Source organism: Uloborus diversus, chromosome 10 (genome assembly GCF_026930045.1).
Source record: "Uloborus diversus isolate 005 chromosome 10, Udiv.v.3.1, whole genome shotgun sequence".
Taxonomy (NCBI): Eukaryota; Metazoa; Arthropoda; class Arachnida; order Araneae; family Uloboridae; genus Uloborus; species Uloborus diversus.
The window spans coordinates 135,338,044-135,410,132 of NC_072740.1; the positions used below are offsets into that span (position 1 = coordinate 135,338,044).

The 72,089-nt window shown below is 32.6% G+C and overlaps 1 protein-coding gene across 1 annotated transcript; it reads left to right on the top strand.

Moving 5' to 3' along the window:
* Nucleotides 1-9,035: 9,035 nt before the first annotated feature.
* Nucleotides 9,036-37,337, top strand: LOC129231193 (snurportin-1-like). Its single transcript, XM_054865440.1, has 5 exons — nucleotides 9,036-9,080; nucleotides 34,611-34,682; nucleotides 36,599-36,703; nucleotides 37,000-37,084; nucleotides 37,204-37,337. Exons 1-5 carry the CDS (start codon nucleotides 9,036-9,038, stop codon nucleotides 37,335-37,337), a joined length of 441 nt encoding a protein of 146 aa, XP_054721415.1.
* Nucleotides 37,338-72,089: the final 34,752 nt, after the last annotated feature.

The following is a 72,089-nucleotide window of genomic DNA, read 5'->3' on the forward strand; positions in this document are numbered from 1 at the left end:
TTGCACCCTGGTACGAAACAAGATGAAGCTTTACTTCTTCTAATATTAAACTTTGATGCCTCCCATTAAAAAGCCTTAAACGCTGTTTCATGAAATATTCACGAAATAAAGGTAAAAAAGAGAAACGCGGAACTGAATTGTAACAAAATCCCGCGTCTACGAATGTAAACACCGCGAAATTGAACGTACACCTCGACCGCACTGCCCTCTAGCGGTTTTCATACATTTTGTCTTCAAGAATCGAAGGGGAAAAAGCGCCGATCGGCACACTATTCTTTCTAGGCACTATAGTATTGATGAAGCAAAGTTTGAGAAATTAAGGAACCCTCTAGAATATTTTTTATGCACGTTATTAAGCATTAATTGCTAATCTAGAATTATTAACACCAATTGAATTTTTTGCATGATTTGGAGAACAAAAAATCTTACCTTGAGAGGAACACCTCAGAGCAACAGTAGGATATCTTAGTGTTATTCCTAGGATTAGATACCTTAATGTTGCTCTGAGGCGACAATGTGTATTTCAATAATTTTAAAAAATGAAATTAAATATCCAGTAATATTTTTTAAAATTTTGAAAAATCACAGTATCAGAAAATTTTGTTATCATATTACATGTCTTACTCAATATTTTTCATTGCGCATCCCTGTACTTTTTTTCTTTTTAATTGGAAATATACATGTGTTACGGACGTAACGTACTGCTTTTTTGTTACGTCCGTAACAAAAAATGTTACGTCTGTAACGCCATTTTTTTTTTAAACTAAAAAAATTCCAATGATTTAAACTATGGTAAACAAATACTCTGATGAATTGCTAAAAGGACATAAAAGGATTTCTTTTAATTTTGATTTTTTAGGAAGTAACGACAACTTTTGCTAAATTTTTGTTACAGAACGTAACATTTAACTTCATTTTTTAAAATTTAAATTGGCTAATTTTATTTTGTAAGAAAAATTAAAATAAATACATGTTATTATAGTATTATGTCTGTACTGCAATTAATTTTGTTTATTTTTATTTTGTTATTAGAAATAAGCGTTTGAAAACAGGGTAATTTTTATCTGATTATTTTGAAGCCCCAACTATCATACTTCCAACTACGAAAAAAAATTATTATTTAATTTTTATTAAAAAAGCAATGCAATATTTTGAAAATGCACAATTCAAGCTTTAGAATGATGTATAATATAGGCAAAATAACTGCAATATGAAATTTTGACCTAGACTGGTTTCACTTTTCATGGAATTGCCCAATGATAAAATACAGGAGTCGATGAATTTTCAAGGGTAAAATTTTTAAAAAGTATGAAAAGGATGCAAATTACACAAATTCCGGATTTTTTTCAGCATTTGTTACCTATTCTAAAATTTTTGCGAGTTTTTTTTTTCTGGTAATGTCTGGTAAGTTATTTATTAAGTACTTTTATTTAAATTTTTTTAAACTTGTAAACTTTATTTTAGTAGTTATTAAATTATTGCTTGTCGCAGATTTTTTAGAAAGGTATAGCTCTTTAAAAAAGAAAAAGTTTTGTATTCTTTAAGTAAAATAAAATATATTAATTTTAGAAAACTCAAAAGAAAAAAATAAATAAAAATCCAGCTTAAATGTTTCCCTGTTCACCAGTAGTTTTACATCATTATTGCTGCATGTAGGAAGCTTCTTTTATTTTGAAAAACCCATTTTGCTAACCTTTGGGAACGCGCGCTACTTATCGATACACGACAGCGCGCGCTGGGTCAGATTGACCCATATAACGTTTTAAGAGCATTTAAGCAAAATTTATTGCACTATTAAGTAGTAGATCATGATATTGGCAAATATTAATCAAAATTTGGTTTTAATTATGAACTAAGCAAATAAATATGTATACTTACAAATCACAGCATCTACTGCATAAATGATAAGTATGCTCACCCACAAATATATTTTTTACATTTTATACAGGATGTTTTTTGTTTTCCTGTCTTTTGCTACTGGACAAATACAGCATCATTTTCTGACCTCACTTTTCAATTTCTTTTTTTGGTTGTTCATCAGTTTCTGCTAAATGTCCTTCGATCTTTTCTCTCAACTTACGCGGAAGAGACGGCTGCAAACTTCTCTCTTGAGTGTACTCTTTTACAAGTCCTAAAGCAAGCGTTTTTAAGAATGTTTCTTCTTTTTTTTATTCTCAGATGTTTCTTTCTTTGATGACACTAGTAGCACACGGGCATTGATGGCTGCGGTGTTTAAAATAGAGAAGAAAATGACCATAGGCCATCTTTTGCTAATTCTTGCCACATTATAACTAGCAGACATTTTATCAACTGTATCGACAGCTCCTTTGGTTAGGTTGTAGAAGGTTATAATCTCGGGGTTTTTTGCGTCACCCTGTTTCTTGGTCAATACTATCGTCGTGATGCATGGTCCGATAAGAGAGCAACACATTTGGTTTTCTTTGGTATGTAAGAAACAAGGGTTAATTCTTTTTGAAATCCGAAAATGGAAGAGTACTGCTCTCTATCTTTTCCACACATAAATTCTTTCGGAATTTCACGTTTATTTTTTTCTTATGGTTCCAACTAGAGTAGTTTTTTTCTGTAGCAGATCTTCAGCTAAGCTGTAACTAGTGTACCAATTGTCGACTGTAATGTTTCGACCAGAATTTAGTAATTTTCTCGACAAGCGCTTCACTGCTTCAGAACCAGAATTATTGATCTTGTAAGGACCTTCAGGCTGTGTTCCAGCATGAATTTCCTGATTCCAAGTGTAAAAAGTTCTAGCGTTGACCAAAGCAAAAACCTTAAGTCCATATTTGGCCGGTTTATTTGGCATGTATTGACGAAAAGCACATCTACCTCTAAAAGCTTCCAGTTTTTCGTCAATCGTAAGGTATTCACCTGGAGAATAAGCCTTTTGGCAGTTGCAAACGAATAGTTCAAAAATTTCACGTATTGGAGCCAGTTTGTCGATTTCTCTTCTTTCAGAACGATCTCTTATATCATCAAACCTCAGGCACCTCAAGAGGAATAGAAATCATTTATATGACATTGTTCTGTGGAAAATGTCCAACCCAGTTCCATCAGTTGCCCAAAGGTCTCGAACATTAACATGGGAAGATTTATGCAAACCACAAAAATAAAGAAGACCAATGAGGGCATTTAGTTCGCATAAAGTTGTGTATTTCGCATCCCGATCTCTCTGGAAGTTATCCGCAATATTGTCAATATAAATATTTGTATATGTTACAATTTTTGACAACAGCGCTTGATCTATCAATATATTCCAAGCATCTAATGGAGAACTTAGGTCTTTTACAATCCCAATATTTCCAGGAAGTTTCATAACAATGTTATGAGAAAGAATTCTCGCATTTGGCCTATTTTTCTTTTTCATCCATTTGGAGACTTTGTCCTTCCCTATATAATATTCTTCTGGTGAAATGTTGTTTTCCTCTTCCGAGCTAATGTCTTCTTCCGAGGAAGTATGATGCTCGCTGTAATGTTCATCATCATTAATTTCCTCATCTTCTTCATTTATAGTCTCTTCATCTGTTGATATCTCATTCAACAAAGTTTGTAAATATTTCATTTCTTCATTATAGCGAGCCATTTTTGCTTTTGATCCAGCTGCCATCATTCGTTCAAATAGGAGCACGAGCACGCGCGCTGAGTCAAAATGACCCCTGCCGGCAATTTCACACAGTAGGGATTGTCGAAAATGCTAAAAAGCATATCCAAGGTCAAGGGGACGACCTTGAATGCAGCTACAGTGGAACTGGTCCACTTCTTTCAAATAGGGGTCGAGCTGCGATTTTTTTCCCTTTCGCCTGTGTCAAAAAGACCCAGTGCTCGCGCTCGAATGCTAATGAGAATGGGAATTTTGGAAAAAATCAGAGGCAAATTTCAAGCTGGTTTGAAACCCCGATGGGCAACTGTTCTTGCATTTTTGAAATGTTTCTAGTAAAATATTCTAAGAAATGAAGAATCACTAAGTTCCAATGACTTCCAATCTACTCACTAGAATGGAAATAGGGTGGAGGGGGGGGAGAGAGAAAGGAAACGAGAAAAATAACGTCAGCACGAGTTTGCGAAAAAAAGCTGCTCTTAAGTCCGCAAATTAACCCACGATACTTAAGTCTTAACACATTCATATTTTGGAGAATCTAGGGGGGGGGGGGGAGGGGGCTACTCAAGGGCTCCAGAATAAAAAATCGAAAAACTTAATTTTAAGCCATTTTGAAGCTAGAAGTGGTTCGAGATTTTTCCTCTGCCAACTAAAAAAAAGGTCAAAAATATTTAGGCTGTCTTTAATGATGTAAAAGTGGGGAGGGTGAGGTTTAAAAAAAATCGAAAACTGGAGTCTTAAAAACACTAATCTAGGCATTCTTTGGTGAATTTATGAGAGATGGTTTCGGTGTTCTAACCTAAAAATATTTTGTAGCTGATGCATTTATAACTATTTGAGGCTATACTAAAATGACTTAAGAGAAAGGGTATTTGGGACCCTCTCTCGAAAAAGTTTGTAATTGAAGTCTTAAAACTTTTAGGCTGTCTTTGGCAATGTCAAGAGGGGGAGGGGGGAGGATCTCTCTAGGCGAAATTCTAAAACTGGAATCTTAAAAGCTCAACTTTAAACCATCTTTAATGAATATAGAGGGTGGGGGTACGGAGTTTCCCTCCTCCTTCAAAGCTGAAGTATTCAGAACTCTGCTTTAGGTAATCTTTGAGGGACTTAAGAAGAGGAAACTCGAAGGGCCCCTCTCGATAATTTAAAAATAGATAGAATTTAAAAATTTCTAAAAACTTCGGTGATGAAAAAGGGGAACCACAAATTTGAGTCAAATTTAGTGAACTTAGGGGAAAGAGTTCGGGGGAGGGTCTCTCTCGCCCAAAAATTTCTCTATGCTGAAGTTTTGAAATGCCATTTTGGCTATTTTTGAGTGAGTAAAGACTTTGGGAAATCGGGGGTCTTTCTCGAAACATTTTCGAAATTGGAGTCGTAAAACTTTGGGTTGTCTTTGGCGATGTGGGGAGGGAAGTTGCTCTTTCAATAGAAAAATAAACCTTAAACACAAACTTACACTGCCTTTAGTGGGCTTGCTTCACACAAGGAGAGGGGGTATTCCGCCGCCCAGCCCGAAAAATTTTCGTTTCTGAAGTTTTAAGAACTTTGTTTTGGGCTGTCTTTGGATAACTTAAGTGGGAAGGGAGTCGGAAGCTTCTGTTAAAAATTTTCTGAAATCAAAGTATTAAAACTTTTAGGCGGTCATAAGTCATGTATATAGGTAAAGGGAATACTGTTAATTGAAAAAAATTTAGAAACTGAAGCCTTAAAAACTCAAATTAAGATCATTTGTGGTGAACTTAGAGGAAGGGGTTCGGGAGTTCTCTTCCGAAAATTTTTCTATGCTGAAATATTTAAAATGCTACTTTAGGCTGTATTTGAGTGCCTTTTGAGGGACATGATTCGGGGGCCCTACTTGAGTGAGGATTCAGTTCCCCTATTGCTTTTTTTAATTAATGAATATTGGATAGTGTTCCTCATTTAAAAAATACTACTTCACTGAAGCTGTTTTTTTAATTGTTTTTTTTACCACCTGCTATCATATAAAAGAATTCTTTTACAAATGAAGACTGGGCAGAGGGTGCGGGGAATGGTGCCAGTTCATTAATCGTCCGTACCCCACCTTTCTTTCTTTTCTGGCTTGTTCGCGCTATCTTGGGTGGACTTTCCGATCAGAACTGATTTATGTTGTAAAAGTCAAAATCTTAAGTCCCAAGCGATTTTATTGCTGCAATAAAAAGGTTTACCATCGGTAAAAAACCAATAGCTTGGAGCCCCGAACACTTTTACCCCTAACATCGTCCAACATCGTCTAAAATTGCATTTTTGCAACTTCAATTTCGAAATATTGCCAAAGGAGAGTTCTTCAACTCCATCCTTTTGATAATGCATTCAAAACATGTATAAATGTTATGAAAGACGGAGTAGAATTTCGTTTTTAAAACTTTAATTTCAAAATCTTCAAACCTTCAATTTCGGGGAGAGCTAGCGCCCCCCCCTTCTTTCTATAATATTTTTGAAAATAGTCCAATATTGTTATTTTGGGACTATTAGTTTGAAAAAATTGATGTAAGAGAGTCCCTGAACCCCTCCTTTCCCTGAACTTCACCAAATCGGCCTATCATTGCGTTTTGTGGACTTCAATTGAAAAAATTTCTGGGGGAGAGCCCCCAGACCCCGTTGGTGGTTTTTAGGTTTTTTTAAAACTACGATATCAAAACCCTTATGTATTACAATTTAAACTAGGTCCATGTTGTTATAAAAAGTCAAAAGCGAAAAATTCAAAGTAATTTACAGATTTTAAAACTGCCATAGTCAAAATCTACAAACATTTATGCTCATAAAATTTTCCTTAAGCACGCATGTGGGGGGGGAGGCTCAAAATATTTTCCGTCCTGAACACATCAATAACATCGCACCCATGACTGGGAACGAGAAAGGTTCCGATGCAATGAATAAAGTGGTCTAAGTGCCAGTTCCAGACGATGCTATCTGGTGACTAATTAATGAAATGACGTGGGACATTAAAAACAATGGGTGATAAACTACAAGTAGCTAATGTTTTTTATATTTCAAGTTGATGAATCAACAGATATAAGAGGTGCAATATTCTTGCTGATTAGGACAGCATTCAAGATCATTTTATTTGCTGCAAAGAACTTTCTGATCATGCAGCAGGTTATTCTGCGTTATAGTTAAATTAATAAAAAGCAACGGGATCCAGTGTTACATCTATACACGCGCATGCAGTGATGGAGCAGTTGCAAAGATGGGAAATATCGGAGGATTCATGTTGAATGCGAAAAATCAAAATCCAGGTATCTAAATCGGTTATCTCCATTTTGAAAGTCTCCCGGCAAACAATATGACATATGAGCTGAAGTTAGCTACAATTGAGGCAGTAAAAACCGTCGACTTCATACAATTAAAGCCACTAATTTATCATATTTTCATTGAAGTTTCAGAAGACATTGGGGTAGATCATATCTCTCTGCTTCTTCAGACGCTGTTTTTTAAAAAGCAAGGGCCAACCAAGGATTTAGTCGGGGGGACAAGGTACAAATTTCTGATGTTTCACGACGAAACGAAGCATACCAGTTTATTACACGACAAATATTTTCTGGGAGAACAAGCGTACGCATCTGATATTTTTTTAGAATCTTTACAAATTGAATCAAAGAGTTCATGGAAGTGGTGAGTATCATCATGTTCATATGTATGCACAATTGAACAGATTCAAACCAAAAATTCATCATTGGAGAGAGGAATTTGATCGTGGCCCACTGAATATGTTTAAACGGACTAACTATAGTTGGGGCAAACTCATCCTGGCAGCATTATGAAGGCTACGCAGATACGAATTGCAGCATTACGATGCTGCCAGGTTCGGTTTGCCCCAAATATAAAAACACCTTGAAAGAAAAGCTTAAAATGGAGAGATAGTATATTTAACCTTGATTCAGAACAAAGTTTAAGCACTACTTCATGTTGACTGGCATAGAACAATATGACTGGGTTTGTGATCCGTTGACGCATCAGCAAGGAACTTTCCTCTTAAGAAATATTTTTTGCTCTCAGCAGCGACCATTCCTTTAAACTGGGGTTTAGAGCATTTGGACGTATATTCGCTGTTAGTAAAAAAGAGTATATCTAAAAATTTCTGATCATGTTATTCACGAACTGTTGCTATTACCATTATTCTTAGCATTAACACTTTTCAAGAACAGAGCTGAATAAAAAGCGTCGCTTTCCCTCAAGGCAGGCATAATTTTCTCAGTTGTGTTAAGTGAAAGCTTGGTACTTGCTAGTCTCAATAATCACTAAAATTCTTGATGAACTTTAAGTTCTATAGAAACTAAAATAGTTAAAAGATTAAATGTTCTTTCTCCTTCAATTAGTAAATGATGAAAACATTGTTCATATTTACATATGAAATTTGGCTTCGTGTGCCTCAAGAATCGAGCCAACTATCAAGTGTGCCGTGAAGTAAAGAAGGTTGAGAAGCACTGCTTTACAGAGTCCATATATACTAACATTTACATATATGTTTTTTATTTATACGCTTGTTTCATACAGTCCCTTCAAAAATGTATAAACGATGCTTCCCTGTGTCTTCTTTCAAAATCTTAAAACTAAATATTTAAAAATACGCTAAACTCCTGATTATCGGCAGTTGGACTATCCGCGGGTCTTTTCGCAATTTTTTTAAAATATTTAGCTTATGATTGTATTATTGTTTGCTCTTAGATTATATATATATTTTTTATGTGCAATGTAGCAATGTTTTTAGTTATAATTGAATGCGTAAATAAATGTTTGTATTGAGTATTATTAATATTTTTTATCTTATCATATACTCTAAATATTGTTTTTTACCCATTATTAAGATTATCCATTTAGTTTTTGCTTATCCACCTTACCGTGTCCGCCGGTAATCTGGATTTTACTGTATATGCAATCTGTATTATTTTTCCTACTTAGAAATATGCATGATTTTTTACTTTTTACTTTTCCGTGCATTATCAAAGTTTTTCATGTGGGATATTGAACTTAAAAAAATATTTAAGGAAAAAAAACACTGGAATATAAATATTATAAATTCTTGACTACTGATTTTGTACAAGAAATTTGAAAGATTTTCTATTTTTTCCCCGAGTGAAAATATATTTCTCTCTGGGAAAAAAACTGGTTTTCCAAGCTGTTCCCAACCCATCTGTACCCCTTCTATTTCAAGGTGTTCAAATTTTTTATGCATTTGTCATCAGTAAAGTGATTTTCATAATAAAATGATTTTAAATTTAAATAATGATCTGTAAATTTAAATTTAATTTTCTCTATGCCATTACACTTTTTTTTTTTTTTGAAAAATATTTCAATTTGCATCTGTTTGAAATTTTCAGGCATGTTATCAGTCATATGTCAAGCAGGTACTTGTGTACAGATCTTATGCAGACTATTAGACTTGTCCCTGTGTGTTGGGTGCCACATGGTGGAACTCAGAAGAACTCAATCTTGTATCCATCATGAAACAGTAAGTTTATTAACAATTTTATCAATGTAGCTGTTTATTTTTACAATTGTTTTTAAGATGTTTATATTGATAAGAACTTTAAAATAAAATATTAAAAGTTTGTCCAATAGTGATAATTGATCCATAACTGCACTGCATTAGAATTGATTATTTCAGAAAGGGCATAAGTCCCACTAATGCAACCTTTCAGGAATCAACGAAAAGTGATTATTTCATTTACAAATGAACTAAAGTCTACAAAAATTTTTGTGACTAATCGAGCCATAAGTAGGGTCATTAGCTCACCTTAAATAACCTTTCATTTCGTCTCTGAAATTAATTAAATTTTTTTTTAAGTATGCCTTATGCCCTTTATGCAGTAAATATCCTGAGACTAGAATAGAGTAATGAAAATGTAAATTACGTGAAACAGATTTGTTTCAAACTCATTTATGATAATAAAAAATAATGAAACAAAGTGACAAATAATTAGTGACGTCCGTATGCGTAAATTCATTATCTTAAGAAAGTGCATCTTGTTTTTTTCCTTTTCTCTCGTCTTGTTTTTGTGAATTAATGACGTCTGGTATAAAAAAAATTTAAAAAAAAGTAAAAACTAACAAACTGAGAAAAAAAAGAAAAAGTTTTACATGTGTATGAAACTATATTCATCAAATACATCCTTCATGGAAATCTTCTTTTTCAATCTTTCTCTTGTCTAGTTTTGTGTACCAAGTTCGATGTACATATTAGTATGATTATGTTCAAAATTGCACTGAATAATCAACTTGATATCTGTTATTTCTTTCTGCAACATGAAAATTTCCCCTTGATGTTCTATATTGGCAAAGGTAGCTCAGCCGATAAGCGTTTGCAATATGATCTTGAAAACCGTCTTTAAAATAGCTAGTCTGAAACCGTTCACCTTTGGTGTTTTCAATCCAATATTTAAATATCGTGAATATTGAGAATTGAAAACATTTTTCGCCCAGTACAAGGTTCATACTTCCTTAAAAAACCCTTAAGAAACCCTTAATTTCATCAAGAAAAATTAAGGTCCCTATGAACTAAAGTCTACAAAAATTTTTGTGACTAATCGAGCCATAAATAGGGTCATTAGCTCACCTTAAATAACCTCAATCCCCGTTTTCTTATTTTTTTTTTATTTCCTCCCTCAGATCTTCATGCTGTGCGATGTCTGCCGCAAACGTATGTTTATAAAACATGCCAACAACGTCAAACATGTGTTTTGCTGAAAATTGCATGCCTTGTTTGAGATTTCAATCTTTTTGCATCCTGCAAATATTTCAGGCATTTTAAATGTTGGAAGGTTTTTTTACCATATTTTAGAAAAAAATGCATAAGTCAGTCAAAAAAATGTGCTCGACAACCAGTCTCGTGTTATATTGAAACTTGGCATGTTACTTTTTTTTATGTATTTAAGAAAGCATTCAAAATATTAATGGTGAATCTCTTGTAAAATATTTTGGAATTTCATGATTAATTGAAGCAACTTCAAGTTGTATTTTTAATCCTGAAATAGTATATCATGAAGTTTTTAAATTCAAAATATTAGTTTGAATGCAAGGAAAAAAGGATAACCAATTATACATTTATTTATTTTCAATTCTGGCTGTGTTGTACTGGCTTGTGTATGTGTATGTTGTAGCATATAAGGAAAACGTAGATTTTTTATTCTATTATAAATTTTTACTGTACAATCAAACCTAATTTTAAAATTTGCGTTCTCCATTTTCAATACCTTCAATTCAAGTGTTTTTAGTTTAAAAAAGAAATATTTGTTTCTAAAAAATATGAAAATTTTATCATTTTATTATTGAGTCGTGTAGCCAATATTTAACTCTGGCTCCCTCAATCCTGTATTCAAAGACTTCAGAGTTAAAAATTGCTGCTTCTCTTTCAGTATTTAAATTTATATAGAAATGAACAAACTTGCAAGAAATGGTGCACAATACAGCAAATTTTTACAAAATGGGATGTTAGTTACTATAATGAATGAAAATCATTAATAATAAAACCAAAGTTTAAATATCTTGAAGGAAAGATATTTTAGTTTTTTTCCTTCAATTTGCCACTCACTACAATAATGTATGTTAAAAAAACTAAAAAATGCTTTTATATACAAAACTAATTTTCTATGATGTTATTTTCCTGATATTTTTTTTTTATAACTGTAATTTGAGAAATAAATACAATGCTTTAAGAACAATACGTTCCATATATCGTTTTAACTACTACCCAATTATTTCAAACATAATTAATAGGGAAGAAATTTCATATTATCTTTGAAACCTGAAACTGATGGTTAATTAGCCTTTTTTTTTTTTTTTGTTGAGTTTTAGTTTCATGGACTCTATAGGCTATTTTGATCTCATCCCTTTCCTGCATAATTAAAAAAAAAATTTTCTTTGGATATCCTCCTTTTTGCTCTCTGACCACTCTCATCCCTATGATGTATGAAATTTTAATGTATAATTTACTGATAATGGGACATCCCATTCAATTGCGCCTGTCTGTGTTTTGGAAAGAATGCTATGCATTTGTGTTTATGTATGTCTCTAGTACTTTGCCCCCCTCCCCCCTCACACACACTGAAAAACTTAGAAATGGTCTACCTAAAGTTATCTAATCATCTTCAATGAGATCATAAAAATTTTTGAGTTCTAAAAAAGTCCTTAATTTTCCCTTTTAAAAATGAGTATATGAACCCTGCAGTAGATTTTTTTTTCCAAAATCTCAATTTGGGAGATAAGTCCTCTTATAAGAAAAGAAGGGCACCTCTGTTTTAGCAGTTACAGATTTCATTATTTTCAACAAATTTGATGGTGATTCTTGATTAATTTCAGAATTTCACTTATAAGAGATGGGATTTCACATGGGTAATAATCTGTCACATCTGTTTAACATTCGTTTTACTGTTTCAAAATCCCAGTAGCAAAGGACAAATGAATGTCCTCTCAGACTGAAGTCATATGTCAGCTGCTGATTATTTTTAACTAAAACTGATTTAATATTTGCTTCGCTTTTTGTATCATAGTTTATGACAAAAGGAGCTGAAAGTGTTAGTATTTTCAAATGATAAATGGATGCTCTCGAAGAAATGTTTTCATTTTTGACAAAACAAATCCTTAACAAAAATGGTTTTATTGCACCAAAATATGAGTTTTATTATTATTATTATTGTTTTTTTGTGATTGCTATATTGGTTTTAATTCTATCACAATTAAAAATGTTATTACTGTATTGTTGAAAGGTGTTTCTTTGTTCGGATTTTATTTTCATATTTTTTTTAATATCTTTGTTTCCACCAGTTTATTTTTCATACTGAAAATTGTCAGCTTGTCTCTTTCGTTTTGTTTTTATGATTCAGGCTTTCATTAAATCTCTTTAATACTTCAAAAGTACTGTTAGTTTATTTTTGGGACAGTTTAAATCAAAAATACTGTTAGTTTATTTTACATTACAAATAAAGTTTATGCTAAATTTGTTTCCTCTTGACGTGTGTTCAGTCCTATCTCTTCCTATTTTTTTCCTACTTTTTTAAGTGATTTTTTACCTGCTTTTCCTACACTTTCAATTTTTCATTCCTTATTTCCTACTTTTTTCTCCCAAAAAACCACTTTGGGGTCTGGACCAAGAAAATTCAAGAAAAAATACATCTTTAATTTATTCAAAGTTGCTTTACAGAGCAAAAGCAGTTCATTTTTGCATTCTTTCTGCAGTTGAATGATATAAAAAGACAGGGAATTAAAAAATAGTTTTAAAAAGTAATACATTACTTTTTTAGACTACCGAACAAGCCGCTGATTTCATGGTTCGAATTCAAGAGAAATTTAACGACGTAAGAATTGTGATTAATACAGAAATCTATGCATGGTTTAGAGGACTCAAACATCATGTACTTGCATTGCAAAATACGAAAGCCCATTATTGTAAAGTGATAAAATTAGTCTCCAAAATTTTTTCTTAATAATACATAAAGCAGTTCATTCCAAAATTTAAGGTTTTTGTGATTAGATGGAGACGAATAGGCCCATCCTCACATGGACTCTTAAGTGGCATCAAAATCTTGTTGGTGAAAAAGAGATAAGCGGTTAGAATGAGAACGTCAGTTTTTATGCCCAAATCCCCTGAAGAAAAACAGATTCATTTGTTCCACTGTCCTTGGGGTTATCTGAAATTTAAGGAAAGACAACTTTAAAGTAAAAAGAAAAACTTAAGGCCACTTATTAAAATTTTAAGGAATATAAGGGCAGTTATTTTCTTCTCTTAAAAAGATTTTGTAAGGAGCCTGCGAACCCTTATCTGAATCAAACACTGAAGAAACTGGTTTCAACAAGATGTTAGTATTTTCCCAGAATCCCTTATGAACATTGTCAGCTAGTGAGATTTTAATAAAAAGTCTAATGTCAGGGAGTCCCAGAGAGGACATTCCAGCTGTGCCCCCTCTGTTACAAATCCGTCTCCTCTGTTTCGTCTATATTTCTCCTTTTTAAAATCATTACAAAATATGATTAAACTGTTAAATTTTACTGAGTATACCTGTAAGTTTGAAACTCTTTAATATAGTGCTAAAATTTGATTTGTTGCTTCAATCTTCAGAACCTCATCCCCCCCCCCTCCCAGACGCCTCAGGTTGTCTGAATTAAAGAACGTATGGATTATAACCTATAACTTGAGCCAAGATACATATGGTAGAATCCATGTCAATAAAACAAAAAGCGTAACTTCATGGTCTCGGATTTTTTTAAATTCAACAGCTGTTAAAATTCATAAAAATTTAAAATTACGTTTTTTTTTGGCCCAAGAATATTTTTGGGCTGAGATAGAGGCCGTCAAAGATGACAGTCTTGTCATGATTTCTCACTTGAGATTTTCATCAAAATATTTAAAGTACATTATCTGAAGAACGTTAGAACATATTTTGTTGCAGTTTATTTTATTTATAAGGTTATTTTTTCTTGTTTAAAAACATATGCAACATTTTGAAATATGTGCTTTAGTTTTTTTTTTCAGTCTTTTGAAAAAAAAAATGTTTAAAATAATTTTTTAAATTTTTCTCAATGTCAATTTTAAAAATTTTCATTTTTTTATACAGTTTATTAGTACTACTGAGCACTACGTTCCCTGAAAAGAAGAGCTTCTACTTTTTTTTTAAACAGATTTTAGAGGCATTTGAAAAAATGAGGACTTTTAAGGATTCTCGTTACGTAATAGCAGACCTGAAAATTCCATAAACTTTTTCGCAACAAGTGGCCAGAAAACACTTTTAATTAAGTTATATAGAGAAATTTTAATTTCGAGTCTCCACTTTATTCAGGAGGTTTATCTTTTAATGAAAACAAGAACGTGGTCTTCAGCCGATTTGCTGCATTTCCCCACACAACCTTTCAGCGTAGCGCCGAAAGAATCACTGAGCGCAGTGCCGTCTTGTTCTCACTAAATTCAATATCTTGAATAAAATGGTGACTCAAAATGAAGGTTTCGCTATATGACTGAATTAAAACTGTTTTCTTGCCACTTCCATCAAAAAAAAGATTTTTCAGGTCTGCCTTTTTGTAAAAGTTCATTAAAAACCATTTTTTTGAATGCCTCTATAGTAGTGTTCCCGCTAGGCCGTTTTTGAAGGGTGCAACGCCCTGCCCTTTTCCATATCAGCAGAATGCGCCCTGCCCTTTTTTAGATCGCAAAATGCGCCCCACCCTTTAAGAAAAAAGGAAATTGCATCCTGTGTTTTTAAAAAGATGCCTCAAGCATCGTTTGTACTCGAACGATATCGGGCGATTTTACTTGTCCAGCGATCGTCCGCTAAAACGCCCATTTCTTATCATTATTCCCAGAATTTCACCCTGAAAACGGCCCCATAAATAAAAGAGGAAGCAAACACCAAGGCAAAGAGGAGAAGGGGATGAGATTCTATGAATTCTAACAGGCTTATCAGTAGGAAACAAAGGCATGTTCTTCCTTTGGGTGAACAGTGAAGGTGGGTATGGGTTTTTGACAGGGTGTGGGAAGGGATATGGTTCTTTAGGAAGGAAGAGATCATTGTTTCATTCATCCCCATCCTTGATCTTCTGAGAATCAGCAATGAGAGAGGGAATAGGACATTTTCGTAGCATTTCAGCCCTTTGTGTCCGTTTTCCGTTTGCACCTGGAAATTAGGCTAAGCAATTTTAGCGCATTGCTAGTGATTGTGTAGCAATCTTTTTTCATCTGTTTCTGGAAAGTTAGCTTTCTGATTGTTTCCTAAGTAGAAAATAGTACAAAGATTACAGAGCTAAAATACAAGGGTATTTTTTTGCCCCTTAGATTTTTAACCCCCTTCCCCAGTTAAAAAAAAAAGCGTTTGAAATGGAAACATATCGCTTTTCCAAGGAAATTTTCCGCTGCAAAATAATCATTTTTTTCTGTTTCTTTGTGCTAAGTATTTTTATTATCTTTGAATATAAATCGTATAACAGATTATTTTTAAAACTTGTTGACATAATTTTCACAAAAATTGTCTGAGATAAAAATTTTGGATTGGCCCGAGTTGCTTATTTTTGTTTTGCACCTTGCTACGACTACATTTTTGAAGCACTACATACAGTATTTTAATTTAATTATTCTGTTTGAAGTGAAATATATTTAAAAAGGAGAATTAACATTCATCATGATTTTGATGTCTACTAAAATATGTAATGGCACAATGCACGTTACTAGGCAGCTTTTTTAGGTTAGAAGGGGAGATCAGTAATTAAATACTGTTCTTCTTAAATTGAAATTCATAGGGTTTTGAAATGCCTAGAATTTATAGGATAGATAGTCAAATTTAAGGTTTGAAAAGTGTGGAAAAGCTCACAAAGCTAAGTTTCAGCATTACCTAAATGTTCCTATGGAGTGTGGAAAACATTTGTTTGGGGGGGGGGGGAGCTCATCCTTTTCTAAAGACAAATACATTTTCCATATGAAATAATGATATTCAATACTGAAGTCATTGATTGCAGCGATCGGGGGGGGGGGGGGGGGCAGGGAGAGAAGGCTCATAGTGCAACTCTGAATTTTTGCAAGGTGTTTCAAGATGTTATTTCCCCTCTTTATATTTTGGAGAAGGGGTTACTGTTTGAGCGTTGCATCATTGGTCTTGGCTGGGGGGACACCATGCTGAAAAAGTGGGACTAATAAACTAAAAAAATTAAAACTTTTGAAATTGGCATTTTTTAGAAAAAATATCCTTTTAAATAAAACAAACCACAACAAAATATGTTCTACCGTTCTTGAGATAATGTACTTTAAAGATTTTGACAAAAATCCCAAATAAAAAATCATGACAGGACCGCCATCTTTGGCAGCCTGTTTCTCGGCAAATTAATATTTTAGGCAAAACAAAAAAAACTTGTTTCTTAATTTTTTATGAATTTTAACATATGTTAAAGTTTTAAAAAAATTTGACCATCAAGTTATGCCCCTGTTGAATTGACATGGATTCTACTATATATAAACTACTGTACATAGTAAAAATTGTATTTTGAAACCAAGAGAATGAAATATAAAACGGCTCAAGAGAAAATTATGTCACTTTTCATTTATGCAGTCTCTACATCTAAATGGCTGTCCTGATTAGCCAAAGTATGGTTTAACAGGGCTTGGAATAATGAGGGTTTACTGTTCTTTCATCATTTCAGATTATACTTTTCAATACCTCTTTGTAAAAGCAGAGCTTCTCTTGACCAGTCCTGCCACTGCTTTTTTTCTTTCTAACCTTGAGTTTTGTAAACTCAATTTATTCCATGTAGATCCCTGTTTGCTGTTTGGAATAATGCTTTATAAACTGTAAGGTATGACAGTGAAGTTAATCGTAAAAATAGGATGAAAAAGGTCTTTTTGAGAAGTTAAAAGATAACAAACACTTAAAATTATGTCGACTTTTATTTACGTAAAGAGGAAAAACAAATCAAATTTTTGGCATCATATGGCATAATTTTTGCTTAATATATTTTATGTATTTCATTTGTTTTTAGCTTTGCCTGCCCCAAGTGCTGCAAATTTTTGGATTTTTATACAAAAATCGGGTAATAACTCGATCTTGGACCCAGGAGCTGAACACACATTGCCCGGAATCCAAGATCACTGTTTTCACTCTATACGATTTTACCCGTAAGAGGACTCCAAAAGTGATCAAAGTAAGTGAAGTCAGTGGGGGTGAAAGTCATGATGGAGTGAATGAAGAAACAAACTCTATTGCCCCGCTTTTTGTAATTTTTGAAACTTGATTGAAGACTAAGAGTATAGAGTATATTTTGAAGCTTAACTGTTGGTGAGTAAAAAAAAAGTAACATATAGAATAGATTCTGAGAGTTGGGATAAAAGAAAACATGGAGTTAGTGGAAATAAAACTCGATTACGACGCTTATAGTAATTTTTAAAACTAAACTGTTGGCAAGTGAAAACTAAGTAACATCTAAAATTAATAAAAGTTGATTCAATGTATGTATGTCATCGCTACTTCTCCTGAATGACAGAAAACTGAGCATCAAACCAGAGTACCGATAGATTCGTAATTTTTCTGGCTACACAATTAGCTAGCTGTTATAATTATGTGACTTTAATTGGCAGAGATATTGATTAAAAACTTTATTTTTCTACCTCTGGGGTCCTTGTTCCAGAGCTGCTGGCAAGATACGAAAGGGAAAGTGACCCGCAGACAGGAAAAGACGCACACAAAGCAAGAAGCACGTTCTCGATGTGCTAAAAAAAAAGTTTCCAATGGCTTAAAGTGTGTTTTTTGATGCCTTGATTTTTTAATTTTTTTTATTTATTTTTATTTTATTTTATGTTTTATTTATTTATTTATTTTTTTAAGGAATAATTTACGTGCCAAAAACGTCAATTTAAATTCTTGCAAAAAGAACTTTAGCTCAATCATAGGTGCAAGACCTTCCATCTCAGGACGGATTTCTGTCTTGGACAAAATTTCCGAGACAGAGGTCGGGACGGCTAGAATTTCAATGACTTTCCTTCATTTTTTACTTAAAAAAGATAAATTGAGTGTTTGAAAAATATGCTTTAATATTACTGAACTGTTCCATTACCACGAATTTACATCGACATTCTCTCAATTTTCCGCCATGGGCTTTTGTTTACAACGTTCTTTTGAAGGAGTGACTTTTAGATTCGTGCCATTTGCCTATTTTTAGGTTGCTCTGTTATTTTCAACTCACTGACCACGGAGTTGCTCACTATTCTCCCTGTATTATCGAATTAATCGTCTCTATTTAAAAATTTAGCCTTTTCTCTTTCTATTTTCAATCATCCTTTTTTTTTTTTTTTCATTTGTGTATTTTTTTTTTGTAAACTTTACACGCATAAATGAAAATTATGTGCGCTTTTAAATTCTCTTTGAATCTGAATCACCGATTGAGAGTGATTGCAGACGGGATGAAACACTTATGCCACAGCAAAGGGTGTCCACATACCAGGGAACCATCAAGGACTTTAAAGATTTCAATAAAAATTAGAACTTTGGAAAGAATCGGGGGAAAATTTCAGTCCGTATAAAAAGTTAAATTTTGTATTTTTTTACTCATTTTTATTTTTGCATCAAACTTTCAATATCTTAACTGCATCTGATTTTGGACATTTTTGCAAATAGAAGTATACATCTAAGACGAAGGGTTCACAAAAAAAAAGTCTTATAGGTCAAAACGGAATACCCTGTATAAACTACTGTACACAGTAAAAATTGTGTATTTTGAAACCAAGAGAATGAAATATGAAACGGCTCAAGACACACTTTTCCCGCATGTTCAACTTTGCCAGAAAATATTATCAAATTATCATGCCGTGGAGACTGTTTCATTGTTGGTGATGTCAGCGTTACTCAATCAGTGCATTTGCTATTATTCATATGATGATTCGTTTTCTGCATATCACTAAATTCTACAAATGTCTCTAATGCTCAAAACAGTGCATCACAGTTTAGGATTATTTTTTGCAAAATTCTTTTTGTGACTGTGACTTGACATGAGAAACAGTAAATTCCTCAAATTAAGAGAAGTGAAGTTTTGAATTATTTTAATTATTTAAATCTTTGTTATAAAAGCCTTGTTTTCTGTTATTTATTTTTATTCTTTGTAGTAATTCAATACATTTTTAAATAGTTTTTTTTTAAATAGTTTTTTAATGTGCCGAACTTTCAGATATCCTGCACACAAATAACATCCATGTTGCTTGCTTGCAAGAAACAAAGCTAAACCCCAAATTATGCTTTAACATTAAGGGGTATACCACTATCAGGAAAGATTGAAACTGTAGTACTGGAGGTGGAATTGCTTTATTAGTAAAAACACCTGAATTTAAATATACGGTCCTCCCAACCTCAAACACAGACAGCAGCACTGAAGCTCAAGCAATCAACATCTTTCTTCCCAAACACACTATTACCGTGGTGAATGTGTACCATCCTGATAATTTACCCATTGATACAAGTCTTCTTCAAGATCTCGCTTCAACATCATCTGAGATCAAAATCATTCTAGGAGACTTTAAGGCAAAAAGCCCTACCTGGGGCAGCAAAGTTCTTGATTTCAAGGGAGATGAAGTGGAAGACCTCGCAGATGATCTCAACTTGACTTTTCTCAACACAGGAGAAAACACTTACGTCTCTAAAACAAATGGCACAGCATCGGCTCTTGACATCACTGCTATAAGCTATGACTCTGCAGATAAAACCCACTGGAGAGTACTTGACTCCGCTATTAGCGATCACTATCCGGTTCTCACTACCCTATCAATTGAACAGGAATGTCCTGCACAGGTTAAGCGCTCGTGGAACTTCCGCAAAGCGAACTGGCACGGATTTACACAAGAATTAGAGAACCTCTGCTCCGCCTCGCCGGAACACAAAGATCTTGAGCAACTACTCCATCTTTTCACCAGCTATATCCAAAAAGCAGCTAAACACCATATCCCCAGAGGAAAACGACGAGACAACTGGGTCCCGTTTTGGAAGGATTACAACATAAAAGACCTGATTCATGAGAGATGCCATTAGTCAAGAGCTCCAGAGGGACAATAACGAACAACTTAGAAGAAAATTTATTGAAGTCAGCCACAGGATAGAGGAGGATATCTCTGAGAGCAAAAAAGAAAAGTGGGCTGAACTATGCAGCAAACTGGACCCCACAAAAGGAACATCACAATACTGGAAACTATTAAAGGTCCTGAATAACTCTAGCATCCCAATGTCAAAGAAACCTCAGTCAAACGTTATCTCAATGGATGGAGTTAATGCAAGAACAAACAAGGAAGCAGCAATTATGCTTGCAAAACAGTATGAAATCACAAGCAAACTTAAGTTCACAGTAGAGGACAGGTTACAGTACCAGAAATATAAATCAATCATTGAGAATAACAAAGGTTTTTGCGCAGAGGAAATTTTCACATCTGATCTTACCCTTGGGGAGCTGGAATATGCTATTCAGCGTCTTAATCAAACGAAATCTCCAGGACCTGATGTTATCTTTGGTCAGATGATTGTACACTTTGGAGAAATTGCCAAAAGGTACTTACTCAACATCTTTAACACCTCCTGGCGCAGTGGCAAATTGCCCAAGATTTGGAAGAACTCTATCATCATACCTATCCTCAAGGCGGGAAAGGATGCTTCCAATGGCAAGGGTTATAGACCTACATCCTTGACATGCATTCTCTGTAAGCTTATGGAGCATGTAATCCACTGCCGTCTTATGAAGTACCTCACGGGGCACAACATTCTTCATTTCTATCAAACAGCCTATCGTGCCAACCATAGCACTGTGGACCAGTTGTTCTACCCGAGTCAAACAATTATCAATGGTTTCCAAGAAAAGCCTCATTTGAAAACTGTTGCAGTGTTTTTAGACCTGCCGCATGGGCAAAAGAGCTCAATTTGACCATAAATGCTGATAAGACAAACTTTTGCATTTTCTCTACTGACAGACGACATAGAGGCACTTTTAATGCAAATATTAAAATTGAAGACTCCAACATCAAAAGGGTTTTCTTTAATACCTATCTCGGTGTAACCTTAGACCCTGAGCTTCGCTTTTCAAAGCACATTGAACAAACTTCTAACAAAGCGCTTGGAAAATTAAACATACTTAGAAAACTCTGCGGAACTACATGGGGATCAAGACCTAAAACCCTAAAAAGTGTTTATTGCTCTATTATTAGACCAGACTTGAATATGCTGCCCCAATCTGGTGTCCGGCATCCGCCACTTCCAAACTTATATTAGATTCAATACAACACCGAGCATCAAAAATTATTATTGGCGCAGTCTCTTCCACTAATAACGAAAAAGCTGAACAGGAATGTGGTCTGCCTCCTCTAGAGTGTTGGCGCAATCTTACCACCATTAAGTTCACCAGCAAACTACATTGCTACAATAAAGACCATATCTCCACCAGAGTGTTCAACGAATGGAAAGACAGGAAAAGGCTTAAAAGATCATCAACGCTCCAACTTGATGGAGACATCAGGAGCCAAATAAAGTTAGAGCATTCCACCTTGAACTTTTTGCAAGAGCCTCTATTTCCCAGAAAGCCACCAAAGGAAACAAAGATTAATTTGAACCTCCTACAGCCATGCTCGAAAAAAGAAGACCCACAAACACTCAGACAAAAAGGCCTTGAGACGATTGAAAAGTTCTCCCAGGGTAACTTTGTGACTGTCTATACGGACAGCTCATCTGACAGATCCCTCAACAAAGGAGGTGCTGGCATTCTCTTCTTCCTTCCAAATGGAGATAAATATACACATAAAATCAACACAGGCATAATTGCTTCTAACTTCACCAGCGAACTTCTTGCGATTAAGGAGGCACTCACTTTTTACATGACCAATCAAGAGATCTCAGTCCCAACTGATGGATTGGCAATCTTCTCTGACTCAAAAGCGGCCTTAGAAGCAATCAAAAACGGAGCAACCAACATCACCTCTGACATAAATGCCCTACTCGAAGACTTGCAGGGCAATGGAAAATCCTGCATGCTGCAATGGATACCGGCACACGTGAATATTGAAGGGAATGAGTGTGCGGATTCCCTAGCAAAAGAAGGCAGAAACATTGGCGAACCTTGCACCACCATCACGCTAGCAGACTCAAATGCTGTCGCAAAACACAGACTTCTGCCACATACCTTTAAGAAGCCCCTCATCACCGACTTTGATTGCCCCATAATCCTAACATCTACAATTGCAAGATTAAGAACAAACCACTATAAAGGGATGAAAATTCTTCCCGACAAAACGAAAACTTATATTCCCTGCAAGAACTGCACCGATGCCCAACTGACTCCGGATCACATTCTTGAGTGCCCGGCCCTTATTCCACATGTTCTGCAGCTGGGTATGGTGCCACTGGCTTCAGAACTTCGAGAGGTCCTCTACAGCACAGATGCGTTGCAATTAGCGGACGCAGTCTTGAAGACACACGGAGCCATTTAATTGTCCATGGATACGACAAAAAAAAGTTTTTTTCTGAAAATTGAACGCATTTTCAAAAGACATTTTTGCAATGTAGGGAAAATCTTCCACGATTTTTGTTTTCCAAATCTTTAGTGAAGTTGTCAAGATTTCTCAGAAATATTTTAACGGTATTTAAAAATTGTTTTTGTTGTATAGGAAAATATTTCACGATTTTCATTCCCAGATCTTTATTGAACATGTCATGTTTTATCGCTTATATTTTAGCATTATTTGAAAATTAGTTTTACTTTTGGGAGGTATTAAATGCTTTTCTTTTTCTAAATATATAGTGAAGATGTGCAGTTTCATCATTTATATTTAACATAACTTTTAATTATCATTGATACAATTTGTTCATTTCTTTGAAAGTTGAAATGTTAATTCAAATGCTGAGAGTTTCTGATTATAAAATCAATTCATTTAACTAAGTTACATTTGAAGTTTCTTTCATAGCTTTTTTTTTCCAATCAAAAGTAGCTTTATTTCTTCTAATAAACTGACACATTGGTTAAGAACTGGACCAGAACTAGTCCATCAAATATTGACACTTGTTTTCTTTCAATTAATTGTGCAAGTTTATGTTTAGTCTTCTTTCATCTATAAAATTTTGATTTTTATTGCACCTGACAGTGCATTGAAAAACACTCTTTTAAGTAGGCTTTCCAGACATCCCAGTTTGACCGGGACAGTATCTGTTTTCAGGAAAAATCCCGGTCTCCCGGCCCGTTTTCTTCACATCCCCGTAAAAGATGAATTTCATAAAAGCCTTAAAAATAATTAGCCATGAAAGATTGCTTTTTATTATTACCCCTGGTTTTGGTTCATATTTAGAAACCATTTATTCATAGCATTGAGAACGAACTATCATTCGAAACTCTGTAAAAGCCAGCCAGGGATGTGTAACCCTTTTGAACACTCGCTACGCTGGGAGGGAAGGGGGCACTCCGGTGTCTCGGTTGAATATTTCACACGAATCTGGCAAGCCTACTTTTAAGCATTACTTTTTTTCTCGCATAAAATAAAGAACAAAATGCAATCACTGAACATCCGCCTGAGTTTGCTGCATCCAAGTTCGTAATATAGGGCTCAATTTCAGCCCTCCCCTGTCAGAGGGTATAAGAGTTGCGCAGCTTAAGTGAAACACTACAAACAGTTGGACAACGTCCACTTTGATACATTTTTTTTAAATTAAAATTCAACACCAGATATTTCTGCTTTAGTTTTTAAATAATTTTCAGTCAGTTCAGTTTTTCATTATTAAAACAAAAGTTAATAAAAGTCTGCACAGTGTTAAAAAGCATTCATGAATCAGTATCTCATCGTCAACTCTGCAGGCCATAAATTTACCACCACTACTACTATATGTTATTGAAATTGATCATGTGATCATATTGTCTTGTGCTGTTTTTGTGAGCTTGAAAGAAAAATATCGTCGTTCTTGCAACTCGCACTATTGCGATATTCCATTATGGTGACCAGAACTAAATTACTGCTAACTCAAACAGTTGAGAACTAAGACACTTTTAAGATTTTTCTTTTGCATTTTATTTTTAAATATTAATCAGTGGAATGTTCTTTTAAGTATGGTATTTTAAATTGTTGCTCATTGTTTTGTATTTCTTTTTCAATTACCACAATATCTTATGAAAGTATATGAATTTTATGTTTTTTTGTTTAGCTGAAAGATGAAAAGGACAGAAATGATTGCACAGCATCGGAACCCAAACCGAAGAAAGCAAGAAAGACTAAGATAATTAGGTAATTAGTTATTTTGGTAAGGTTTAAGGTAACTCTAGATTTGTTTTAATTCCCATAAGCATTGTAATTTAAAACAGAAGGTAATTGTAATGCAAACAAGGGTGAACACAGAAGAACTATGGCTCAAATTGCGCCATCGAGATTTTTGGCGGGGAATTAAAAAAAAAATTTAAGTTTATTAAATTAATTTGTTGATTTTTTTTATTTTAAACTTTTTTTTTAAATTTAATTATTTTGTGTGTGTGTTTGTATGTTATGGGGAAACTTTTCGAACAAAACAATAATAATAATAATTTAAATGAATAAATTATTTAAAAAAATTTTTTTTTATGGAATAAAAAAAAATTTGGTTGAGGAGTTGAATAGGGAAGTAATTGGAGGAAAGCTTGAAAGTGCTTCAATATATTCCGTATGGGTCTGGAATGACTATACTAAGTTTTGCCCCTTCTACTAAGTGAGCTTTATCTGTTTGGGCAAATTAGTGACAGAAAACACCTGTTTTTTCATTAATTTAACAATATCTCAAAAATAATGTTCTCAATGGCCATACATATAAACATATTACTTTTAGAGATTAAAATTCTGAACAAAATGAGTATTTCCAATATATATCTTTGTTAAATACTAAATACTTTTCTATCACCATCCAAGCACCGTTAAACTTTTGCTTGTTTTCAAATGTTTTAGTCATGTTCTGCCTTATATTTTAGGTGACCCATATGTATATTACATATTGTTGGTAACTTTTTATGCCTGATGTCTTTCTAAATTATGCTCTTTGTACTTCAAGTTATTGTACTAACATATTTTCTCTATAATCACATGTTTAATACTTTTCTAATTACTCTTAAGTATATGTGTTGAAGAAATTATACACTGATGAAATGCAAAAGTTGATCATTCATGGAAATAGGTGTGAATTTTTATTTATCGTCTATTGTTTGTGAAAAAGATGAATATTTTTTAATGAATTGCTGCTGATTTAGCAAAAAATATCTTGAATAAGAAGCAAATGTAATTTCACTATGCATACTTTTAGAAACGATTTTTGCATTTCTGGACTAATTTTTTTATAGTAATTTTGGCAAATTCTTTAGTTTATGGTTTATGTGTCTGAATTTTTAAAACTTTTCAGCTATAGTTCGAAAACTACTTAAAGTGTCTGCGTATATTAACGTTTTGCTTTAATATTTTCTATTTTACTCCGTTAATAGGAAAATCATAACTTTTTTGAAGTCTAGATGATTGCCATTTGTACTTTAAATTCTTGTTGTAATAATACATTTTTCTAAATACTAATCTATTGTTTTTAATGCGCATTTACTTAAAACTTTTATTTTGTAATATTTTATGTTAATTTCATAAATCGCATCGCATATAAATACCACGTCTCATAGCTAAACATTTATTATTATAGATGAAATATTTAAATTGTTTAAAATAAAAAATTGATTTACTTCAAGAAGCAAACTGGAAAACTTTTTACCTTTACCATAACAAATTTTCTAATTCAAATTATGTCACTCAAAATCAGTCATTTTCTCTAGATAATTCTACTTCAAATTAACCTATCAGTATTTTTGTGCTTCCTTTTGAGAAATATAATGAGTTCTGTATAAAAATTGGATCCTTTTTCATTACTTTGGTACATTGTAATGAAATAAATTGTTTTCTACAACATCTAGTATGTCAACTTGATGATTACGTACCTGTGTAGCTGCTTCCGTAGGTAGAAAAGCCCCGCCGTTTGATTTGGTGTTTCTATGTTCTATTCCAGGGGGTCTCGGGGAGGGCCAGTGGGAGTGAAAAAGATACTTTCAGGCTTGAATAGCTTGATTAGTGATTTGAGCCTAAATTGGAAATTAAGTTGTGCGCTTAGTATTTAACAAAGATATGTATTGTAGATACTCATTTTGATCAGAATTTTAATCTCTACAAGTATTCTGTTTATATGTTTGGCCATTGGGAGCGTTATTTTTGAGATATTGATATATTAATAAAAAAACATGTGTTTTTTTTGTCACTAATTTGCCCATAACGGCTAAAGCTCACTTAAAAGGAGGAGGAAAACTTAATGGTCATTCCAGACCCATACAGCACAATTTAAAGCAATTTCCAGCTTTCCACCAATTACTTCCGTATTCGACCTTTTTTCACTCCCTAATCATTGAGCTAAAAGGGCTAAACATAAGAGATAAAGGATGAGAAAAATCTTGGGGTAGTTTGCACCATCCAACTTAGAGAGGGGAGGAGGAGCACCCCTGGGTACAAATGAGATAGCATTAACTGAAAGGAGAAGGGACCCGAGAGGTCATTAAAACTGTTATGCGTAATTGGTAAAATGGAAGTGGTCTGTGGTAAGATCTCACCAGGCATCCCCATAAGAAAATGCTGTGACCATACTCATGCTTGTCAACTAAAGGAAAGGCTTCATTCAATACGGGTCTTATCAGGCTCTTTCATTCAGTTATGTGCCCACTGCGCCACTTGCCGATCCTGCGCCAAACTCCTACAAAAGACTGCTAAATGTACTTTTCTATGCCAAAATCGAACAAACTTTCTCCAAAAGTGTGAATTTGCATTTAATATTGCAGTTCCTTCAGCATATATGACTGTTTTTGCAGTTTAGCATAAAGTTTGCATTTAGAGCCGTTTTTTATGATTTTTTGAGTTAGACCCGAATTTTTTACTCGCTTCAAAATCCGATTGCAACTGCTTTTTAAAACCTCGATCGTTTTATTTTACTATGTGATTCTGCCACTTTGAGATCAATAATTTTGTATTGACCAATCTTATCTTTAGTTTTCAGTAGAGAAGGACAACTCAGTTCATCTTCTTGCCAAGCCCACTCGAAAATGTCAGTCCAGTTGCATCCAAATTTATCTAAACCAATGCTGTATTTAAAATTAATGTTGTTCACCAATTTTTTTTCTTGGTTTTCTTAAGATATTAAGACAGAAAATTGTTCTTTAGTTTTGCTGGAGACACTTAAGATGTCAGAAATTAGGGAGTTCTAATGCTCTGGTAATGAATATGCAAACATTCTCAAATTCAGGCATTTTCCCATATTTTTGGGCTTTCTTCAAATTTTGGTAGTCATGTAAGTTATTAAATATACCCTCAGGGTTGCCAACTGCTCCACATTTTGTGGAGTTGCTCCGCGGCAAAACTCTGTGGCTCCGCAAAGAAGTTATTTTGCTCCGCATTTCCCGGACGAATGTTTTCAAGCTTATATTGTGCTATATTCATGTCAAACATGTATATATCGAAAATTAAGAATGCTTATATACTCAAAGATGGAAATGGTGTTTTAAACTGTTTTATTAATTTAAAAATAATTGATAATGCTGAAAATGATTATTAAAGCTCTGAAACAATTTTAGATAAGTGGTTTTGGTTATTTTTATGGATTTTTATACAAAATACGAAACTGCTCCACAAAATTATTTTTTTTAAATTTGATCACGTGTCTGATAAAAACCTAATCTGTTTTGCAAATAAATTTCTATAATGAAGAGGGATCCATGAAGAAAAAACTTATTTCTCAATCTCCAATTTGATGCAGTAAGTCATGTTGTCTTTTACAATAATATGGTGTACAGGACTCTTTTCACTCTTTCCGCTCCAGGGTTCCCCATACCTACCACTATTTGTGGTTTAACCAGTTGTGTGGGACCCTGAATACAGCTCTGATTTTTTGACCTAGACCAGAAACCAAGCAATCTCTGGTCCAGCACCCCTAGAAGTATCATTTCGTACAGGACTCTTACACATATATGTATGTGCTAAAAACATGTAAACCTACAGTTAAACATTCAAGCAGCTAATAAATACTTCAAAAACAACATGACTACATGTAAGAAATGCAAAATTAATCTGAATTTCATTGTTTTTTAAATACTTACTATTTTTTAAATTTTTTTTATTGTGAAAAAACCACAGATGAACATGATATTTTTCCCCTATAGGAGATGGTAAAGTAGTTTTAATTAATAATTTAATGTTATAATTCTTTCCAAATGTTAACTACTTAAGGCTCAGGTGTGTTATACACTCTTGAAAAATCATAAACTGGAGTGAAGCAAGTGTATACATTTTTTCATTTTGAAAAATAGATTGGGATTAGAAATGGTTTTAAAACTTGCTATTTGTTACACTATGTTGAAAAAACAAAATATGTGTACAGAAATATAAAATTTAATTAAATGTAAACAAATTTAATTATTCTTAGACATTTTGTTAATGGTCATTATTCAGCTAGTTATATTCATACTACTAAATTGTGATAAATACAGTTGGCTCTCTGTTTAACAACTTTCAAGGGACCATAAAAAATCATCCTTAAGTAGAAAGAGCCCTTAAATAGAATGCTTTTAGCACTATAGTGGACCATTTTGGACTGTGAAAAGCCGTCTTTGAATAGAGAAAATCGTTAAATAAAGTGCCATTAAACAGAGATCCTACTGTATTTATCTCTTTTTCATGTGTTTTTTCAGTAATAAATTTATGATTTAATGGGAGTTTAACAAGTGTTTAAAATTATATGTCTGCATAGAGTGGTTTTTCAAATTGTTCAAAGTTTTGTAGTGTATATTTGCTTATAACGGCATAACATTTGCATTTATTTTTGGATAGCAATGAAAAATATAAATACTGCGTTTTTCTTACTTTGACGACCTGTCATTCTTCTGAAAGGGTGATAAGTTCCCATCTTGTCTTCTGTATGGTTCCTTAAAACTTTGAACTGGAATATCTCCTTGAGGTTTGGTCGCACAAATGTCTAGTTTTTTGTGTCAATAATAGTTTTCAATGGAAATTATTTCCCTAAATATAAGTTGGGGGACTTAGGGTCTGTATAAAAAGTTAAATTTCATATTTTTTGACTCATTTTTATTTTTGCTTCAAACTTTCAATACCTTAACTCTGCATCTGATTTTGAACATTTTTGCAAATAAAAGTATACATTAAGACTAACGGTTCATGAAAAAAAAAGGTCTTGTAGGTCAAAACAGAATACACTGTATAAACTACTGTACACATTAAAAATTGTGTTTTGAAACCAAGAAAATGAAATATGAAACAGCTCAAGAAAAAATTACTTCGCTTTTCATTTATGCAGTATCTACTTCTAAATGGTTGTCCGGATTAACCAAAGTAAGGTTTAACAGGGCCCCGAATAATGAGGGTTTACTGTACTTTCAACATTTCAGATTATGTTTTTCGATACCTCTTTGTAAAAGCAGAGCTTCTCTTGGCCAGTCCTGAGACTGCCTTTTTTTTCTTCTAAACTTGAGTTTTATAAATTCTGTATTTATTCCAAGTAGATCCCGGTTTGTCGTTTGGAATAATGCTTCATAAACTGTAAGGTATGATAGTGAAGTTAACCCGAAAAATATAGGATGAAAAAGATCTTTTTGAGAAGTTTAAAGATAGCACATGCTTAAATTATGTCAACTTTTATTTACGTAAAGCAGAAAAACAAATCAAATATTTGGCATCATATGGCATAATTATTGATTCATATATTTTATGTATTTCATTTGTTTTTAGCCTTGGGGCCTGCCCCAAGTGCAGCAGTACAAAAATCGGGTAATAACTCGATCTTGGACCCAAGAGCTGAACACACACTGCCCGGAATCCAAGAACACTGTTTTTGCTCTATACAATTTTACCCGTAAGAGGACTCCAAAAGTGATCAAAGAAAGTGAAGTCAGTTGGGGTGAAAGAAACCATGGGGTGAGTTGGGAAACAAACTCGATTGCCCCACTTGTAGTACTTTTTGAAACTAAACTGTTGTTGAGTGAAGACTAAGAATAAATTCTGAGAGTTAGGGTAAAAGGAAACGTGGGGTAAATGAGGAAACAAATTGTATTGCCATGATTGTAGTAATTTTTGAAACTTAACTGTTGCTGAGTGAAGAGTAAGTGTAATTTTTGAAGCTTAACTGTTGGTGAGTTAAAAAAAAGTTAACATATAGAATAGATTTTGAGAGTTGGGATAAAAGAAAACATGGAAAAAACAATATTTTTTCTGTTAATTTAGCAATCGCCCCTCTGTAATAAAATAGAAATAACTTTTTAGCTTATCAACCAGATGGCAGCATAAACGACGATTTATCGACGCGGAAAAGGACTAAAATTAAGGACTTGTCTTATTACAGTTCAGATGCCTAAAATTGATAAATGGCTCGTTTTGAGGGGAAAAAAATGAAAGAACAAAGTTTTGCTATATAAAATAACTGATCGTTGCCATCTGGGAAAAAAGAGAATTATCTTTTGTTTTTGGCTTTATGTACCTTTTAGATGTTTTCTATATTTTCTATAGACACCAGTGATCTTTTTGACAGTTTTTGTCTGGCGGCAGACGCATCATGTAGGTTTTCCCGCCCTTCTAAAAGCTGTTATTTTCTAAAATTTGAGCTGATGCAACTTATGTTTTCTTGTAAAGAATAGTAAAATTTAAAAAATGTGTGTATTTTGGTAGATTTCAGGGCGCAGAAGGAATCTATTAACAAAAATGTTTTGAATAGAACTACAACATATGACTTTAACTCTAGGATTTATAGTATGAAAGTGAACAAATATTGGGATTTGTTTCTTTTTCAATCTTCTCTTTTGACTGTTTACTTTATGTTTTAATTTAACTTATCTTACTTTTCAAACTGTGTGTTTTATTATTATTAGAGACGTACCGAGTACTCAGTACTTGGCCCAATTTTGATCAGATATTCGGCCAATACAGAGTAGTTGCAAAAAATTGAATATTGTCCAAGACAGATATTAAAATTTATAAAAAAAGCGCAAGCATATATAATTTTCTGCAATCATTTACAAGTCAAATTTAAATTTTGAGAATAATGAAGTTTGTAATGCTTCAATGGAATTAATCTTTATTTTAATGTCCCAAAATTTAACAAAACTTATTTATTAAAAATTGTGCAAAAAAAAAAAAAGTAAGTGTAGAAAATATGGAATTTTTATATTAAAAATGGATTTTTGCTATAAACAAAAATTAGTTATAAGAAATATAAAAATACCTTTGCTTAATAAATAAATGGAAATAAAACAATGTTAACAGCACAGTGCAGACACGTGTTTTGGCATTACAAGGAATTCTTTTTTCAATGCACAAAATGTGAGCTCGTGGATTTAAAGGCATCCGACAAAAGTCAGATTCTTCTGTCAAATGTCTTTACATTCTTTAGCTCACATTTTATTTGCTGAAAAAGACGTTCTTTGTAATGCAGAAACACGTGTCTGCAGTGTTCCTGCACATTTGTTTTATTTGCTTTTGAAAATTATTTTTGTTTGGCGGACTAGAACTATAATAGATTGGTATAATTTGTTTTAATTCCAACTTGATTAATCATACCTTTTATTTATTTATTTTTAATTTTAAAAATATTTTTTTTGTAAAATTTTTGACATAAACAAAATTTTTTAAATAATGTGTAATTAAATTTCAGCAGGAATTTAGTTTTAAAAACTATTATATGGACAAGGAGGTCTATACAACTATTCCAATAAGTTCAAAATTCATCACATGTGTGTCGGCGGTTCTTCTTAAAACATAATTGGTTCTTGGTAACTCGGCCGAGTAGTGAAAGGCCAAGTACTCGGTACTCGGCCGAGTAATGAAAGGCCGAGTACTCGGTACTCGCCCAAAGTGCTACTCGGTACGTCTTTAATTATTATTAATAGGCTTTAAACTAGACATACAGTTATTGCATTTATAAGCCAATGAGTTAAGTTTTGTTCATTTACTTTTGATTGATAGACTATTGTCAACTTTATAAGTATGGTGATTTAGTAAGGCACATGATCAACGCAATTTTAGATGGCACTTTTTTTTTATCAAAAAGGATTATTTCTGAATGAATTTTAAATAGGGCAGTATTCTTCGTGATATTCATTATTGTACATTCATTTGTGTTTATTTCATGTGGCAATGTCTATAATTCAATACCGGCATATCTCACTTTAGTTTTTCTACCTTTCTTGGTTATTTTTGTACTAGAAAATCACCCCTCAAGGTAGTATGAATGGTGAAAATTGCTTCAAAATTTGAATGATGCCATTGCATGTATGGTGACGTTTTGATAGTTAAAGTTTAAACCCACAACTCCAATGGATTAACCCTAAACTCCAGTTGATAGCGTAAATTGTTGCCCACTTTTTCATTTTTTTATTCTCCTAAAATTAGTCTTACCAGTAAAACAGTTACGTTGCCATATCCATTTTAGTCTTGTCAAAATAAAACATTTCCCCGCATGTTCAACTTTTGCCAGAAAATATTATCAAATTATCATGCCGTGGAGACTGTTTCATTGTTGGTGACGTCAGCGTTACTCAATCAGTGCATTTGCTATTATTCATATGATGATTCGTTTTCTGCATATCACTAAATTCTACAAATGTCTCTAATGTTCAAAACAGTGCATCGCAGTTTAGGATTATTTTGTGCAAAATTCGTTTTGTGATTGTGATTTGACATGAAAAACGGTAAATTCCTCAAATTAAGAGAAATGAAGTTTAGAATTATTTTAATTATTTAAATCTTCGATAAAAGCCTTGTTTTCTGTCGTTTTTTTTTCTTTGTAGTAATTTGATATATTTTTTTAAATAGTATTTTTGGAAAATAGAACGCATTTTCAAGAGACATTTTTGCAATGTAGGGAAATTCTTCCATAATTTTTGTTTTTCAAATCTTTAGTGAAGTTGTTGAGATTTCTCAGAAATATTTTAACGGTATTTGAAAATTGTTTTTGTTGTAGAGGAAAATATTTCACAATTTTCATTCCCAGATTTTTATTGAACATGTCATGTTTTATCGCTGATATTTTAGCATTATTTGAAAATTATATTTTTACTTTTGGGAGATGGTAAATGCTTTTCTTTTTCTAAATATTTAGTGAAGACATGAAGTTTCATCATTTATATTTAACATAACTTTTAATTATCATTGATACAATTTGTTCATTTCTCTGAAATTTGAAATGTTAATTCAATTGCTGAGGGTTTCTGATTATAAAAACAAATCATTTAACTAATTTGCATTTGAAATTTTTTCATAGCTATTTTTTTTCTTTTCAATCAAAAATAGCTTTATTTCTTCTAATAAACTGACAAATTGGTTAAGAACTGGACCAGAACTGGTCCATCAAATATTGACACTCATTTTCTTCCAATTAATTGTGCAAGTTTACGTAGTAGTACCGACAAAAGTTTCTCTCATCTATAAAATTTTGATTTTTATTACACCTAGCACTGCATTGAAAAACACTCTTCAGTAGGTTTCCAGACTTCCCAGTTTGACCATGACCGCTTTTCAGGCAAAATCCTGGTGTCCCAGCCCGTTTTCTTCACATCCCGGTAAAAGATGAATTTGATAAAAGCCTACTTTTAAGCATTTCTTTTTTTCTCGCATAAAATAAAGAACGAAATGCAATCACTGAACATCTGCCTGAGTTTGCTGCATCCAGGTCCGTCATATAGGACAGAGGGCTCAATTTCTGCCCTCCCACGTTTTTGGAAAATGAATGCATTTTCATGTAAATAATAATATTATGGCGTGTTTTTTTTTGTTGGTTTTTTGGAATACTTAGTAATAAGTAATATATACCATTTGTCCCCCCGCCTGAAAAAATTGAAATGACTGGACTGGCTGCATCAGACAACTTTTAAGTGTCTGCGCTACTAAAATTTCAAGTATGTAACACGTGACATACATTGAATCCGTCAGAGGCTATAAGAGTTGCGTAGCTTGAGTGAAACACTACGAACAGTTGGACAATGTTCACTTTGATATATTTTTTAAATTAAAATTCAACACCAGATATTTCTGCTTTAGTTTTTAAATAATTTTCAGTCAGTTCAGTTTTTCATTATTAAAACAAAAGTTAATAAAAGTCTGCACAGTGTTAAAAAGCATTCATGAATCAGTGTCTGATTGTCGACCCTGCAGGCCATAAATTTACCACCACTACTACTATATATTTTTGAAATTGATCATGTGATCATATTGTCTTGTGCTGTTTTTGTGAGCTTGAAAGGAAAAAATCGTCGTTCTTGCAACTCACACTATTGCGATATTCCATTATTTTGACCTAAATTACAGCAATTTCAAATGGTTGAGAAACCGTTTTGCATTTTATTTTTAAATATTAATCAGTGAAATGTTCTTTTAAGTATGGTATTTAAAATTGTTGCTCATTGTTTTGTATTTCTTTTTCAATTACCACAATATCTTATGGAAAGTATTTGAATTTTATGTGTTTTTTTTTAGTTGAAAGATGAAAAGAACAGAAATGATTGCACAGCATCGGAACCCAAACCGAAGAAAGCAAGAAAGACTAATGTAATTAACTCTAGATTTGTTTTAATTCTCATAAGCACTGTAATTGAAAACAGAAGGCAATTGTGATGCAAACAGGGGTGAACACAGAGGTACTATCGCTCAAATTGCGCCATCAAGATTTTTGACGGGGAATTTTTTTAAAAATTTAATTAATTTCTTAAATTAATTTGTTGATTTTTTTATTTTAAACTATTTTATTTCATTATTTTGTGTGTGTGTTTGTATGTTATGCTTTTTTCTTTCTGATTTCCATCTCATCACTGTGATGTATGAAAATTTAAAATATACTTCACTGATAATGGGCCATTGCAGTCAATTGCGCTTCTCCCTGCATTCTGGGAACAATATGCATTTGTGTTTGTGTGTATACAGGGCGTTCCGTTTTAACCTATAAGACCTTTATTTTCGCAACTGTTAGTCCTAGGTGTATACTTCCGACTGCAAAAAGGGTTAAAATCAAGTGCAGAGTTCAGATATTGAAAGTTTTAAGCAAAAATAAAAATAAGTTAAAAAAATACAAATTAAACTTTTTATACAGGTCCCCTAAGTTATATTCGGGGGATAAATCTCCATTGAAAAATAATTTCAACACAAAAAGTCTGATATTAGTACGAACAATATTCACCTAGATAATGAAATGCAGCATTTTGTGACTTACACCACTTCACACTTGCTGTCAATAACACCTTTGGGGGGTAGGGAATATAGCAGTTAATGAGGGTTTAAAACTAGATGTGTGCATAGAGTGGTTTTTCAAATTGAGGTTTTGTTGTGTGTTTATACGTATAATGGCATAACATTTGCATTTTTTTTAATAACAATGAAAAATATAAATACTTTGTTTTTTCTTCCTTTTACAAAAAAGGAAGTATTGTATTCGCAAAAAAAATTCATTCAAAAATCGGCCTTAATTTCCATTTTGCTCTCCCCTGAATGAAGTGCAGTAAATATCGTAAGCCACAAATGGAAACTTAAGCTAATTTAGACCTTCTTTCCCTTTTTTTTATTACTATTTTTTTTTTATTTGTTTATTAATTTATTTGTTCATAATGTTTTGTTTTGTCAATCTTTGATTGCCGAGCTGGAAGGAGTAACATATGGTTTGTTTTGGACTCTGAATATAATTCTTTTATACTTTGCTTTTCATTTACTTATATATCTATCTGTTTGAAAAATAGTATCTTGAACCTGCTTTTCTTGAAAACCCTTCTAAATCGAAATTTTTAGTTTCCCGCATTTGTTATACAAATTCAACATTTTTTCTAAGTTTATCTCGAATAAATTTTTCGAAAAACTATCTCAAATTCTAGCTTATTTTAGAATTTGATTCCAATGATCTTTATCAACAGCAGAAGTAGAAAACAAAAAATATTCCTTCTTAAATCAGCAGTCGTTATGTCTTCTAAGTCTTTGGGGACATGTAACTGAGAAAAAACTGCATTGTTTCCTTGGAATTCCATCCATTTAAAAAATGAGTAGAAAAAATTATGAGCTGCCTGAGTTTTATTTTTCAGTCATGAGGAACACTTATTTACTCTCCCCTCTTGTTTAATCATACCAAATGTTTAAATTGTTACAATTGAAGATCAAGTAAACTTGAACATTTTTGAATGACTGTCACTGAAAGATAATTTTTGGCCCTAGGTTTGTCGAAACTTATTATTGATGTGATTCAGAAAGTTAGTAATACATGTACTTATAATAATAAATCCAACAGTAAAATGTTCAACAATATTAATGAAAAGAATATGCGAACTCTTTGACTTTGTTTCAATTGCATATCAAAAACCTCCTTATTTCCAAATTTTCTTCTGTCTCATGAAATTCAAGATAGGCAAGTTAAACTGTATTTAATCAATTTTTATGCTGTTTTATAACCTTTCTTCTCTTATTTTTTAATTTTTTTTTGTACTCAGCTTATGTTATCTGAATGGCTTGTTGAAGTACCCAATGATTTAGCTGAAGAATGGATACTTGTTCTTTGTCCTGTTGGGAAACGCTGCCTTGTTATCTCTACCAGGGTATGTTGAAACTTCTTCTTTCCAGTGTTAATGTATCTATATGATTTGCTTTCATTATTTAATGCATTTATAGTCCTGGCTAAATTTCACAAAAATGAGGAGAAGAAAATTGACTATAAACCTTTGTACATTAAATTATATTGAAGTTGCTGTAGTTGAAGTGTTCACTGCTTTTAAAAATTTGCTTACTTAGCTTCCCCCCCCCTCCCGTTCTTCTTTCATTTGTTTGCTCATTATTTCTTTTAACATTATTGTTTATTGATTTGAGTATTAAGAGAGTATTGCATTTATTTTAGGGAGTTACTAAAGCTTATGCTCGGAACGGATATTTTCTTCAGAGCTTTCAGTCTTTAATTCCTGGTGGAAGCCGAAAAGTTCAGGGTAATTTTTAATAGCAACAATATTTTTTTTAAAAGTAATTGAATGAAAAAGTGCACCATAATAATAGCATTCTTTTTTAAAATTTGTAGTCATTTTAATGTATCTGTTTAATATTTTAGATGCCTCTGGTGGTGCTTATACAATATTGGACTGTATATATGTTGAACTAACAAAAACATACTATGTGCTAGATGTGATGTGCTGGAATTCTCATCCTCTATATGATTCTGAAGTATGTGTAATACTTATTTAGACTGCTTAATACTTTTGATATTTGCTATTGTTTTAATTTTATTAAAAGTAACTTTCTGAGTTTTCTCTATCATTATGTGCTATTATACAATGAGTTCCCCTAAGTTAAGAAAATATGTACTCACTTTTCTTTATTGTAACTACCAGTTCAGATGAAATCATGTTACTTTCAACTGTTAATGAGTTATGTTATGAAACTTTTTCATGGCAAGTTTTCGAAATTTTTAAGTTTGTAGCTGTATCTCCATGGCTGTGCCATGGATATGCTTTAAGATTATTTTTTAAAGCTATTTGAGAGTATGCAAATTTTTCTTCGTGCACCAAAATCGAAAAAAGATTGCTTTGTTAATTAAAATATGCTCACACAGTTTTACATCAGCTCCAAATGTATTCCATGAAATAAGAAATCCTGCTATAATGATATACACTGCCTGTCAAAACTCTTGCTTTCAAAAAAAAAAAAAGCATCTTTTATTTCAAGTACTCTTTAAAATCATTAAAAACCACCGTAGCTAAGTGTTTAATGTTAAAGCATAAAGATAATAACTTGTAACTATCTAATCCAAAAAAGATTCCTATAAAAACACAAAGAAATGAAAACTAACACTAAATTTTCAATTTTTCTTCTAAAAATATCGATAAATATATTAAAAAACATCAATAAAAATAAAAACTATTTATTCATGCAGAAAATTATATTTAAATCTAGAGAATGAATTTCATTGTTCAGGCAGTGAAAGATCAGAATCAAGTGAAAATCCCCTTATCCAAAGAATAAAGAATTGAAATATTTTGTACAGTTTGAAAAAAAAATGACAATCCGTGCTTTCCCAGGACTAGAAAAAATTTAGTTAAAATATGTGACATTGTTAAATAAATGAAAATACCACTTCCCCCCAAATAGAAATATTTTCCTTAAAGCACATACTCAAGTTGAATGTTGTTCAGCTTAAAAATTGCACGTATATTCCTACCAAAAATAAACAAAGCTTTTATTTAACTGTTTTAATTATGAAAAAGCACATTTTCAGAGGTGAAGGGTATTTTCACAAAAATAATAACTTTTAATAAAATATTTTTTTTTCACTGATTTTATTGGAATAATTTTATAAATTACTATCTGCGTCATCGCCCAGCATTGCACTGTTGGCCTGGGAAAAAATACGGAAAAATTTCCCTTTACAATAATGGCAATGAGAATAGTCAGGGCCGTCCCAAGAGGGGGGCAAGCTGGGCAATCGCCCCGGGCACCATGAAATGAGGGGGCGCCGCAAAGTACTTCTCGTTTCAACGGAACACGACGACATTCACACGAAATGAGGGGTGCAGCAAGGTGCCCCTCATCGTATAAAATGCCCCGATTGCATAAAATTAGGGGTGCCTTGCGACGCCCCCTCATTTCATGTATCATAGATACACAGTCAAAAGCACAAAATTCAGAATGATTCTCTATTTTTTTTCTAGGGCTCGAAAATATTCCCATACTTGCCAACTCTACTGTTTTTAACGGGAGACTCCCGTTTTTTGTTTCCATCTCCCGATTTCCCATTTTTTACGATTTTCTCCCGTTTTTGCAGTTTTTTTAGTCAATCATTAAAAAGTTTCACTTTCTTCTCAATAGATGGCGCCCTTTTCTAGTCTACCAATGTCAGGGAATAAGAATTTTTACAATTAATAACTCATTTAGTAAAAAAATAATTTTTTTAGAAGCTTTCCACATTGCATGTTCAATGAAGCACGTGCTTTGCCGAAAATTGTAGCAGATTTCAATCTTTTTGAATCTTGAAATTATTTCAGTTATTTTTAATGTTTGAAGTTATTTTAACATGTACTACCCTATACCTACTTATTTTATATTGTATTTTCATTATATATTGATTTCCTTTTTTTCTTTTCGGATTTTAGTAACGAAATTTTTGTAGCTACTTTTCTGGTAGATACTGGAGAATGTCCGAAACTTTAAGCAAATTCACTCATTATTTAGTTTTTCCTTTGCAGTATATTTTTCTTGCTACTACCAATTTGCTTACAGCTGCAAAAAATCCCCATTTCACTTTAAATTTAGTATTCATGTTATTTAAAAGCATAATTAAATAATTCTGTAGCGAGGATATGTCGATGGTGAATCTCCTATATACCTCTAGTAAAATCTCCTGTTTTTTTTCCTTCAAAGGTTGGCAAGTATGTATTCCTCTCTCTGTCTCCAAAACGTTAGTTTCCTTTGTATCATTGAAGCAGATACAATTTCTGAGAATATAACTGTTTAGAATCAAACAAAATGCACTTCTCCTTTGTCTAGCTCTCACCAAATTTGCTTGAATTCTGCCCCTGCGTGCAGTGACGTAACGATGTTGAGTTTTTTTCGACCGGACCACAGGTGGATATATGCCTAGGAATGTACAGACACCCGAAATATCCATTTTGATGATCCTGGAGTTAAATACAACGAGTTTTCTCTTGACTTCCATATGTATGTGTGTATGTACGTATGTATCTAGCATAACTCAAAAACGGTATGTCCTAGAAGGTTGAAATTTGGTACGTAGACTCCTAGTAAGATCTCGTTGTACACCTTACCTTTTGGTTGTATTCAAATGTTCTTAAGGGGGTCTTTTACACCTTTTTGGGGAGAAATCATTGTTAATTTCAAATCTAACTCAAGTGGTGTTATAATTTGTCAAACACTTGGCGATATAGTCAAAGATGTCGTCGACATTCTGATCACCGTTTCCGGAACCTTCCATTTCTTGCTAAATTTTGCGACTTTTCTTAAAAAATCACATCATTTAGACTTTTATGTTTCGATGACGTGGATGCATCAAAAAATGTTTCACTTTGCTCTTTCAACTGCTACTTGTTATTACTAATATTATTATTAATATTATTATTATTATTATTTTCCATCATTACACTATTAGTGTGGTTCATTGTTGAGAATTGTTTAGGTATGAAGGAGTTGAGAAAAAGTGTCCAAGCTCTGATCTAATTCATTTATTTTTCAGAATGTTATCTCATTCAGGACTTCATTGTGCCAGCTTTAATTCACAGGACGTTCGGAGATTTGCTGATTTGGTTGGTTTATTGGATTTTTATGGCACAAAACCCTTGTGGGCTGTACTGCGCCAATGGGGATTTACTGAAGTTTGACTCAAAGGATTCTTCAGTGTTTGTGCTCAAGTGGACGCACAAAGCCAAGGCAACGTGGGAAGAGGACGATGCTGCTGTTTTCATTGTAAATGTTTTCAACTTTTGCAATGAAATATTGTTGATTTATGATGCATTTTGATTGAAAGGTGGGAGTGTAGGGTTTTCATGGGCAAAAAATTCATTTTTTTACGAACTATTTTTTTTTAGAAAATGGTTTGATTAAATTTATGAAAAGCTTTTGTGCATTATTGTGTATGGTTTTGAGAATATTCTCTAAATTTTTGAACAAAAAATATCCACAGACAAGCCGGTGACAAAGCACCTTTGGAGAAAGATGATTTGCAGTGTTCACTGTATCTCGACTAAAATTTATCTGAAATCAAATTCTATTTAAATTGAGTCGAAGTATTAATTAATCCTCGCTCTATTTTCTCAGGGGGTTTTTTTTTTTTTGTTTGACTTTAAAAATTTTGCCAACCATTTGAAGTTAAAAGTGCTATTTTTTACAAAAAAGTCCGCTTTTTTTTTTTTTTTTTGTAAAAAAGCCATTAAAAACAAAAACAAAAAAAAAAAACCTAAAACTCAACGAGGGAGGACTTTTTTTATATGCAGAATATGTTTACAAAGTTTGAAATGTATCTAGCAATTGGTTTTAAAATGGGAGTGAACACAGATTTTGAAAAAGTGGTTTTGAGAAAAACGCATTTAGAAACTAAGAGGCATCAAATCCAGCTTCATAAAAGACAGTCCCTGTTGCAGCTTCAATTTCATCAGCCTTTTTTTTTTTTTCATCATTATTATTTTTTATTTAACTAACCCCAAAAAAGCAGCCCACATTCATGTGCAGCAGTGACACTCTGAGGGTCTCCAGCTGTCGAAGCTACAGTTTGCAGGAGCGGAGACTGAATACTTGATAACTTTGAGAATTTTGCTCAAACGGACTTGAAATTTTGGGATATATGTTTGAAATGTTTAACTACAAGTAGAAAAAAAAAGAAAAAATCACTTTTTTGAAACTGCAACCCCCCCCCCCCACCTCCCCAATAACAGACATACACAGAGCTGTAGTTGGAAGAACGTATATGCAGGGTTCATACAGGTCATGGAAATCCTGAAAAGTCATGGGAAAAAATAAACAAATTTCAGAACTGGAAAAGTCATGGAAAATTAAAATTTTCATTCTAATCCATGCAAAATCAAACACTATGTTCTGGAATTTATGAACCTATTAACTTATATGCATTTGAAAATGTGCAATTGAATGAAAAGATCACCATTAATTCTTTTAAAAGATAAATATCTAGTTTAGAAATATGAATTTACTAAAGAATGACTTTACTTTAAGGAACCAAAATATTTTCAAGTTATGAGGATGATTAAATCTACTGGTGATGACACTAAAAAGCGACCTTTGAAGCAAATTTATTGAAAGTCAGTAAGGACTTATACAACCTTTTCCCCTTTCATTATCATTCTGCCTGTTTATAAAAAAAATACTAGACATTTAAACATCATGCTATTCCATTCCCTATATTTTTACTTTTCTTAAATTTATATGATGAAGACAAATAGGAATAGTTAAGGTTTTTAAGTGTATACTGATATTTTTTCAATTATAAGTGAGTTTCGATGAGGTGGTGGCATTCACATAAAGTAATGTTGATTTCCAAAAATTATCAAATTTGAAATTAAATATTTTTTTATTTACAATTAGAACTATTCTTTTCATGTAACAAAGTCATGAAAATTTTTATGGTCTTGGAAAAATCATGAATTTTTTTTATCCAAACAGTCTATGAACCCTTTATGTGGGGGACCAAAAAAAAAGGTGGTTTAATGCCAGTTTATATTAACATTTGCATTTTTTTAACAATAAAAAAGGAACTATTTAGGCAGAAGCATTCCCCCTTTCCCTCTTCTCCCTCTTCATTTACAGCAATGGATATACTGTACACATTTCTGTCAATCTGAGGGGAGAGGAGATTTGAGTATACAGTGAAACCTCATTAGTCCGGAGTAATAGGGTGGACATTCAATCCAAGTGGTTTGAATTGATGAAAGTATAGGTTTAAAAAAAAAATGTTATCAATTCAGGCCAGCTTTATAAACAAACTACTGTACACAGAAAAAACTGTATTTTGATTTCAAAAAAATAATAAAATGGCATAAGCGTAAATTTAATATACATTACAAAAATAGAAAATACTGTATTGTGCCAAGTGCAGCTAAATGACTGTCCAGATTAATAGGGTTCAGATTAATGAGGATTTACTGTACCCTTAGAAATTTTCCTTTTTGACCATAGAAAAAGGTTAAAGAGTGTCACAATGTTGTGGGTTTGTGATCCTGTGGTTTTCAAAAATTCCAAGAAAACGACACCACAAACGAAGAAAAGTGCGGTTCTAGTCATTTTTAAACCAAACCTTCCCAATAAGAAAAATAGGCATGTTTCAACACTCAAAGTTATTCTCTTCATGACTTGAGCTGCACTTTTCTTCGGTTGTGATGTCATTTTCTTGGAATTATTAAACTTCAGGAATACTTAAATTGTCCTTTCTGACCCATAAAAGTTATTTTGTAATTTTGTTTCCAGTTTTTGGATCTCCAAAGGAGGTAGTTCAGTGAGTGATGTAACTCGGCTGGTCCTCAGCAAGCAATTGTCAAGGGACAAGAGCAGTAAAGCTGGAGTTTTTTGCTAATCAACGAGTTGATTTTTTGGTAATTATATATATTTTTGCTAACTTTTGTGTATTCCTCTCTGGAAATGAAATCTATTTAAGGAGAAAGTGAAAAGGTGCTAGCAGTGGGCAATTGTAAGCATCATTTAAATTTCTAACAAAAGTTCTATAGTGTAAATTCTGTCTTAATGAGATTGATCAAGTAAATTCCCAGTGGGTAGGTAAATATTTTTTGGGTATTGGCTTACCCAAGGGCCTGGCTAAATACCCAAAAACTAGGTATTTTTTGGGGGGGGGGAGGTAAATAGTGAGTAGGGTGGATAAATTTGTATCAAAATGAAATAATTGTTAAAATTGAAGAACACTTTCGTGTAATGTATGATCTATAATGTTTCCGATAGGAAGATTTAATGAAATTATTACAAAATAAATTGAATCTAAGAACCTTTATTTTCCGTGTGGTATTTGCAGAAATAGGAAGGGTAAATAGATAACAAATTACATGGTTTCAAAATCTCCTTCAGTATTAGTTCTAATCAAAGAAAAAAGAGGTATGATGCATATATGGCAGAATAAATTAAATAGCTAATGAAAGGTCCTTATCTCAAAAAACATTTTTGTCATTTAAGTAATGCAGCAACTAAGAGAACAGTTTTTATATTGATAAAGTAAAATCTCAAACCATTGTTGCACTCAATTGCTTTTCACAGTACTTTATAATGAAAATTAGTGCAAACTTATACATTACGTGCCATTGAAGCAGGGTTTCTACGCTCCAGGAAAACCTGGAATTGTCCGGAAAAATGACATTGTTAAAAATGTCAGTGAAAAGTCGGGGGATTTTCCAAATTTGCTCCCCCCCCGCAAAAAAAAATAATAATAATTTTTTCCCATGGAGTTTTGTTATATGAGATCTAATCTTCATATGTATCAATGTTTCCTGGAAAAATTGAGGTAAAGTGATGCTGGCAATTAAAAATGGTGACCCAAAAAACAACTTCCGGATTCACCATTTTTGACCCTCAATAGTTCCCAAGAGAAGAATTTCTCGTGTGAGCAGGCACAAACTCAACAAGGGAGAAGACAATTTACTGCTTCAGAAGCACAAGCCTGAAGGTGGGAGGATTAATCAGGGAAAATCGTTTTTTGATCGGAAAGCCTTCTTAGCCACGTTTGAAACGTAGTTGCCATCTTTGGTCATTCACAAGATGGAAGTAGACACAATCATTAAATATGCCCAAGTTTCCTTCAACTGCAAACTAGTTTCCTTCAACTGCTCTTCAATTGCAAACTAATGTAAATAACCCAAAATGTGCTGCAAATTGTTTTATTATTTTAATTATTATTATTTTTAACAATTTTCTTTTAAAATGAAAAAAATTGTTAATAAAACTTGATCTTGTCCTCGTTGATTTGGATGCAAATGCGCAAAAAAATTTTCTACTGAATTGTAGTTTCACGAAGATTTTTTATTTTCAAATTGTTTTAATGCTATAAATTCAAAACATAGCTTTTTTTTGGCGTAGCCGATATATTTATTCATTCTCAAGATGGAAGTACACAAGACTTCTTAAGTACCTAGCTTTCCAAAAACGGCATCGGATTTTTATTGCAATGCAAACTATTGTAAACAATGCCCAACAAAATGTAATTAAAATTCTAATATTTTAAAGGAAATGTTTTAAAATTCTAATTGATTGTGCTAAAAACTATTTTATCTTAATTGTAGTTTGTTAAAGATTATTAATTATTTATAACTACTTTTATGCTACAAATTCAAAAATCTACTGATTAACATAAATTTTTACCTTAGTCGCCATATTTGGTCGTTTGCACAATGGATTTTTGCAGATGGATGGAGACGTAAATTTCCAAAAACAGAATTGAATGTTTTTCTCAATGTAAAGTAAACTATTGAGAGTAACATAATATATAAAATAAATTATGGTTTTAAAAAATTAATCATTTTCTTGAATTTATTTTAATTTTAGTGTTTGCATCCTTTAATATGCAAAATAAAAAATAACTGATTATTGTCATTGCCTATGATCGGTGGATGTTGATTATTATTAGTATGCATTATATTATATGGTCTGCCAATCAATGCAATAAGTTAATCATATTTATGTTGAAAAATTGCTTTGTGGTTTGCGCAATATGTTTTTTGTTATATACTAAATTAAAAGTAGTACAGTGCCCGCCACTTATTAAAATCATATTCGTTCGGTAGACATTTGATTTTATAAAGTGGCTGATTTTATTAACTGGCATTCAAAAAAAAGAAAGGTTTTGATGTTTAAATACTCTAAAAGGAATTGAATTACTTCATTTATTTCTGTTTTAAGTATTTCAAAATACAGTTATCATTTTAACAAAACATGAAGCTTTTTTTTATATAGTTATTTGTGCAAGGATCTTAAAATGTAGGTATATTGTTGTTTGCTTAACAGAATTAGGAGAACCAAGATTCAATATCGTTTGAGAGTTTACAAAGTGTTTTGTAACGTTTAACATATTTTCCTCTTTGTTCTAAAGTGCATCGTACATTATCAAGCGCTTTTCTGACATCTATTGAAAATGAAGAGGCAAATTTGACTCTGAGATATTCTCATCTTCTGAAGCCGATTCCTATTCACTTCTTGGGGGCGCTTTAACAATTTTTTATGTATGATGTCCAAACGTTTGATTTTATAAAACGGCGATAGTGATTTTATTAAAAGATAATTTTAACATGTTCTGGTATTGCAATGATTATGTTCTTCCAGATTTGATTTTAAAAAGCAGCTGATTTTATAATCCAGTGATTTTATTAGTGGCAGGTACTGTATTGTAAACCAAAAGCAGATGCTAAAGTTGCGCAATTACAGCAAAACGCTAATATAACCCATGACATGTGACATTGACGAAATGCTATAGTTAAAGTACTTTGTTTTCACCAAGTGGTAAAGGCATTAAAACAATTTTGAACAAAATGTTCAAAAAAAAAAAAAAAAAAAACTTAAAATTTTGCGAGAGAAAAAGAAAAAATTACAAGATTTTTTTTTTAATCTAAGGGGAAAAGTATGAGTTTATGCGCATTGCTAAATTAAAAAATTTTAATTATTTTGAAAATATTGCTGTTTAAACTTAATTTTGAATGAAGCAAGTAGCCTGGAATTTTCTAAAAAAACAACCTAAAAAACCTGGAAAAGTCAGGGAATTTTTATAGCCACAAGTGTATGAACCCTATAATTTCATTGAAAAAAAAAACCCAGAAAAGTGTGAATTTGCAGGCCCCATAGATGTTGACGCCCAGGGCAAATGCCCCGGCTTGCTCCCCCCCCCTAGATCCAGCACCCGACTCCATATCCGTATACTCTCAAACTTTTTTAGACACATAACATATACTCTCAAACTTCAAAAATTTTCATATTGTTACACATTATATGATTGCATCACGTATTGGGCATAGCTGATTACTGGGAGTATACTCTCAGAAAAATTGATGAAAACATCACTGATCATGCCAGATGTGGATTCATATATTTCCCCACCAGAATGAAATTCATTATATTATAAAGCAGTGCTAAAAGCGCAAGTTAGTGAAAAATATGGCAGACAAGTTTTGAGATTACAGTGAGCCTGTTTTTTTTCAGTGTAAAAAGATGTAAGTAAATGGACGCAATGTCATGCAGTATATTCAAAAGCTCACATTCCTTGCATTAAAAAAATGGTTCCTTGTAATCAGTACGGGAGAGAGGGGCTGCACCGGGTAACACTCGAAGAGGATTTTATAGTACATAAAAAATATAAATACTTCAATTTTGAAAAATTTCACCAATATGTCTTAAATGATATTTAATTTAACTAATTCAACAAAAATTAAGTTCTCAATATTGCAGGGAGAGGGGGAGATTACTTATATCATCTAGGGCAAATTTTTGCATAAAATGGGTTCGCAGTTTATATTTGTCTTCCAAACTTTTGTTATGCCACAAAATAGAACCGAGTTAATGTTGATCATACAAATGGAATTGAAAATTTATATAAATTTCATATTTACATGAAACATTTATAAAGTTTTTTCTTTTCATTTTTGGAGGCATGGGGTAACACTACGAGTTACCGACCCATGTGACCTGTGTGCGAGGAACTCCCATTCTTGTAACACCAAAATACATGTTGCATTTTTTATTGCTATTTTGCTCTTTAAATTTGCTTTTTTCCTGACAAGTGACTATATGATAAACTTACTAGTTCATCAACGTATCTTGTCTATAACTAAGAACATATGTGCAATTCTTACATGTTTTGGGAGAAATTGAAGGTCTAACTCTTTGCACCTTCATTGTTAAACTGGATTAGATGGACACACTGCTAATTAACATAAGTGTGAAAAAATTAGAGATTAAAACGTCAGCAACCCTGAACCAGTGTCTGTCCATCGGAGTAGTGTCAATGCATCAGTTTAGAGAAAAATTCTAAACGGGTTCAACGATGTAGGATGCACACTAATTTTTGGTGATGCATCGCCCAGCCCTACTTACAGAAACACTAATAATCTTTTTGTGCTTACAGGTGTTGCACTATGTGCTCTTGCTTACAGACAAAATTGATAGTTGTATTAACTTTTTGAAAGTTTTAGACTATTTTTATTGCTTTTTTTCCTGTGGGCAACCCTGTATTTGTATTCTTCTTGTGTAGAACTTCTTTATGTTTAAAGCTTTGCATATAATATTTGATTTAAAACTGTTGTTGTACATTATAATATAGCAGAAATGAAAAAAAAAACTTATACTGACCAAATTTACAGAAATAAGCATCTTAAAAACTTGAATAAATTAGGTATTTTGCAAGGCTAAAGCATTGGGTCACTTTATCTCTTAAGTGCATTTTACGTCTTTTCATTGCATTTGTTTTCATTTTTTATAAAATACATTTTTCGTGCCTTTAAAGGAATTTAGCACTGTGTTTCTTTCTTTTCTTTTTTTTTTTGTTTATAGAGCTGCTGATCTGAATGAGACATCTTTAAATAAGACATCTTTAAGTTGTGCTCCTGAGGAAGAAGTGGCAATTCTCGGAAGGCAAGTTGGGAATTTGTCTCGTAGAGTTTTAACAATTGAACAGAAGAATCAACAAAGGCAACAGCCGAGAGAGAATTTTATAAACTCTTGCAGTAACATATTTTCTTTTCAAAGAGTTGTTCTGGCTTCATAGACATTTTTGAAAGAGGAAGTAAAGTAAAATTAAAGTATTTGTATAGATCTATAATAGTTCAGTAGTTCTATAATGATCCTTGTTTATTTAAATTTTGTATCAGTGTGATACATTTGAAATGTATACGAAATGTAAAGAGTATGAGTTGTGTAAAGTCTCATTTTAAAATTGAAAAATATTTGCATTTCTGTGAAAAGCTTATTATAATGTTTATTTATGTTTTAAAGTTATATTATGGCCAAAAAGGGGGGGGGGTGTAAAAAACGTTCTTTATATTTAAAAGAAAAATTGTTTTTGTATTTCTGCTACAAAATTTGAAGAACACTCTGATGTAGAGAAGTTTTCCCTATTATTTCTTCTAATATTTAACATTTTAGAGATATGTACTTTTTATTTTCTGTCATACACATTGTACAAAACAAATGTCAGTTTAGTTTATTTTTAAATATTAATGTAAAACAATGAAGTTGTATTTGAATTTACTATTTAAAAAAATGAGAAACTTTTTGAGAAATTTCAAAAGAAAAATGATTTTGATATACATTTAAGGATGTAGTTTTTATATTAAAATTAGAATTGATTTTTATTACTTAAAATATTTGTTAATATTTAAAACTTAAAATGCAAATTTTCCAAAAATGTCCCTTTTATAGTGTGAAGTTGATAAGAATGGTGAAATATTAAAAGTTATTACCAGTCCTTTAGTTATTTTAACAGTTAAGGTATGTTTCAATATCTTTTAAAATTTGAATCATCGTAGTATAGGGGTGCACAACTTGAAAGTCAATTCACAGAACTGTTTAGGCTGCTGAGGACCAAACTGGGCTAGAAAGTAAATATTCAAGCAGTGAATGTTCATATATAAGGTACATTTTAAAATATTTATAATACACTCAGGAACATTGAAAATAGCGCACCAAGAAAGAAGAAAGGAACAATTGAGAAATTTTGCATATAAGAAAAGTGACATCTGATATGCAAATGATCCAAGTTTGGTGTGTCAATGCGCATGACCGTTTACCCTACAGTAGTGGTGCAATCGGGAAAAAGGCGCTATGTAAACCAGTTCATAATTAAAGATTTATAAATGTCATGATTGCATCCTGATTGTTGGAGAGCCTTAATGAGTGAAGGATGCCAGATCGATTAGTTAGAAAGCGTTTCTTACAGTTAAGCAAGTTTGAGAGAGGTTTGATCCTTCGCATGAAAATTGGAGGTTGGTCGACAAGCCGCGTTGCTGCTCAGGTGTATCGTTAGGAGTGTTCCATTAGAAACTGTTGTTGGCAGTGGACACGAGATGGTACCCATGTGCAAAAAAACGGGTCTGGAGCAACCAGGAAGTCGACGAGGAAAGGTAATTGAAGGATCGTGCGGCACGCATTCGTGGATCCTGCAGTGATTCGTTCCACCATACAAGCAGACACAGGGGTAGCAGTTGTTCCTCGAACCCATTCTAAACATCTTGCGGCACTGAATCTGCAGTCCAAGCGCCCTTTTCGCGTACTCCCTTTTCCACCAAAGCATGGGCAGCTCCTTCTACAATGGTGCGGAGCCAGATCGATGTAGGATGTCACTGACTGACAAAAGGTGGTGTTCAGTGATGAATCCCGGTTCATTTTGGGGTCAGATGATAACCGCGAACGGATGTGGAGGTGCCCTGGAGAAAGGTACCATTCAACCCATTTTATTTCACTACACTCTGCCCGAACAGTGAGCATGATGGTCTGGGGGGCCATAGACTATGGTAGTTGATCCACTCTAGCTGTGGTACGCAGAACCTTAACGGGACAGGGTTGTTTTAATGATATTCTGCAACCACATGTAGGACCATTCCTAAACGGTCTCCCAGGGGCAATTTTCCAGCTAGATAATGCTCGCCCGCATACAGCTAGAGTTGCTCAAGACTTCATACATTTTTTTTGAGACTCTTCCGTGGCCAGCTGCTCCCCCGACTTGTCCCGTATAGAGCATGTATGGAATCAGCTGAAACGCTAGACGCCGCTGTGCATCTTTGTTCAAGATTTAGAAGTGACTGTTCAAAATTTGAGGGTCCATCTGCCTTAGGACAACTTCAGACGTGTAATTAGCTTAATGCGGGTTTGTGTTATGCATCATTTGAAATATTAACGCATCACATTCATACAGTTGTGTTACAAATGTTCATTCGAATTTCACTATTTTGAAAGTTATATTTTATGCATTAAATGCAACAATTGTCCTTTCTATATTTGTATGATCTCATACTGCTAAATGAGGCATTGTGGATGCGAAGGTTGAATTCAACCAAAGTTAGTTTTAAAAAACTCATCTTTTAAAACAAACAAGGTATTCTAGGTATTTTCAGTGTGTGATATTTCATTTTAGGTTTTATTTCATAGCAATGTTTTATAATAATAAACTTATGTAATGAGAAATTAGGTTGAACTTCCTTTGAAAAAAAAAAGCATTTTATTTGTAATTTACAGAACATAATGTTTTTGTAAAGAACTTTGAATGAGCAATATTCAGTTGCTATAATCTTGGTCATCTCATGTTTCCTTTTTTGGTGTGAGGTAAGTAAAATGGTGATTATTTTCAATAATAGCTGACAGTATTAGACCAAGGTAATGGAACATTTAGCAGGAGATATTAATAATTTTGCAGTGAGCACAGGCAAATGAGAGTTAATGACATTTTTATAAGATTAAACTTGGATGAAGTCATATTGCCATCAGAAACTTCATTTTTTTTTTTTTTTTTTTTTTGTCATCAATTGTACTTAAGCTTTGTGGTACAATCTTGCTTATTTGGTTTCTGCTGAAAATAAAGCACAAAAGAAATGTCAAATTCCAACATTTCCCTATTATTAGTATAGAATCCGATCCTCAAACATCTCAAAAAATCATTTCTGCAAATACTGCTCTTTACCTTCGTATGGCAGCATAAAAGCTTCACTTTCCTATCTGGAGTTTCACTGCAGGCTTGAAGCTTAAACTGTAAATTTTATGAGTGTAGAACTTTGATTTTTATATGAATTGGAAAATCTTCACCAGAGGCATTCTTATTTTTTTAATATTAGTGGTAGATATCGTTTTTTTTCACAGAAGCTGTTAATCGGTTCAAACCGGATATTCTGAACTAATAACATCACACTAATAATGCATGGTGATGAGCTCCATTCTCAGCTGGATTTCATGCAGCTACTCTAAATACTTAAAAAAACTGCAATTTAATTTTTAATCCAGTTGGAAGATACTTACATGGCTGTATAACCCCTCGTCTAGGGCTACTTACCATCAGTGGTATACCCATAGGGTATACTCCATATACGCTGTATACTTGCAAACATTTTTTGGGCACATAGCGTATACCCTGAAGCTTCAAAAATGTCCATATTATGACATATAATGTATATGATCGCATACACATATTGTGTGTAATGAAATACTGGGAGTATGCCCTCAGAAAAATTGATGGGAACATCATTGCTTACAATGCATACGTTCCTACTTCATACATAGCGGCAGCTAGATACACTGCAGTTTTTATTCACTGAGCACAAAAGAGAATTATATCATTACAAAGGCAATAATATTTTCCTATATCTCATAGGAGAGGAACGCTTTTTTCCACATGAGATCACACCTTGTATCTGCACATCTTCCTAAATTGTGTTTGCTTTCCTGCAGAGCCTCCGCAGCAGGAAGCCTTCTGCTTCTTTCGATGATATGCTCAAGTGGTTAAAATAGTTGACAATAGCAAAACGTTTTTTTTTTTAAACTTTACTGCACAGGGCAAGTGTCATGAACAAACTAAATCAAGGACTGCATTATTCCATAGAGTGCTAAAGCAGAGGAGTAGGGGATATATAGTTCGTCTTTCATATCCGCCTTTTTATGCCAGTTTCTAGCTGGCTCTGTATGTTTTAATAATGTATTGCTCAATAATTAAAGGCAATAAATAACTAATTAAACTTGAGTAATATACATATAGAATCTTTATAAGATCTAGTTTTGAAAGGCAAAAGAAAAAAAAAGATCCAATTTTGAGTTATGCTTCATATCCACAATGCCTCATAAATTTTTATCGTACAGTGCTTATTGGTATTTTTATTTAATGCAATAAAATATGACAAGTTACTTATTGCTTTTAAGCAATTTCATGAATCTAAAATAAACTTTTGAGAATCCTTTATGAATAGTTTTTAATGTTTGGTGTGGACATATATGGAGGCAATTGAGTTAATATAAATGGTTCAAAAAGTAGAATTAAACGTTAAAGTATGATAAAAATCTTTACTTTTAATAACATGTGCTCAGATTTACTTATTTATTAATTCATATTTTCCTCTAACAGTAATTAGAAATTTTTACGCATCAGTTTTTAAGGTTACATTTAAAAAAAAAACTTTTACTTACCATGACTTTTAAGGTTGATCTTTTCCTTTCATTTGTCCTAAGTTGGGTATTCCCTAAGCCATAGGGTGTGGCGAGGAGAGTCAGGAAGTGTAGAGTGAAATTTCTTTGCAACAAACTTCAAGGGACAGCAAATTTTGTATATTGAAACGTAAATTTTGTTCTACTAGAATTCAATCAATGTATTGAGAATTATTAAATTAGGAATGAAAATTTATTTCTTTGAAAAAGAGCATTCGTTGTATTGATATTCATTGTCACGGAACTTTGCTGCATATAATGAAGAGAGACAAGTGTGCTGTGAGAAAATTTCAGTTCTTCAAAGGATGTCGCGAATTAAAAAACTTTGGTAACCCCTGCCCTTAATCTTTCATAATTCAGTAAAAATTCTATGTGATTGCATAGGTGAAATAAGTTGGATTTTCCGAAATTACAGATAATAGATGAGAATTAATCCAGATTGTGCTCTTTTTTAAAAGTATTCAAGTAAGTCTTTCTTGTGTAGTACTGGTATAGTAAAAGTGCATAAATTTAAATTTAAAATTCGATTGTAAAATATATATATTGAATATAAATTTAGAAATGAAATTTAAAGAAACATTTACATCATTGGAATCTCATTTATGCATTAAATATTTAGAATCTGCTTAAGAATTTATGTAGAGGAAAGTTCACAAAAGAACAAGGGCATATATTGGTATTTATGTGGAACATAGAGCAGACTTGTAACTGAGTTTCAAACTATTTATATCTTTCAAAATTTATTTTTTACAATGAAAAAGGAAGAAGCAGGCCCTTCCTTTATTGTTTGACCTGTGCTAGTTTTATGCAATTGTAAAAACAGTATTCCTAAAATGTACTCTATATCAAAAAGTATTTTTTTTTTAACTTGCTCATATATATTTATTTGTGAAAATATGCTGTAGATAATTTTCAATTGTTATTGTATTTAATTTACCTCATCATATCTATTTTCTTAATAGTTCATTTTATTTTACGAAAACAAGAATAAGAAACTTCAAGTATTCTTATATTTCATGCATTTATTGCATTTTTGTTGAACATGCTGTTGCAGCAAAATAATTTAAGTGCTATTTGTTTGCATGGATAATAGGTTATATTTGAAACCTTTTATAATGCTGAAAATGTTGTGCAAAATGGCTAACATATGATTAATTTTAGTTTCCTGTCATAATTTAATCTATGTATTTTCTTAAGACCTTTGAATGAACATTTAAGGGTCATTCTTCAAAAAGTAACTTTTCTGTCACGCACCTTTTACAGTAAAAACTTTAAGGAACAATTCATTTAACAATGATTTTTAATTTCATCAAAAATATATCTATTTAAACCTGCCAAAATTTTGTTAATTTTTATTTCGGTATATTTTTGGTTCACAACATGTGAATTCTCACCTCTGTGGCATGTCACACACCTTGTGTGACTGTTCATGTTGCTTAATAACTTGTTTAATTAAAAGTATATACTTATTTATTATTCCTTTCACATCTGTCTCAAATACGAATTGTTTAAGTATGTTTAATTTTTTAATATTGTGTTTTAGTAGGGCAAGGAGTCATGTCACACGATAAATTCTTACCTCCATTACCTAAACACAAAATGCTATTCCTCATTAACATGTGGCAGTAATGACATGTAATTTTATTTTCCATTACAGAAGGGGGCCCTGTTATTTATTTTCAGCCATAGTTGAAGTTGTGAGACTTTGTCGAAAAACAAGAAGATGGTATTTGCTTTAAAAACTTAGTGTGGTTATTCTGACTTCTCACCTCCGTGAACTTGAATTTCAGGGATGTAAAAAAGAAGTGAACATGTTTTCACATGCTTATTAAGTGCAGATTGTAGCAACAAAGAAAAAACATTTTCCCCTGAAAAATGTATCTGTTAGGCCTATATTAATGGAAAATTCCTCACCTCTATGACAGACCTTATCAATGTCATTATTTCTGAGATGAAAATAAATGATGTAGGGGAAGAACATCAATAATAGGCATTCTATCAAAATTATAAATTGCTAGTATATCCTCAAATATACTAAATACTATTTTTTAACATACATTTAAAACTACTAATTAAGCCATTCTTTGATTAAGTGAGCTTAATATTATAATCCCACTAATCATTAAAATAGCTGATTGTTTACAGAATTAGCAAAATTACTACTTTAATATTGAATTGGCCTCAATTTTTTTAAATATAAAATTTTTTTTATTTTTTATTTTTGCGAACAAGTCATTTTTTTATTTATGAGTAAAATAATTGGAACTTAGCTGGGCCATTGTTTATGGTTACTTCTAGTTGGTAACTTTTTCATGTAAGAATGGACAAAAAAGAAAACAGGTTTCAAAATTGAAAAATATTTGCATTCAAAAGTTACGTTTTCTGGAGAATGACTCTTAAGTATAGACTTCAATAATTTAAGAAAGAAAAAAAAATCATTTCATTTTTCAGAATGTGATATTTGGATTCTCTTGTTTTGAAAAATTTCAAATTAGTTATAATCTTAGTCTTATCTTGATTAAATATGTTATTTGTATGTTGTTTATTAAAGCAAATATTTTTAATACGTAATACTGAATGGCCATTATTTCTGAAAAACATGAAAGATGAGTATTTTATTTTGAAAGGAAAAAAAAACCTGTTGTGTAAGAATGTTTAAATACAACCATCAACATTAAAAAAGCACATTTTAGAAAACAAATATTTTGGAGTCGCAAGAAACCTCTTTTTCAATGCAAAGTGTAATCTTATGGATGTTAAGATATCCTTAACTCAGGTTCAAGATGTCTTTAAGTCACTTATCTGACTCTCTTGCATGGAAAAGGATGTTCCTTGTAGCCCCGAGAGGCATCTGCAAATTTGTGCTTTTTTATCATCACTGATTTTTCATTTATTTTGAAAATCGAACAATGAATGTTCAAAAAGTGAATTAAAAATTGGCTGAGAACAAGATTTGAACTTCTTTTTATAAGTAATTTTAAAAAAAATGCTTGGTGCCTGAATTCGGTAAGTGAATTTTATTGATTTTCAGCGGAGACTTTTAAACCTAAACATTGCATGAAAACAAATTTTTTTGCTTAATTATTCTGTAACCTTGGAATTGTGTACATTGCAGTTTCAAAAGAAAGAAAATAGTGACAACGATTATTTACAACTGGTTAATCTTTTGCCCATGTTTGTGCCGCACCTGGTAATCAAAATTTAAATAAATTATAGCCTTATTAGTTTAAAATTTGCTCAAAGCAAAGTTTGAAATGCGTGCTTCTACACTATGGTAACACATGGTTCAATATCAAAACAAAAAGTAGAATATACTGGGGTATTGCCAGGCATAAAAACATTCCTATTTCTCTATATTTTTAGTCCCTTCTTCCTTGCAGCTTCTATTTTTCCAACCTTGATCTTTAAACACCATGATTTTCGCTGGGAAACTTATTTTTTTGGAAACATACCATCGCCAAACACGTGATTTTGCCAAAAATTATATGCTTTGTTTTCGAAATTTCATCCTTTTGCATTCTGTGAAGGCTTCAATTATTTTTGAAGTTAATTAGTATAGTAAGTAAGATACCTTAAGTCTGCCAATTTTATTCTTTACCTTTATATACATAGATCTCAATAATTGATTAATTTCTTAAGTTGATTTTAGTTTTTGCGCCTAATCAGCCAGGAAAATAGGATTTAACACTCATAGTCTAGGATTTTTATGAAACCAATTACATTTTCTGTTTTAGATTGCCTTTGAAACTTAAAATAATAATTGTAATTTTTGACTTTTTCAAACATAATTGATACTAAGCAATAAATAAATACCTGTTATTATGATTGATATTGTTTGAAAGAAAAAAAAGTATGATTTCCGTTCCTTACAATGTAACTTTACTGTTTGTAAATGAAAGCTATTGAGTTTTGATTTTTCCTAATCAAAACTAAATTGGTTTTTCTTTTTCTTTCTAACAAAAACCCCTAACCAGAGCTGCATAATGGTTTCTAAAGCTTAACCAAAACTTAAACTGCAGTTTCTGTTTATTCATATGACCGTGCTAAGAACAGTAGTAAAAGTAGTCATACCAGCACTTTTGAACAAAACTGAAGTCATTATAACCAAGTTTTTCTCTGTTTCGTATTTTACTTAATAATTAAAATATTTTAAGGTCATTTGATTTTTTTTTTAATTCTGAAAAAAAAAAAAAAAGACATCTGAATCAAATATATGGAAGAGCCAAACTTTAAAACACAATATTCAAAATATCAGCTTCAGCTCGACTGCAAGTTCCACTTTTAGGCTTAGCACGGTAGTAGACACAGAGGTTCCCAAACTTCAGACCTCCGCGGACCCCCCTCCGGAAAAATTAGGAACTTCGTCCCCCTCGCGGCGCGTACGATAAAAAAAAAGATTTGACACAGTTAAATCTGTGTTTCATAATATATTTTTAGGCTTTTTTTCCTTTAAATTTATTTATTCAATGTTCTGTATACTTTACAGAGCTTTTGTCTGTTAATCATTTCTTACATTGTTATTTTGAGTTATGGAAGTAAAATTCTATTTGAAATTCAATTAGGAATAAAAATGTTATCAGCAAATTTATTCTTCAAGTTTGTTGATAAAAGTGAACTTTTGAAGTTATTGAACAAAACAGTGTTAGCCTAGTTTAAATGTGGAAATTTTTCATATGAGTTGTATTTTTATGGTGTATTAGGATTTTAATTATTACCTATGGTTCGGGCAAACCTACCCTGTGTCAGCGTCGTAATGCTGTGATTAGGATCTGCGTAGCCTTCATAATGCTGCCTGCTTAAGTTTGCGTCAGTCATAGGGAGCCACCTCCCTCTGCTCGCTATTGGTCACTAGTTTCTGGAAGTTACTTATGAGAGTTTCAAGGGAGGAGGAGGGAGCTGCTGCATCCTGCATGTACTTAAACAAGAACTTTTTTATTCCTAATAAATGCACATTATTTTTGACTTAAAATATCGTTACTTGTCCTACAATCTCGATTAAATTTTACGTTTTAACTGGATAACACCGCGGATCCCCTGGCATGGACTCGTGGACCCCTGGGGGTCTGTGGACCACAGTTAGGGAAATTCTGGTATACAAGGTGCGCCAAAAAAAAAAACTCCAACAAAGATTGCATCATCAAATGGAAGGAAAGTAATTTCGTTTTAAAATGAGTGTCTTATTTATTTTTGTCTCTCACTTTATTAGAAAATAATTTGCAATCTTTCTCTTGGTTTATGTATTGTTTTTCGGTTTTCTTACAATTTGAAGCAAAAAACTTTCTATTTTAATAGCTGTTTAACCATGTAGAACGACAGTTTCTTTGCTTAATTTGTCTCGGCAAACAGTATTTGATGCAGTATGCTGCTTCAAGTGGCTTGGAAATGATAGTCGATGTCTGGAAAGTGTGTAAAAACGAACAGTGAACATTTCAGTGAATCGTCAGGTCATCCAAAAGTGAGTTCAATGAAATCCTTGAGTTTCTACGAGAGAAATCGTTCGTAAGATGGGAATTTGACCGATAAGTGTGACTAAGTGCAAGAACAGATCAAACAGAAGTTTTAAGATTTGCAAAATTGCCAAAAGTTCAAGCATTCGTATGACTCCAAAAATTCCAGAAACGTTTGAGAAGAACCTTAAGTCCGTGCTGGAAGAGGATACCTTTCAACCAGCTCATAACCTCCAAAACAATAGGATTTGGTCTCCAAGCACCTTAGAAAATGTTAAACATCACCAAAATCCATAGTCGGGTTTTGTCTTTGATGGAATCAATACAAGCGAAAAAATCTTTTTGTGGATGAGGACCATAAAATAAATCAAATAGTGTACCAGAAGGACATTTTTGAAGCAGTTGTACGTCTGTGAACCTAAGAGCACTTCTGCACAGCAATGTAGACTAAACATTTCAATTTGACTCCACACCAGTTCATACGGCCAAAAAGACAAGAGTGGTGCAAGCCGCATTGTTTTTGACATGATATCATCTTTAGAGTGGATGCTCTACTTGTTAGACCTCAATCCCATTTACTACACTGTATGGGCTGTTTTAGAGTCGCAGGTTTACCCTAAGTTACACATAAGGTTGGACTCTCTAAGACAATTCCTTTATAGGAAATAGGATTGATTAAAGGACTTGCAGCCCTTGAATGAAAATTTAAACAGTTGCATCTCTGTATTACTTCAAACGGCAGCCAGTTTGAAACCAATTTATTTATTCATTGCTAAATTTCTTCTCATATTGTTATATTTTTGTGTTTTGTTAATGTATTTATTTTTAATAAAGTGACATGGAAAATTGCTTGCTTCCCCCCCCCCCCCACCCTGACATTTGACTCGCACAGTCAGCAGAAACATAGTTTTGTGGTTAAAGTTATGCTCATTTGTTTAATGAAGAAAGAAAATAAATTCTTCACTAAGGATATTGGTTTAATTTTTTTTTTGAGATAAGTAATAAATATTTTTTGATTTATATGCAAATTATATTATCAAACAACAACTTTCATTATCAAAGTTAGACAGTATTTTAATATACAAGGGGGGCAGGGAGAGGAAATTGCTTCAGACTTTAAGTATTTGAAATTTCAATTTAAACTTCATGAAAAGTTGAAAAAATTCATGTTTTCAATTTTTCCAGAGTAGAAATAAACCCATTCAAAAAAAAGTTTTTTCCGAAATTTTTCTGGTTTTTTTTTTTTTTTTGACTGTATGCCAGATACAAATTAACAGATTCCAGCACCAGAAAGAAATTCGTTATACTATAAAGCAGTGCTAAAAGCGCAAGTTAGTGAAAAATATTGAAGACAAGTTTTGAGATTGCATGTTTTTTCAGTGTAAAAAGATGTTAGTAGAAGGATGCAAAGTCATGCACTTCATTCAAAAGCTCACATATTCTTGTATTAACCCATCAAACGCCACTACATGAACTACATTGAAAATACTTCATATGTTTTGAGGATTAATACACGTTTCTAATCATATGTAGCTGACATTTTGCGAAAGTATTCATTAGGTAAAAATATATGGTATGGTCCCAAAATGGGAGATTTTGTGTTTAGTGGGGATAACAAACATATCCCTTCCACTATTTTGATACTTGAATAATATCTGACTAAATCCAGTTAAAAAAAACGAAAATCATCTTTATGTAATTAATAAAGTTAGTTATTGGTACTTTACGTACATATTTAACATATTTAAGCTTAAAAAGATCTTGTAAGTTTTCATGAGGACCGGATCTATAAAATTTGGGCCCCCCTGCAACAAAATATGTGTGGAAACCAGCTCCAGGGGCCAGCAGTGTATATTTGCAACGTTAATAAGTCTTAGTGCTAGTCATTTTCTTTTTTTTTCAAATTCTTGAGCCGTTGGGTTCTTTAGGGACGTGCCTCCCCCCTCCCCCTGCCCACTCTGCGGGTACGCTGATCTGGGCCTGGTTTTCATTCCTTTTTCTTATACATTTGTGTACTAAAGGGAACTTTTCACACACAATTTAATATCTTTTAGCGAAAAGATTTAGGTTTTACTTATACAAAAAGAGAAGTAGTAGGTCTCTTCAAGTAACCATGTCGAGGATTGAGTAACTGTAAGTGACAATGACCCGAAGCACTAGACTCGTATAAAACGAAACTAAGTTTTGCTTGTCCTGCCTAACAGTGTATTTGTTTCATCATAGGCGAGGGTTTTTTTCACAGTCTACGTTTCGGTTGCTTCACAACATGTTTGATGAAGTGATTTACATCATCATAATGCTTTCAGAGCTTTATGGCCTGCATGCTTCAAGTTGAGGAATTAGCAATGGTTCTAGCTTCAATAATTTTATTCAATAAATTGTAAAATCGCAAATTGAGACAATTATCACAATATCCGTGATCTAAGCAATTTCGTTTAATTTTTTTCTTCTCAACTATCCAAACTGAATCTGGCTGTTCACAAACAAGTGATACTGCAGTCATCTTGTAATACGCTAAAATATATTATTTCCATATTGTTTGATGCTTGTGGCAAAGTGAAAAATGCAAAAAACAGTAAAATTTTCTATTGAAATTTCTCTATTGAAATCTAACCTCTGTTATTGTATTTCATTCAGGGGTGTCCTCACGGGGGAGGGGCACATGGCGCTGATTGAGCTGACATTTTTAGGGGGTGTGGGATAATTTTAAAGTGATCTTTAATCTCATTTTAGGGGAATCTCTTCCGTGCTCTGTAGAAATTCAGAGGTATGCGTCATACTCCTTTGGGAGGATTGGCACCCCTGTTTTTCCAGTACTTTCTTCTAAACGAATGGAATGTCACTTGTTTCGATAAAAGCATTTGCTCTTGACCCTGAACAACAAAAGAGTTTACAATGAGAAAATTCAAAGGGGGCTGTGGCTTGAACAGGAAAAAATAAAGAGGGGAGAGATTTCATTCCAGTGGCGGCTCGTGGCTTAATTTGGCGGGTGGGCCCGCTGTTATCCAGGAGCGCCCCGATGGAGATCATTGTGGCCTCCCAGAAGTTTATTTATTTGGAAAATTTGGAGTCCATGTAGCTTTTTAGGCCTAATGTATCTTATAATTATGTTTTAGTATGTGTGCATGCTCATTTTATATAATTCGGTGAAGCTCGGAGTTTCATTTTGTGAATTGAGAACTTAACCACTCTCCTCCCAAAAGGTCGGGTTGCCTCTGACGATTGTATAGTTTTCACAAGAAAAAGGAAAACAAATAAAATGAAGAGAACTAAGGTGGGCGTGCCAAATAGTAAGGCAATGAAGACCAATAAGACTCCCCCCCCCTTTTCCCAAACAGGATAGAAAAAATTAGGTTGTGACTGGGATCATGCAGCAGCATTATCACTTTAACATGCTTCATTATTATATGAGGCAGTGAGAAGCAAAAGGATGTAAGTGGACATTTTCAAGTTTTGAGTAAAACGCGTTTAAAGATTACTTCCTAGGTAGGCTTTCATAGATTTTTTTTTTTTTTTTTGCTAAATCATGCTGTAGAGCAGCACCTACCAGGGCTACTAGTGCTATCTCTTGCCGTAAGACAGAGGAGAGGTTCACCCACCATTTGTACTGGTTATCTCCAAATTTTTAATTTTGCCACTTGCATCCCTTTCATCCCATTGCTTCTCACCGCCTCATATATCAAATTACGAAACTAGTAACTAATTTTTCTAGAAACACAGTTTACTTAATTACCAATGTTTGCTCAACGTCAGAATACTCCAGCGTAGAAAAGGCATCACAATAGGGCCAACCATAGGCGTCGGAAGCGGGGGGAGCTTGAGCTTCCTCTATAATATTTCAGACCGGCTCAGCTCCCCCGGAAAAATTCTAACTGTATAGCTTTTTTCAGACATTGTCTACCTCAAACCTGATTTCAAAAATGAGTTCTACCTTTTTTTAGGAATTTCCACATAATAACCAACAAAGAAAAGCGAGGGATGGAGTGGTCATTACGGTCAGTACATTTGGGTTTCCCTCTTTTCAAACCTCTCGATTCCCGAAAGAAAAAGAAAAGTATTAAAGACAAGTTATCTACATAGGGGTGTTTTCCGCCCTCTCCACTTTGAGCTCGTCTTTCGCAAGTGTATTACACATTACACTGTAGCTCAGTTTATGTTCTTAGTTTTGCATGCCATTTGTATCATAGGCGTCGGAAGCGGGGGAGCTTGAGCTCCCTCTATAATATTTCAGACCGGCTCAGCTCCCCCGGAAAAATTCTAACCGTATAGCTCTTTGCAGTACATTGTCTATCTCAAACCTGATTTCAAAAATGAGATCTACCTTTTTTAGGAATTTCCACATAATAACCAACAAAGAAAGGGGAGAGATGGAGTGGTCAGTACATTTGTGTTTCCCTTTTTTCAAACCTCTCGATTCCCGGAAGAAAAAGAAAAGTATTGAAGACAAGTTATCTACATAGGGGTGTTTTCCGCCCTCTCCACTTTGAGCTCGTCTTTCGCAAGTGTATTACACATTACACTGTAGCTCAGTTTAATGTTCTTACTTTTGCATGCCATTTGTATCTCACACTTCCACTAAAAAGAGATAATCGTGAGCCAGTTTTGTATTTAAATATGAAGGTGCTCCAGACACGTATCAAAAAGAAGGTTTCTAAGGTAAACAACATCTGACCTTCCGGACGCTATCTAAAGAATCTCCGGCGAATCTTTTTAAATTCGTTGATTAAAACAAACTTGCAAAATATTAAACGAAAGTTAAATTAAAATACTGAGTGGTCATATAATATTTTTGTTTATTGCTATTATCAAAAAAAAAAAAGAAAAAATGAAAGAAAGAAAGAAAGAAAAAAAAAAACAATGCAGAGGAAGAAAAGAAAAGAAGTCCAATTTACAAACAAATTTATTTAGCATTTTTATCCATCGTTTCTTTCTCTTTTTTATTTTTTTCATTTCTTCATAAAAAGTTCAGCCCCGATCAAAGAAAATTCTTTAGCGAGTTCTCAAAAGTTTAGCAATGTAGTTATACAGTGGTGGACAAAATTATAGACTCAATTTTTTTTTCTTTTGTTTCAATTACAACATGACTCAGTTTAAATTATTTTCATTGAAGTAAAGATGAATAGTTGAAGAAATAGTTCTAAAATTAGTACATCTTATCAATTAAATTAAAAAATTCATAAAGATAGAAAATTTGCAAATTTAATATTTTATCATTACGTGAAACCTGGACAAAAGTATAAACTCAGAGGTAAAAAGTCCAGGATTACGAGAAAGTTTCGTTCCAAAATGTTAATTTAACGCCATAGAATGAATAAATATTGCCATCAGTAATTGCTAAAAGTTTTGTTTTTGGAAATTAATGAGAAACATATAAATGCACCGCTGGACAAAATTATAAACTCATTTTTTTTTTTTTTTTCATTTTTTCAATCATAATTTAACTTAGTTAAAAAAAGTAAGATAAATTACTGACTAAATAGTCCTAAATTCAGTATAACTCATAAACTTTATAAAATAAATAATTTAATTAAAAAAATCTCAACTTTAATATCTTTATAATACATGAAACCTGGACAAAAGTATCAACTCATAAGTAAGAAACTCTGAAGTTTGGTAAAATTTTATTCAAATACTTAATCATTTAATATCCAAAAATGAACCAATGCTAAATTACAAACTTACAATAATGCGTAAACACAATTATAAGCTGACAAAATTTTATTTATTTATTTATTTATTTGAGTTTAGTTAAGTTACATTTGCAATTACTTCAGTAAAACAAAAGCATAGATTTAGGAAAATGTAATTTTGCTATTAACATGGATAAATTGAAAAAAAAAAAAAAAATCAATATTTGAAATGTTTTAAAAATTAACACTGCATTAAATCTAGCCAATCTATAATTTTGTCCACCACTGTAGAACAAATAATAATTCTAAACTAATTTTCGAGAGATTATGATCGTATGTTTCGGGTGTTTAATTCCACGTTTCGATCAAAAGATACGATCAGATTGCGAAAATATCATTATTTGATGGTCTATCGAAACCAAAAGTGATCTTCTGTCAGGGGACATAGACTATAAGCCTGATATAAATATTTTTCGAACAAATTTTTAAAATTCTATAAAAGTTTTATTTATTATTTTTGATTGAAAATATTGTCAGAAGAAACAACCTAAATCAGTAACATACCCAGAAATTACTTTTGCAGATACATATCATTGCTGTGATAATAATTTAAAAAAAAATCCATAACTATCCCACGGTAGAAACTAAAAAAAAAAAAACTTTTTATCCATTATTTTGTTATATTTAAACCGTGAGGGATTGATTTTTTGCATGAAGTTAAAAATTTGCAAAGATAAATATAATTTAAAGAATTCTAAGGTACTACAACATAAAAACAAAAATTCTCACTAAACAAAATCGGTAGTGAAATCTCCATTAGAATATTTATAAAAAAAAAAAAAACTTTAATAATACTGTTACGATGTTAAAAACTGCGAGTTTATTGAAAACAATTTTTTTTTTTTTGAACATCTAGACTTTATGAAGTTATATTTATTCTTCTTTTTTTTGTTTTCTCAAAATTAAGGTTTTTTTTTTTTTTTTTTTTTTTTTTGTCACAGATATGTTTTCATGCTAAAAAAAATGCATGTGGAAGAGAGCACTTGAGCACCCCTCAAAATGTTTGAGGTTCTGGGAAACTTTTCATATCCATTTTCACGATTAAAAATGTTCCTTTTCACTTATTATTGTTAGAAAAAAGCACCAACAATATTTCATAGTTTCTCTGAAGTACTTTTACTTTCATTTATCTGAACTATACAACGAACGTTTTATTTAAGCACATTTCAGGCGCACTGTTTCTCTTCTCCTTTGTTTCTAGTTCTCATAAAAGAAAGTCTTCCAAATGCTACGCTGCAGAAGCCCTCCCCTACCTCCTAAATTATTAAAAAGCGTTGCAATGTTCGTCTTTAGAGAGCGATGTCATGAAAATTCGCGGAAGAGAGCCCATGACTGAACACCTTGCCCTCCACAATATGATAGATTATATAATATTCCGTTCAATTTCAAAACATTGCTATGCCTCTAACTAGAGACGTACCGAGTAGCACTTTGGCCGAGTACCAAGTACTCGGCCTTTCATTACTCGGCCGAGTACCGAGTTACCGAGTACTTGGCCTTTCACTACTCGGCCGAGTTACCAAGTACCAATTATGTTTTAAGAAGAACCACGGACACACATGTGATGAATTTTGAACTTATTGGAATAGTTGTATAGACCTCCTTGTCCATATAACAGTTCTTAAAACTAAATTCCTGCTGAAATTTAATTACGCATTATTTGAAAAATTTTGTTTTTGTCAAAAATTTTACAAAAAAATTATTTTTAAAATTAAAAATAAATAAATAAAAGGTATAATTAATCAAGTTGGAATTAAAACAAATTATACCAATCTATTATAGTTCTAGTCCGCCAAACATAAATAATTTTTAAAAGCAAATAAAACAAATGTGCAGGAACACTGCAGACACGTGTTTCTGCATTACAAGGAACGTCTTTCTCAGCGCATAAAATGTGAGCTAAAGAAGGTAAAGACATTCGACAGAAGAATCCGACTTTTGGCGGATGCCTTTAAATCCACGAGCTCACATTTTGTGCATTGAAAAAGGAATTCCTTGTAATGCCAAAACACGTGTCTGCACTGTGCTTTTAACATTGTTTTATTTCCATTTATTTTTTAAGCAAAGGTATTTTTATATTTCTTATAACTAATTTTTGTTTGTAGCAAAAATTCATTTATAATATAAAAATTCCATATTTTCTACACTTACTTTTTTTGCACAATTTTTAATAAATAAGTTTTATTAACTTTGGGGACATTAAAATAAAGACTAATTCCATTGAAGCATTACAGACTTCATTATTCTCAAAATTTAAATTTGACTTGTAAATGATTGCAGAAAATCATATATGCTTGCGCTTTTTTATAAATTTTAATATCTGTCTTGGACAATATTCAATTTTTTGCAACTACTCGAGTATCTGATCAAAATTGGGCCGAGTACCGAGTGCTCGGCAAATTGGCGCTACTGCTTCTGTCCTTTGCATCCCTATCTTAAGCCCCAGCTCCCCCTACGTTTATATACTTCCTACGCCTCTGATTTGTATCTCACACTTTCACTAAAAAGAGATAATCGTGAGCCAGTTTTGTATTTAAATATGAAGGTGCTTCAGACACGTATCAAAAAGAAGGTTTCTAAGGTAAACAACTTACTCAGTTTTAGCTTTACAGAGACTTATCTCATTTTAAATAATCTGACCTTCCGGACGCTATCTAAAGAATCTCCGGCGAATCCTTTTAAATTCGTTGATTAAAACAAACTTGCAAAATATGAAACGAAAGTTAAATTAAAATACTGAGTGGTCATATAATAGTTTTGTTTATTGCAATTATCAAAAAAAAAAGAAAGAAAAAAGACAATGCTAAGGAAGAAAAGTCTTTTATTTTTTTCATTTCTTCGTAAAAAGTTCAGCCCCGACCAAAGAAAAATCTTTGGTCGGGGGGGGGGGGATTATGATCTTATGTTTCGGGTGTTAAATTACACGTTTCGATCAAAAGATACGATCAGATTGCGAAAATGTCATTATTCGATGGTCTATCGAAACCAAAAGTGATCTTCTCTCAGGGGACATAGACTAAAAGCCTGATATACATATTCTTCGAACAAATTTTTAAAATTTTATAAAAATTATATTTATTATTTTTGATTGAAAATATTGTCAGAAGAAAAACCTAAATCAGCAACATACCCAGAAATTACTCTTGCGGATACATATCATTGCTGTGATTAAAAAAAAAAAAAAAAAAAAAACAACACACACACACACACAAAATTTCCAGAACTATCCCACGGTAGAAACTAAAAAAAAAACCTTTTTATCCATTATTTTGTTATATTTAAACCGTGAGGGATTGATTTTTTCATGAAGTTAAAAATTTGCAAAGATAAATATAATTTAAAGAATTCTAAGGTACTACGACACAGAAACAAAAATCTCACTAATCAAAATCGGTGAAATCTCCATTAGAATATTTATGAAAAAAAAAAAAACTTTAATAATTGTAAACACTGTTACGATGCGGTGCGAGTATATTGAAAACAATTTTTTTTTTCTTAACATTTAGACTTTATGAAGTTACATTTCTTCTTCTTTTTTTGTGTTCTCAAAATTAAGCGTTTTTTTTTTTTTTTTTTTGTCACAGATATGTTTTCATGCTAAAAAATGCATGTGGAAGAGAGCACTCGAGCACCCCTCAAACTGTTTGAGGTTCTGGGAAACTTTTTCATATCCATTTTCACGATTAAAAATGTTCCTTTTCACTTATTATTCTTAGAAAAAAGCACCAACAATATTTCATAGTTTCTCTGAAGCACTTTTACTAACATTTATCTGAACTATACAACGAACATTTTGTTTAAACACATTTCAGGCGCACTGTTTCTCTTCTCCTCTGTTTCTAGTTCTCATAAAAGAAAGTCTTCTAAATGCCACGCTGCAAAAGCCCTCCCCTACCTCCTAAATGATTAAAAAGCGTTGCAATGTTCGTTTTTAGAGAGCGATTTCCTGAAAATTCCCGGAAGAGAACCCATGACTGAACACCTTGCCCTCCACAATATGGTAGATTATATAATATTCCGTTCAATTTCAAAACATTGCTATGCCTCTAACATTAACAAATATGATCTATCTCGAATAATTTTCGGAGAGCGACACCCGAAACTCTTCTCTGATATCAAAAAAGAAGGATGAAAATTCAGTTTTTAAAACCACAATTTCTAAAACTTCAAGGGAAAGGAATCTTTTCCAATAACCTCATTGAGAAACGCTCTCTAAGACTTTAATTTCTAAAAAATTCCAGAGAGCCATAGAACCTCCCCCTTTCCCTGATATTATTGAAGACTGTCTTCAATTGCGTTTTTGGAACTTCAATTTTGAAATATTGGGAAAGAGATGTAAATCGATCGAGGACAATCCTTGAGTCATATCATTTTCCCTAACGTCATAAATATGGTCTGAATTCGCGCTTTAAAGACATAAATTCCGAAAAATATCCAGGGAGAGCATTCGAACATTTTCTCTCCTTAACATTACCAAAGACCGTCTAAACTACGTTTTTAGAACTAAGATTTCGGAAATTTTCTGGGGCTGAAGCCCCAGGACCCCCTATTGATATGTGCTCATCTTCGAGAACTAACCGACCGCCTTCCAAAAAAACCAGAAGTTTTATCACCTCATTCTCTCCATATACTATAGAGGCGGTGAGAAGCAAGAGGATGTAAGTAGCAAAATTAAAAATTTGGAGATAACCAGTACAAATAGTAGAGGAACCTTTCTCTGTCTTGGGGTGAGAGATTGTACTAGTAGCGCTGGTTGGTGCTGCTGTACAGCATGATTTAGAAAAAATATTAATGAAGGCTTACCTGAGACGTTATCTTTAAACGCGTTTTACTCAAAACTTGAAGATGTCCACTTACATCCCTTTGTTTCTCACTGCCTCAATTTATATATTAGATATGATTGAAAACATAACTGGGAAAAAGGGAGGAAGACGAAAGGATCGACAATCATTTCAAATAAGAAAATTTTTTCAAGTGCTCCCCCCCTTTCCCGCCAAAAAAAAAAAAAAAAAATCCGGTGTCGCTACTGCTACTGTCCCTTGAATCCCTATCATAAGCCTCAGCTCCCCCTACGTTTATATACTTCCTACGCCTCTGAGATCCTTGGGATGATTTAAACTTTTCAACTGTTGCCACCTTGTGTTTGTTAACAAATAAATGTTTGTAATTATTTTAAGCAAGGCTTTTAAAATAATTTTTCAATTTTCATTCCTTGCTTTGCTTTTGAGATAAAATCGGGAATGAGGATGGTAGTCAAGTTTTGGCGTGTGTAATTTTGTTTTTGTAGGGAATATTGCTTCCTCGTCAAGCCTGGGGAGGGATATAATCATAAGAAAGATATAGAAGAAAGTTTCGTGATGACCACAACATACTAGTTTCTTCTGTTTTTTTTTTTTTTTATCCGCACCTTCAAAACTGCGTGACTTCATTTTTTAATTCTTTTAAAATCTGGTCGCCTTTTCCTTTTTTAACCGACTTCAAAAAGGAGGCGGTTATCAGTTCATACCGTATGTATGTTTTTTTTTTTGTATGTTTGTCCACTCACAGCGTCTCACCAAGTGAACCGATTTTGATGATTCTTTTTTTAATGGATACGGGATGGCTCAACTTAGGTCCCATTACTTTGTTTGGCCATATTTGTTCTTTAGAATAAAAGTTATGGGCAAAAAACAGTAAATTTTATGCAATTTTCCTATTAAATGATTAAAATGATATGAAACCCATTGTCATAAAAGTTTGGTGCCATATAACAGTAACATTAATAGTAATTGTAATGATAATTTTGAATAAAGGCTTCTCTGAAGCAATACACAATCTTACTTTTACTGAAATATCTACATTTTCACTAAAAAGAATGAAATAAAAAAAATTTGAAAAAAAAAAAAATAGAACCAACTTCAAAATCGCTCTAAAAAGTGAAAACTAATTTTATTCTTTAAACACCATCGATAATACTTTTAAACTTAATTTTTGAAGTTGGCGCAAAAACGATAGATAAGATCATTCACAGCCATAACTCAACAGCAACTATAAATTTAACCGGCCTGGTTTCTTCACTACCAAATACATTATGCATTGATAACAGCATATTTGAGTAACGATATAAATGTTTCGTTCCTAACTTTGGATGATTTTCTGAAAAAAATATGAATGAAGCATCGTTACACAGGATTTATTTTTTGTTTTTGCGCCAACTTCAAAAATTATGTTTAAAAGTATTATCCATGGTGTTTAAAGAATAAAATTATTTTTCACTTTTTAGAGCAATTTTGAAGTTGGTCCTATTTTTTTTCAAAAATTTTTTTGCTCCGTCTGTGCAGTTGACTTTTTCTGTTTGTTTTTGCCCTCGAACCTATGCGCACGAGTGCTGGTCAGGGTGTACGTGCAAAAGTGTCTACTTTCAACCCCTGACTTAAAAAATTTAATAAATTGAAAATTGAAAAGCTGATAGGAATAATTTAAAAATTACAAAATAAATCACAAAAATTACTAAACTTATGTTCATCTACGAGCGCCAGTAACGGGTGCATTCTCACTCCTCTTGACTTTTAACAATAAAATAGAATTAAATAAACAAGGTCTACAAAATACCTTAGGAAAAACTACAAAATACATCAAAGTAAATATGGTTCTCTTTCATGTCCATGAGCACCGGCAGTTTGCTGTTTCAAGAGAGTGCACTTTTAACCCTTGGCTTTTAAAAATAAAATTAGTTGATTTTAAAAAGTAATATCACTCTTAAATTTTTTTAAATATTAAATTCCTCTTATTTATTTTTTACTTTTTGAAAAACTTTTCTTTACTTAACTTTAATAGTTTTAACAAAGATAAAAATACAACTCACTATTCGCTTTAAAGAAGCCCAGTGGCTCTAGCGCTTAGCGCTTCCACGCCACAGGTCTGGATTCGATTCCCGGGTTGGGCTTGGTCGATTCAACCGTTCATAGTAGGGAGATAATGGGCATTCACCGACCAGAGGTGGTGTTGTGGTGGTAACACCGCCTCCTCCGCCTCTCACTCCCCCTCTGACCTTGGGTTGACCTCCCCACCGCCTCCCGGGGCCGCCGAGAGGGTTTTCGCACTCCCGTGTTTTCGCGCGCCCGCGTTTTTGGACTTTGTCATGAAAGGTTACGGAGGTATTTTGGCGCGTTTTTTTCCCCCGCGCTTTTGGAATTTGTCGTTTTTTTTGAAACCTTCGTTTTTAGGGAATGGCAACACTTGTTGCTATGGAAACCAATGTTTTTACTTTTTGGATGACAACTTTTAAGAACGTTCGTGGCGCCATCTGTTGGGACTTTGATTTTTTTCCGGACTTAGAATATTTCTGCGAATTTAATTATTTTTTTTAAGAGTGCCGGAGTTGGGAATCGAACAAGCGTCCACCAAAAGTTCTTCGTAGTCGAGGGATATTGAGTACAGTCGCTAACTACTCGGCTACGAAGACCTGCGTATGAGTACGCTAATTATCATCTTAATATAATTTTCAGATGAAGTAAATGCTCGTGTCGCCATCTGTTGGTCTGTTGGAGAAGAAATTTGTTGATTTTTTTTTCATTTAGGTCTTAGACTATTTTCGAGTCTTTTGATCTTTAATAATTTTCCTACATATTTGAACTTAGAATATTTTTCGTGAATTTGATTATTTCAATGCTTTGTGGACTTGGATTATTTTTCATGAATTTGATTATTTTCAAGCATTTTAGAGTTCGAATATTTTTTAAATTCAGGTCTTAGACTAATTCGGTGTCTTTTGTTCTTTGATTATTTTCGAGCGTTTTCAAACTTTGAATAATTTTCGCGATTTTTATTATTTTCTCGCCTCGTGTACTTGGAATATTTTTCACGATTTTGATTATTTTCATGCATTTCAAATAGTTTTTCGCATTATGGTGTTAGACTATTATCGTCTTTTGATCATTTTTCATGATTTTTTTTTTCTAAGCACTTGGATCTTAAACTATTTTTGCATCTTTTAGTTATTTACAAGTATACTTGACTCTATCATTTTTCCGAATTTATCTATTTAGACATCTTTCATTTATTTATTTACATGTGTATTCGACTTTATCATTTTTCCGACTTTAACTATTTTCATACTTTTGCATATTTACACTTGAAATATATTTTAAACTAATTTTCTTTTTTTTTCATGCATTTCAAACTTTATCATTTTTTTTAAC

Bases quoted from the DNA above. Each gene is read 5' to 3' on its own strand.
- LOC129231193 (XM_054865440.1), top strand. From the start codon at position 9,036: ATGGTGGAACTCAGAAGAACTCAATCTTGTATCCATCATGAAACA. The intron at 9,081-34,610 runs GTAAGTTTATTA...GTTTTTTTTTAG, and splicing joins CTTGTATCCATCATGAAACA to TTGAAAGATGAAAAGAACAG. The intron at 36,704-36,999 runs GTATGTTGAAAC...CATTTATTTTAG, and splicing joins GCCTTGTTATCTCTACCAGG to GGAGTTACTAAAGCTTATGC.